General features: G+C 33.3%; 3 protein-coding genes and 1 pseudogene across 3 annotated transcripts; 1 reads left to right on the top strand and 3 right to left on the bottom strand.

The window, feature by feature from the left end:
* Positions 1-23,468: 23,468 nt before the first annotated feature.
* LOC128033876 (uncharacterized) lies at positions 23,469-24,701 on the bottom strand. Its single transcript, XM_052622363.1, has 3 exons — positions 23,980-24,701; positions 23,681-23,912; positions 23,469-23,591 (listed from the first exon to the last, which is right to left on the bottom strand). Exons 1-3 carry the CDS (start codon positions 24,699-24,701, stop codon positions 23,469-23,471), a joined length of 1,077 nt encoding a protein of 358 aa, XP_052478323.1.
* Positions 24,702-25,606: 905 nt separating this feature from the next.
* LOC128033877 (secreted RxLR effector protein 161-like) lies at positions 25,607-26,332 on the bottom strand. Its single transcript, XM_052622364.1, has one exon. It carries the CDS (start codon positions 26,330-26,332, stop codon positions 25,607-25,609), a length of 726 nt encoding a protein of 241 aa, XP_052478324.1.
* A 7,190-nt stretch (positions 26,333-33,522) lies between these two features.
* LOC105776195 (pre-mRNA-processing-splicing factor 8A) lies at positions 33,523-44,952 on the bottom strand. Its single transcript, XM_012598728.2, has 23 exons — positions 44,525-44,952; positions 43,339-43,555; positions 42,825-43,215; positions 41,131-42,408; positions 40,958-41,043; positions 40,388-40,885; positions 39,990-40,294; positions 39,456-39,910; positions 39,237-39,363; positions 38,548-38,789; positions 38,334-38,457; positions 38,057-38,246; positions 37,867-37,974; positions 37,431-37,684; positions 36,699-37,315; positions 36,498-36,604; positions 36,084-36,338; positions 35,529-36,002; positions 35,267-35,428; positions 34,945-35,142; positions 34,568-34,846; positions 34,196-34,438; positions 33,523-34,107 (listed from the first exon to the last, which is right to left on the bottom strand). Exons 1-23 carry the CDS (start codon positions 44,785-44,787, stop codon positions 33,916-33,918), a joined length of 7,065 nt encoding a protein of 2,354 aa, XP_012454182.1. The 5' UTR covers positions 44,788-44,952; the 3' UTR covers positions 33,523-33,915.
* A 9,801-nt stretch (positions 44,953-54,753) lies between these two features.
* LOC105775913 (elongation factor 1-alpha-like) lies at positions 54,754-55,791 on the top strand (annotated as a pseudogene).
* The last annotated feature ends 5,157 nt before the right edge of the window (positions 55,792-60,948 follow it).

Consider the following 60,948-nt stretch of genomic DNA (forward strand, 5'->3'; position numbering starts at 1 on the left):
GGTGGGCGTTTTGTATTAATTTAATACTTGAAGTTTCCAATCCGTTAACAGTTTGTCCCATTCCTTAACGAAATTAGAAAAGGTGATGTAACATGTTGAGAGTACACCGCGTCACTAAATTTTATTTTCCTGAAATAAATTTAAAAAACTCACAAATGGGTATATAAAAATAGGCAAAAATCAGAAAAATTCTAATTTTTTAAAATTAAAAATATAGAATTACATAAATATCCCAGAAGTTAAAAAATTTATTTATATTTTTAAAAATACATAAAACACAAAAGAGAAAATACAAAAATTTGGCAAACAAATTCAGAAAATCTCAAAAAATTTAACAAATCATAAAAGACATATATGGAAAGTTATATACAATTTCCAAAATTGAAAATATATTTTCTAGTTAAAATATACATATAAATTTAAAAATATTGAAATTGCAAAATTGTCAAAAAATTTCAGAAGAATATTAAAAAATATGAAGATTGGTGGTGAATGAAAATATAAAACTTAAAAAAGTGTGATTTTGAATTTTTTCTTTATTTTAATAATTTCTTACCATATAAAATAAAGAAAAAATAACCAAAATCACAATTTTTTAAATATTTTACATTCTCACTTACTGCAAATCTTCATATTTTAAAGTTTCCATATTTTTCTGATTTTTTATATTTTGTATTTTCACTTTTCTTAACTTTATATGTATTTTCTAAAAGAAAGTATATTTTTTAATTTCTGGAAATTTTATATAACTTTTCATATATTTTTTTCTGATTTGTTAAAAGTTTTCAGATTTTTCTGAATTTGTTTGAATTTTTTGTATTTTCATTTTGTGTGTTTTATGTATTTTTAAAATAAAATAAATAAATTTTAATTCTGGAAGTTATATATAAATCTATATTTTCATTCTGATTTTTTTAAAATGAGAATTTTTTTCTTTTTATTTAAATTCCCCATTTTTTATTTTTTAATTTCTTTCAAGAAAATAGGATTTGGGTGAGTGTGCCACGTCATTTTTTTAAAACATTATTGATAGCTGGACTAGACCTGTCCATGGGCCGGGCGGCCCGGCCCGGCCTGGCCCGACGGCCCGCCCGAAATATGGGAGGGTTTAGGTAAAAATATAGGCCCGGAATATGGGCTTGGGCAAAATTTTAGGCCCGTTTAAAAAATAGGCCGGGCCTCGGGCAAGATTTTTTGGCCCGGGCCCGGCCCGAAAAATATTAAATATATATATTTTTTATTTTTAAAATATAATAGTTTTTTATTTTAAGTTTATTTACTTTCATTTCCTTGACTAGTGTTACAAAATAATAATAATAAAACATCAAGTTTGTTTTACTAATCAAATGTTAGATTTTGTTACAACAATTAATACAATTAATACAATTAATAATTTGATAAATTTACTAATCAAATGTTAGATTTTATTACAACAATTAATACAATTAATACAATTAATAATTTGATAAATTTACTAATCAAATGTTAGATTTTATTACAACAATTAATACAATTAACAATTAATAATTTGATAATTTTACTAACAATTAATTTTAATAACAATTAGTTTTAATTTTATTAAAAAAATAATTTTAATTTTAATTTTAATTAAAAACGGGCCGGGCCGGGCTCGGGCCCCATATTTTTTCTTTGGGCCGGGCCTGGACAAAATCTCAGGCCCATATTTCGGGCCGGGCCCGGGCCTAGTAAACGGGCTGAAATTTTTTGTGGGCCCGGCCCGGCCCATGGACAGGTCTAGCTGGGACAAATTGATAACGGTTTGGAAACTTCAAGTGATAAAAAAATTTGTTTAAGTACCAAAGTGATAATTGAGTGTAACTTTGGGAGACATTAACCCTATTTTTAAATGTTTCTAAGGGCTAAATATGTGGCCAACTTGTCATTACCTCCCTTAATGGTAATTAATTAAAAATTTGATAACGTTGATAACTACAATATAATTTTACCTTTAATTAAATAATCTTTTTAAGTAGTTTACCTTGAAGAAGAAAAAAAAAGGAGGCCAATCCTTTTGGTAGTGGAAGACAGTGGGGATTTATATAAGTTTAAAAAGTATGGAGATGCTTTACTGGCTCTCCTCTTGCCCTCAATGGTTAGGTGCTTTCTCACTTAACCTTGTCAAGGTTCGAGAGCTGGTAAGCACTGGGAAATGAAATGAATCAGAACCAGGCCCTGTATGTAAAATCATGAGAGGTATTTTAAAATACCTTTTTACCCACTCTAATCAACATTACAGGTGTCTGCTCCATTTTCATTATGTAATAACTCAATCTGAGCTCTTTGAATAAGCAAACATCATGTTGTGTATTTCAAAAAAGAAATAATAATTATCTTCAAGGGATTGCAATCTAATAGAGAGAACACATAAAATTATTTAATTTTAACATACATACACCTACTTAGGCTTAGTCTGGATGGACCGTGTGTTTATTTTCGGTGAGATTTAAGACAGCGCTGGCGATGAGATTAATTACTTTGAACGTGAGATTAGAAATAATGGTGGGGTGTGTGTTTGGATTTAAATGCAACTGTAGCGGTGAGGTGAGAATATATTTATGTTATATTATTTAACATAAAACATAAATTAAAATTATATTTTTATAAAATGATCATTAAAATATCAAAATCATATACAATAAAATTTAAATATTTTTAATTTATATTCATAATAAAATATCAAAATATATATTTAAATCAAATAATAAAATATAAATTAAATTGTATTTATACTAAATTTATAAATAAAAAATATAATTTTATTGAAAATTAAATTATATTAAATAATGACATATTAAACTTATGTTATGTGTACTAAATAAAATAAATAATAAAGGAAGAATTGGAGGGGTAAAATAATAATTACCCTTGTTTTTGGACTTCCAAATCAGTGCAGTGGAGCTTTTAACTCCAGCGAATATTTTGGATTACAATGAGGTGAGAAATGCTCACCAAACACCTCAACTGGAGTTGCGTTTTAGTTCAAATTTTTTACTCTTTAAATCTCACCACACTGGAGCTTGCCTTAGTTTTTTTATTACCAAATTTATAATTCCAAATTAGATATTGTACGATGGACAAATTCCATTTTATGACCAAATGTAGTGTATAATAAAAAATATATTTTGAATCTTTATTTATGTTTAAAGTTTCCTATAGATACTAATCATACACCACCGATTTAGTGGATTTTAAGTTGATTGGCATGGAGCTTAAAGTTTAATTCTTATGTTTACAAACCTTTTCTGCCTTCCTCTATTACATTACAAAAGTTTCAGCCAAATAGTTGTGATAACATTTCTCAAATTGGTCGATATGTGAAGACATAGCTCTAGTTAAAAAAGTGTCATGCAAGCATCAAGAGACATAAATTTGTAACTATTTCATTGTGAATATAAGGTTTTTGTATGTCATTTTCAAAATAATTATTCAAAAAGTGCAACATTACACACCTGGTCTAGACATTATGGTCAATTTTAAGGTATTACATTAACTTGTTTAAAACTTAGAAATTAATTTCGAAATTGTGTGCTTCGTTAACATTGCTTTTGGCAAATCGCTTTCCAATTCTTTTAAGAAAATACTAGTTAAAACTATTTATTTTATTTCAAAAAAAACTTAAATTTTATAGTTATACTAAATTCAACAAAAGCAAATAAAAATAAAACAAGTCCCAAAATAGTAAACAGCCCGAAAAGTCCATAATAATCACATAATCTTTTAATAACCATTTTATTTACGAGATTCCAACTAAACTCCCACACGTTGTCCGGTCCTAGGTCTGTTGTTACCTGAAAAGATAAAAGTAAAGGGTGAGCTAACGAGCTTAATGTGTAACTCAGCCCAAACAAACAGAACAAAACAGATACAATCATAGTAACAGATTTGATACAGTTACAGATGCAGATTCAGATACAGATACAAAAATAGATCCTACCCCTATCCGCTACACACCATCTTCGTTCATCCTTACATACCAATTAAGGTAACTAAATAACCATCCAACCCCACACACCTATAAGTGAGCGTATGTCACTTTTTCAGAATAATACAGTCAAGCTACCAGAAATATGCGATAAAACACCAGAATCACATAAGTGTGGTTAAGCCACCATAATAGATATGTGGTTAAAGCCACCAGATAAGGTAAATCATTAAAATACCGCACTTCCTCTGTCACATCATTACCCCACCCCAATGCACATGCAAACACTAATTAGATAGCATATGCATATATATCATACATGCTATACATTTCAGAACATACTATCATGCTTTCAGAGTTTGTACTAACAGAAGCAACATATTAGATTTCATATTTTAATGACATGCAAAACACATTACAGAACCTACGAAATGGCTAACCTCAATTCGTACTACGAGTACGGCCCTAAAAAAATGGAAGAAACATAACAGAATAGCAAACGAAACATAGAAGAAACAGGGGAGAAAGAAAGAAAGAAAGAAAAAGAAAAGAAGAAATTTAGGGTTTTCAAGGTTCAATTTTAAATTGGTAAGTCAAATTAAGTCATCTTCTTGTAAGTTTTGAGTTTTTATGAAACTAGAACAAAATACTATTACGTATGTGCTGAAATTTTGGAAGATATTAGATTTTTACACATTAAATTTTATAGAACAAAAAGATGAATTAGGGATTTAAATGAATGAAATTCAAGTTAGAATAGATAAAGGGATTAAATTGTAAAGTAAGCTATAGGTTTTATGTTGTAGGGACTAAATTGAGGAAAATTCGAAATTAGTGAAATATGCTGAAAATTTAGTAGTTAAATTTGAGTTTGGATGAAATTTGAATAAAAATAAAGTGTGAATTGAATTAGAAAAGTAAGTAAACTTAGTTAAGATTAAATTGGGAATAAGGTAAGAATTGATTAGAAATTCAATTATTTATTTTAATTTAATGCTGTAATTAATAGCGAAAATTATTATTATTTTCGTAGCTAACAAAGAACCCGAGGCATTGGCATCAAAAGGAAAGGAGAAAGCTATCGAGGACTAAAACGGGAGATTTACGATTTGTATTACTATAATTTGAATTTATTTATTTTCAATTGTTAAATTTCAATTAAAGTACTTGGTAAGTGAAATTGAGGTGAGTATTGAAATATTGCATTGAATAAAAGTGAATGAAATTATGAATATGTGTGAATATATGAATTGCATATTGATTAAAAAAGTGAAGTGAAATGAATTGAATTGAAGTGAAATTATCTGAACTGTGTATTGATTAAAAAGTGGAAAGTGAAATTGAATTGAATTGTGATTGAATCGAAAGTAAATTTGAAATAGAAAAATGATTTGAATACCCTATTAACTAGTCGGGCTGAGTCGGATATAGTTGGCATGCCATAGGATTGGAAGAGTTCAAGGATACTTCGACCTCGAGTCGATGAGACACTGGGTGCCACTATATTTCTTTGGATAGATTCGATGAGGTACTGGGTACCAACTTACTTCGGCTTGGCCGATGAGACACTGGGTGTCAGCTTTGTTTGAAACCATCCGATAAGGCACTGGGTGCCTTTTGGTGTGTTTGGTTGGATCCATGCATCCGCCAAAGTCCGAGTCTTGTTAATAGGGGAAAATAAATGGAATAGCAAAAATCGAATGAAAATGACTGACTTTATTCATGAAATGGAAAGTGAATTGAAATTGAGAAATGAGAATGGAAAGAATGAATCAAAGATTCATGAAGAGATTTATGTTCAAATGGAATGCTATATGATATTAAATTGATGAATAGCCAAATTGAGTTGTTATTGTTGAGAAATGAAAGTTAAGAATAAATTAGTTTATTTATGAATTAATTGTTATATAATTTGACATGTTTATTTGTTATTTTACTTAAATAATTTAAATTATAGTAATACCACTGAGTATGAAATACTCAATGTACGGTTGTTTCTGTGTGCAGATCGATAGAAGTCAAAGGTTCCGGTTCAGCATCCAGATCAATCCCGACTTGAGCATAACTTCGGTGATGTATTTTTCCTTTTGGTAAATGTGGCATGTACTTAGGTCTTATTAAAGAGTCTTGTAAGTTTTGGTTGTAAAGAATTGGTTTCTAATACTTGAATGATAAACGAAACATTAAGTTATAAAATGGTATGTTTGGTACTAAAGTTGAGATGAGATGAACGAAGTTTATTAGTTAACTTTTATAAAGTATTATGAATATTGTTGATCAATTTGATAAGTAAATGTTTAGGCATGATTTAAACATGTTTGAATGTGAAAATGTGTTGGTTTCTGTATTGACTGTAAATTGGTTGCGGTTGAATTTACAAGGAAGGTCAGATAATTATAAAGGGGTTATATTGAATTAAAAAAAAAAGGAATGAATGAAGTCAATTGGTAAAAAACATATGAATTTATGATTATATTTTAATATGTTTGTAATTTATTTAAGAATTATTTGTAAATTGTTTGATATATTCGGTAATGCCTTGTAACCCTATTTCGGCGACGGTTTGGGGTTAGGGGGTGTTACAAAAATCCATAAAAATATGCATTGATGAGATTTGAACTCAAACCAATTGCATTAGTATAACACTATACCAAAACAGGCTTTTAGCGGCGCTTTTAGTGGCGTTTGTACAAAAAACGCCGCTAAAAATCGAGCATTAGCGGCGCTTCCCAAAAAACGCCGCTAAAGATCGAGTATTAGCGGCGCTTTTAGGAAAGCGCCGCAAAAAACCTAAGCCCAACGACGTTATTTTCAAACCTTGTGGGTCTTTAGCGGCGTTTTTCAAGAAGAGTCGCTAATGCGTGGACCTTTAGCGGCGCTTTTCAAGAAGCGCCGCTAATGCGCGGACCTTTAGCGGCGTTTTTTAATAAGCGCCGCTAATGCGCAGACCTTTAGCGGCGTTTTTCAGGAAGCGCCGCTAATGCACTGACCTTTAGCGGCATTTTTCATGAAGCGCCGCTAATGCTCAGACCTTTAGCGGCGTTTTTTGTAAAGCGCCGCAAAAACATATTATGTATTTTTTACTTTTTAATTTGTTTGTTTATATTAATTAAAATTGAATATATTTTTATTTGAATACTTGTTAAAAATGGATAAATTTGAAATAATGAGACATTGAAATAATTTGAATTAAAAAACATAGCAAAATATTTGTTAAAAATGAAAAAAATTAAAATACTATTAATTAAAAATATTCTAAATTTTTTTGGGTACATGATTGATTGCTTTTTAATTTATATATTAAATAATTTCATATATAATTGTAAAGGATACAATAGTAATAATTTTAAAATATTTATTTTGTATAATTATCATTATATATAGTTTAATATATACATGGTTTAGGGTATATGGTTAATTTAGTAGTTAAGGCCGGTTTAGGAGTCACAATTTTAAGGTTTATAGATTACGGAATATTTAGGGATTATATATGGATTAGAGATTCTAGTTTAAGGGTTGTGATTTAAGGGTAATGGGGTATAGGGGTTATGGGTTAGAGGTTAAGAGCTAGTTAGGGATTTAAACAGTTTATGGTTCGGTGTTAGGTTAGGGTTTAGGGTCTAGATTAATTAGTGTGTTTTAATTTATATATTAAATAAGGTTTAGGGGTTAGGGGTTAGGGGCTGAGGGTTATGAGTTTAGGGTTTTATTATTTCATTTTGTTTGATTTTCTAGGGTTTTATTCTTATTTTTTTGCCCTACAAAACAAGATGATTACGAAATTGGTTTCATTTTTGCTGTATGGAAGTTGATCTTAATTTCATAACAAAATTGGGTTTGAAATAAGTTGGGAATTTGATAGTTTTCGCTAATCTTTGAACCTTGAGCAGGTTTCTATTTTTGGGGGTTATATGAATTATCTTCATTGTGTTTTTTCCCTTATTTATAGTATATGAAATTTAATTGAATTTATTGTTATTTCTTTGTTGCTTTTAATACCCTTTCTCTGTTCTTCGATCTTTCTTTCATTATTTGTTTTTTGGAATCGATTGTGCGTTTTGTGATAAAACATAGAACTCGGCACATGATTCCAAATGCGATTTATCAATACCGGATAAAATGTTACAATTGCTAAGAAATGTTCATCTTTCTGTTGAATTTGTTGGTGAGTATCTTTGATATTCTTATCATTCATTTTGTCACATAAAGGCGGTTGATATTCTTATCTTATCTTTGATATTTTTATCTTCATGCAATGGATGATTTCTTTTTGAATATCTCATAGCTTTTTCTCCTCATTAGTTCTGCTTTTTTTTTATAACTACTATAATTGGCACTTTTTAGATTACTGAAGAGTAAGGATTTTTTCTACCTTAAAGGCCTTTTACTTTATGCTGTGCAGGTTCAAGTGGATTTTGATGATAAAACTAGATGGGAGTATCTGTTTAAGGTGTACTGGGTAATTTTAAAAGAGAAGCTAGCTTTAACTTTAGATGAGCTTACTAACTCTACAAATCCATGGAAGGAACTTAGAGAAGCTTCAGCTAATATTGAACCAAAGCATCAAAACGACGTTGCAGATTTAATAAATAGTTAGAAAAGTTTATACCCAAAATGGGTTTTTGATCTCAGGTAATTTAAAACTCTTATTTACTTAATGGTGTAATTTTGAATTTCATTGGAAACTTTAATTTGTTAGAATTTAAAACGTTTTTTAGCTTTGGTATTTGTGTTGTTAATGTTGTTAATATCTATCTAATTCCTTTACTTGATCCTTTTTTAGTGTGTTTTTATTTATCTGCATCCTTAGCATGTGTAACTAATCCTTTCTTGTGTAGAACAGATATCTTTGTCCTCTGTGACTTCAATTATAGACGGCTTAAAGAGATTGTACCTTTAGAAGTTGAAGCCTTTAGAAGTTACATATCATTTTAATGATTTTGTATCCCCATTGTTGGTGAGTGAGATATAGATCCAACTCAGTTTTAACTATCCTTGACTATGTGGTAAAAGTTCTATTTAACAGCTCTGTAAAGCTAATCAGCTGGTTCTGATTTTTGTTTATTGCAAACAAATAGTAATTTTATATGCCCTTCGCCTTTACCAAAACCAACAGCCTCCACTTGTTCTTCACCATGGAACCAATGATCTTCGCCTTTATCAAAATAGTGTAGTTTATAAGTTTAAATCGCCTTTATCAAAGTTTAATATAAGCAAGTTAGAGAGGAATCAAGAAAGGGAGCACTTCATCTAGGATACAAACAAGCTTTGGCTTTTTGTAAGTCTTATACATAATTTCTTATACATAATTTTTTTCTTGATTTATTTATGTGTTCTTGTTCTTGTAAAATTACATATCTGACATGAATTCTGTAAAAGAAATAAATGGTTGAAGTTGAGCAGTGTAGACAATATTTCATTCTTTATACATCTCTCTTTCTTACTCTATAGTGCCCTTATTTTTCAAATTTGGTGTTCCATGCACCACAGTTCCTTTTGAAGAATAAAATTGAAGCTTTTTCTTTCCATGTTCTCGATCATGGAAAATTCTTTATACATTCCATGCATAAATTGCGTATTTTCTTAGCATTAGTTGTTAATATTCACAGATGTGTAGATTATTTTCAATGGCAAGCTAAAGTTTTTATTTAAAATATTTGAGGATGGATTTTGCACCGCTAACTTGATGCTTGATTGTAGGAGTCGTGAATTTCTATGGCGGGAAGGGCATCGCGCCTTCATAACAAAGGAAGAGGCGGACATTGAGTTTGTGGTTGAAGGCTTGATTGCAAGACCTTGCTTCTCGTGCGACTAGTCGAGCCATGGTCAAGCTGCAAAAAGCATCGACCTCCAAATCTGACATATCAATTTGAGGTTTCTGTAGAGCCCTATCTAGTGACCGTTCGCTCTGTGCTCATCTTCGAAGGTCTCTGTTAGTTCATATTTTCTATTTCATTTTACATAATAAGGCACCTATATGGGGTCCTTTAAGATGAATGTCCATGTGAATGTTATTATTTCTCGTCCAAGTCTCTTCATTTGTCCTTGTATACTAGCTTCTTTAACCATGATTGTTAATTATTACGTGTTTTGTAGCTTCTTTTATATTTGGCGAGTTAATATAGATCATATGAGTTTGAACATAATATTTTAATTCTAAATTTAAATTCATTAATTTTTATATTTACCTTTAAAGTTAAAATTTTAATAGAAAGTTTAATTTAATTTAATTAATTTTTTATCCTTAAAAGTATATAGTTTAAAGTTTAAATATTAAAATAAAACATAATATAATATTTATCATAGAAATAAATATTATTTAATTAAATTTTTTTTAAAAGTTATGACCTATAGTGGCGTTTGTGGTAAAAGCGCCGCTAAAGGTCCTGGTCTTTAGCAGCGTTTGTCGTAAAAGCGCCGCTAAAGGTCATGGTCTTTAGCGGCGTTTATTTTTGAAAACGCCGCTAAAGTTAGCGACGCTGTCATTGGCGGCGTTTTTTGCGGCGCTTCTTAAAGCGCCGCAAATACTTTTAGGCCTAAAAAAGCGCCGCTAAAAGCTTGTTTTGGTGTAGTGTAACCTTTAATTTACTCGACTAAAACTTTATTTTGATAATTTTATAAATTTTAATTTTATTATGTACATATTCCATGTGCTATTATTAATTAGTTACAAACCATACGCTTCATTATTTATTTATGTTATTTTCAAATGCACCTCAATGCTCTAAATAAGTGGTTTCCACACACATACGCATGTGACAAGATTTCTAGTATTAATAATGTATTTGATTGAGTTGATGTCACAAGTTAACTCGACATTAATTCAAGATTGATGACAAGAAAATGATAAATAATTTAATCTAATTATTTTTTAATTTTAATATTGTACATATTTCATATGTTATTATTAATGAGTTTGAAACCATACATTTCATTATTTCATTGTATGTTATTTTAAACTAGTGGCAGAGCTAAGGGCTGACAAGAGCCTCGGCCCCCCTTAAATGGAAAATTTTTCATTTAGGCATTTTATAATTTATAAAATTTATGCTTTGCCCCATTAAAATGATAAAAATTTGATTTAATCTTTTAAAAAATATAAAGATATAGACTATTAAAATGGTGAAATTACATTTTACTATCGCAAATATTTAAAATTTAATTCCGCCCCCCTAGATTTTTTTTTGGCTTCACCCTTGTTGTAAACATACATTTGTGTTCTAAATTTGTGATTTCCATACGTGATAGAATTTCTAGTATAACTTTATATTTGAATTTGTAATAGTTATATTTTAATATATAAAATATTATTTATTTATTCAAATTAAAATTTACAAATTATTTATATTAATTGTAAAAAAGATTTTAAAAATTAAGGGTGTTGGATTTGCAAATGACTCACTGGCTCTTCTCTTGTCCTCAGTGGTTAGGTGCCTTGGCACTCAGCTTTGTCAAGGTTGGAGAGCTGTTAAGCAATGGTAAATGAAAGTACCAGAAGCAGGCGCTTCGTATAATAAAAGGTATTCTAAAATACCTTTTTAATATTTCTTTTGAAAGAGAATTTACGAGACGTGGAAAGCCATTTTGATACAAGTAAAGTCGTGTAGTGTTTTGTTGGGGTTAATTTGATGGCTCTGAATCGTTGCCAGAGGCTCTCATGCATGCCCAACTACATGTGTGTTTGGGCCAATTACTAGACCCCCTTTACAAGTTCATATATAATTTTATCACTGGAAATGATACTTCTCTTTGATTCATATTTGTCTTTTACTTTTATAAATTAGAGATAAATTTACTACTATAATTTAATTCTATATTGATTTTTTTGGCTCTATTTTTATTTAATTGAATTTTACTACTAAAGTTAAATTTTATTAAACTTTGCTATTCAATTTTAACTTAAAATAATTTGAAAACAAAATTTAATAAAATATTTTTATATTTTACTTTAATTTTAATAATAATAATAATTTAATAAATATAATATTAAAATTAAATAAAATTGTTATTTTATAAAAATAAACTTATTTTTTTCTTTTATGATATATGGTTTTTTTTCAAATTTTATTTCATTAAATAGAAATTCTAATTTGGAGTACTAATTTTAATACTTATAAAATAAATTATTATTAACTATTAAAATAAGATATTTGAAAGAAATTTTCTTATCAAATTATGTTTTCAAGTCATCAAAATTAATATTGAGTAGTAAAACTTAATTAAAAATTAAAGTTGGTGGAAATTTTAATAACATTCAAAGCTTAGTGGTAAAATTCAATCATATAAGAGTTGAATGGTAAATTTATTTTATAACACCCCACACCGGTTTAGATTTTATAGTCGGATATTCAGAATTATATAAACTCGTTTTAAAACTCCAAATTTTAAACTAGAAAAGTGTGTGGTTTGAAAATATTAACCATTGGACAGGTGTCTATGAAGATTAAATCTTAAATTTGAGTATAATATAGGGATCAAAAATGAAATTTGACCATTTTTATGTAATCTAGAAAAATGAAGGGATCAGAACTGAAATTTAACCATTTGTGTTTATAATGAAAAAAAAAGAAAGAGAAAGAATTAGCACTGGACAGGTGTCAAAATTGGCCCTATCATGTGTAGAGCTCTAACAGCAACCTAGCTACACTTAAAATGATGAACATTTTAATTATCAAGTCAATACACGAAGTTCCATTTGTATTTACATTTTGATCCAAACAAAATAACAATACCTGTCAAAAATATTTTTATAGCTGTGAAAAGCATTAAATAAATACTTTTTTTAATAAAAGTAATTTTGAACTCAAATATAAAAGGTTATAAATTTTTTGAGTATATAATTATTTTTAAACTTATTTCAAATATATAATATTATATATGTTAAAATTAAATGGTAAAAAAGTTTTAAAAAATTAAGGTTGTTGGATAGGGAAAACACTGTGTTGGATTTATACAAGTGAAAAAAGTTAGTAAATGAGACACTAGCTCTCCTCTTGTCCTCAATGGTTAGGTGCTTTGCCACTCAGCCTTGTCAGGGTTCGAGAGCTGGTAAGCTATGGGTAAATGAAAGTACCAGAAGGAGGTCACTTTATAATAAGAGGTATTTTAAAATACCTTTTTAATATTTTTTTAAAAGAGAAAAATGCCATTTTGATACAAGTAAAATTGTGCATGCCCAGCTACATGTGTGTTTGGGCCACCTCTACAATTTCACCCACCCTAATCAACAGAGTTTACAGCAACAATTTTATCTTATCATGAGTTAATATATAATTTTATTTTATCTAATCAACAGAGTAAATTGTTTTTTTTATATTTTTATTAAAATATCATAATATTAACGAATTGTATATATATATTTTTACAACATCGTGTCTAAAATAGACACTTTATTTTCTTAGAAATAATTATGAAACTTTCAATTCATTTCAGATCTACTAGTTTTATATTCAAGTCATTCATGTTTGTCACGTGAATTTTTTTATTCAAAGCCATAGTAAATTCATGTCAATTTTTTAATACTTTTAAATCCGAGTTATTAGCTTTTAATATTTGAATTTAGATTAAAGGGATGATAATTTCAAATTGGAGTGAAAATTGGGATGCTTAAACAAATGCAACTTTTCCAACACCTTAGGATTAGAGTGAAAAAATGTGGAAAAGCTGTACTGGCTCTCCTCTTGTCCTTAATGGTTAGGTGGTTTGTGGCTTAACCTTGACAAGGTTGGAGAGCTGGTAAGCTGCATTCAATGAAAATGGAAGAAACCATTGTTGTTACCTCATAAGAGGTATTCTAAAATACCTTTTTTCTTTTATTTTTAGAAATGAATTCATCCAAAACCCACACTTAATCTCAATTGCTCAACCACGTCTTATATTTATTTTTACACTATTTTTCTAAAACAAATTTAATTAGTGTTTGATTATAAACACATTTTCTGGCCTTCTAACTGACCTCTATTTTATTTTTCTTTCTTTTTTACTCTCTAAATTTATTTTTTTAAATCACCTTAAAATAGATGAAAAAATTAATTTATTTCACTTTGCTAACGTGGCATGCACATGGATGTCATGTCAATATTTAAATAAGTTTTAAATTTTAAAATTAAAACCATTAAAACTATTTTAAAAGGTATAAAATATAAAAAATATTCTTTTAATATTTTATAAATTAAAAAAATAATTAAATGCATGTCATCCACATGACAATCCATGTGTATACCACGTTAACAAAGTTAACAAATATTAATTTTTCCATCCATTTTAGGATAACTTGACAAAAAATGCAAGTTCAATGGCTAAAAGAGGCAAAAAAATTAAATGGAGAACAAAAACAACTTTTTTTGGTAAAGTTGGAGGGCAAAAATTATTATGCCAATAATTTTTATTTTAAAAAATAATTTTATTTTCTATTTTTGAAAATTAAAACATGTTTGATAAATAGAAATAAATATTTGTTTGTCAAAAATGAAAACGTGATTGGTATATATATTATAATAGAAACGTGTGAAATAATATAAAAAAGTATACATTTATATAGATCCAAACTAGGTTATCATATTTATATTGAAAAAAATACATTTGCATTATAAGGGTTTAAATAGAGCCAGTTCATTTAATTTTTTAGAATCAATTTATTTAAAGTTAAAATTATTGTTTTTGTCATTTTCATTTTACAAACATTTTTATTGAAAACAATGTTTTTTTGTTTTCTAATTTTTACATATTTTTATTTTTCAAAAATCATTTTTTAATTTTTAACTAAACACGTTCTCTTCAATGTTTTCTATTTTCTAAGGAAAAAAAAAAAGACCTCTATTCCTAAAACCAAATTCAACCTAAAATTTATTAACATACTTTAGTTAAATGGAATTAGTTATAAATTTTATTCAATTACAAATTAAAATTTTAAAATTAATTTGATAATAAATAAAAAGAATATAAAATTTGGGAAGATATTTGGTGAGCTTGGGTTTGATGATGACACTGACAAAATATTTAAAAATATAAATATATAAAAGAAATAGGAGAAATGACCATTTTTAACTCTTATTGTTGGCACACTATCAATGTACCAAATAGTAACACTTAAAGTTTACATTGAATTGTTTTCTCTTCATAATTTTTAAAATTAAAAAGAAGAAGAGTATTTTGATAGATGTGTGAATCATCTTTCAAATTTATTCTCATTATAATTAAGTAGTATAGATTTTAGTTATTCAATTTAGTGCTCGTAATGAGTTGTGTTTATGAGTTAGGTTAGATAGAGTTCAGGTCAAGTTTAAGCATGATATTAATATACTTTTTACTTACCCAACCTTCGTTCTAACCCGAAATATGAGCCTAAAATTTTGCTTAAGCTCTCCTATATTCGTAAATAGCAAGCTAATCCAAACTCATTTTAGGTCAGTCTATTTTTTTATTTTTTAAAATATTTATAATAATTTTATATATTTTTCATTTATTAAAATTATATATAAAAAATTAACATATTTTAATATTTACATTATAGTACTATATATTAATATAGTTTGACTTTTATATGTTATAAATTACATAATTTAATGTGTTACAAATTTGAAAATAGAGAAAGTCGTGCTCGAGCTTTGAATATTTAAACTCAAACCTGACCCATTTTTTATTGAAAAATTATAATATTAACGAATTTAAGTATTATTTAAAGATAAATATTTAAGTTTTATAAATCATATCTAAAATAAAATTAATTCGCTTAAAGTCAGATTATTTTGTGTTTAGATATCTCGAACAATAAATCCAATATTTATGGATTTGTATAAGTTCAAAAAGTATGGAAACGCCGTACTGGCTCTTCTCTTGTCCTCAATGGTTAGCTACTTTGTGGCATAGCCTTGACAAGGTTCGAGAGCTGGTAAGCTGAAAACCAAATGACAGGAACATGCTGATTCAGAACCATGTTAGTTCGTAATCAGAGGTATTCTAAAATACCTTTTTTTTCTTCGTCTTCTTTTGAAAGGAAAAGAAATGCAAACGAATTAATTTCTGAAAACTCAACGAAAATCCGTTATTAATACAGTAAAACTGTGTCCAACTCTTCTTACTTGTTTCCATGGGCTCATGCTCAACTATGTACATTTTTTTTTAAAACTATTATTTCAAAAATCAAATACAATAAAAAAGTGTTTGATTATAAAGACATTTATTTTGTATTTTTTTTATTTCTTAAATTATTTATCGGAACGAGCTCAGTAACTATCTTTCTCATTTTGTAAGCCCATTAAAGGGTAGATGTTGGCCACGAGTTTTAAAGCTGCTTCATATCTAGGGCGAGGATTGAACCCTCGACCACTAATTTAGATAGGAGAGACTCTTATCATCTCACTTAACTCCCTTGGTTCTTTTGTGTCATTTTAAATCACTTGCATGTTTCTCATTAGTAATATATATTTTTTCTTTTTCACATATTATTAATATATTTATTTAAATTTTTCAACAAGATCTCTTTTTTAACTTATATTAATAAAATGTTGAAGTTAACAAAAATTGTCTTCATTATATTTAATATTTTATTGATTTACATTTTAAATAAATTAGTTTAGTTCATCCACGCTTTGCACTCAGTTGATTATTTGTTTGTGTCAAATTATAAAATAAAAATTTAAAGATTATTTGTTTCATCAATTATGAAACATTTCCCAAGAGTTCAGTAGAGTAGCAAGCAACCAAAGTCCTGTAATTTCATCATCAATTTTAATTCTCATGCCAAGTAGTTCGGTCAACAAACCTTGAAACTCATTCAAGTGGTCGCCTATAAAAGTCTCTTCCCTGTAACTCAGCATCATCATTCTCTTAAGCATGGACAACTTGTTATTGTCGGACTTCAAAGCATACAAGTTTTCAAGCTTGTTCCACAATGTGCCCCCATGTGTCTTGTAACACCCCCTACCCTTAAACTGTCGCCGGAACAGGGTTACAAGGCATTGTCGGACATATCAGAAAATTTACAAATAATTCTTAAATAAATAAAAATATATATATTATAATATAATCATAAATTCATATAAATATTTGTATTACTAATTGACTTCATTAAAAAAAAACTCAACATAACCTCTTTATAAATATCTAACCTTCCTTACAAATTCAAATCGAAACCAATCCAAACAAAAATCACAACCAGCCCAATTCACATTTAAATATACCTAAATTATGTCTAAAACATTAACTTAATATCAAAAATACCAAAATGTTATATAACTTTTCTTACCATTTCATTTAACCATCCAAACATTATAAGTCATCCTTTACAACCAAAACTTACAAGACTCTTTAATAAGACCGAAGTACATGCCACATTTACCAAAGGAAAAATACATCACCGAATTTATACTGAAGTCGGGATTGATCCGGATCTTTGAACCGGACCTTTGACTTCTATCGACTGCATGCGGAAACAATCAGACATTGAGTATTTCATACTCGTGGTATTACCATAATTCAAATTATAACAATAATAAACATGTAATGCACAAATCATACATATAAATTTAAACTCAAATTTCATATTTCAACAATAACAATTCATCAATTAATATCATAAATCCACAATTTGAACTTGACACATTATGAACCTTAGGTTCATTCCTAAATCTCACTTCACATTTCAATTCACAATTCAACTTTTTCATCTCATTTCAGTAGCTCAATTGATCAACTCACTCATTTTATCATTTCATTATTTACCCCTATTAACAAAACTCAGACTTTGGCGGATACACGGATCCATCCAAACACTCCAGTATGGCACCCAGTGCCTCATCGAATAGTTCGAAGCAATAGTTGACACCCAGTGTCTCATCGACTCGAGGTCGAAGTATCCCTGAACTATTACAATCCTATGGCATGCCAACTATATCTGACTCAGTCCGACTAGTTAATAGGGTCTCTAAATTCACATTTCAATTCAATTCCATTTTTTTTTCACTTTCAATCACAATTCAATTCAAAACTCACCTTTCCATTTTTTTCTTTTTTTTTTCAAGTCAATATTCAATTTCACATTCAAATCAATATACAATTCAATTATACATATACATTCACCATCCAATCCAATTTTCATTCAACTCAAATATTAATACTTACATTATACTCATTTATTAAATATAAAATTTATATAAAACATTTAATAAAAAGTCATTTGAATTATAGCAATACAAACCGTAAATCTCCTGTTTTAGTCATCGATAACTTTCTACTTTCCTTTCGATGTCGATGCCTCAAGTTCTTTGTTAGCTTTTAAAGCTTTAAAACCTTAAACCCTAATTTTTCTTTTTCTTTCTTTCCCCTGCTCTGTTTTCGTTTCTATTCTCTGTTTCTCTTTTTCAATTCCTTTTTCTTTTCTTTTATTTGTTTTGTTTTAATTATAATAATATATATTTTTACTTAATTAATAAGCAATAAATATTTTGTTATTAAATACATATGTTTATTATTATTCCACATGTAATTACTATTACCATACACTTGTATTAAATCATCACCATACATTTGTCTTTATTTAATTTATTTATCACATAAAAATCTTCTAATATAATTATTTAATTAATAAATATCTTTCACTTAAATTTTAAGTAAATAATAATTATAATACAAGTGTATATATATATTATTACACTTGTACCATCTTATCACCATACACTTGTCTTAATTTTAATTTATTCCATAATAATCTAAGATTTTATACACATTGTCGCCTCATTTAATGGAATAGGCTTAATTACCTATTTAGTCCCTATTATTTTCTTTTAATCTATAATTAAACTTTTACCCTTTATTCAATTTAATCATTTTTCCTAATTATCCTTAATTAAGCTAAATTCACTTAATTAAAACCTAATTAAGCTCACTACTAGAATCATAAATATTTCTAGTAATTATCTACAGGTTAAATTTTCTAAGACGGAGTCCCGATACTACACTTTTCCGATGCCCGTGAATTTTGGGTCATTACATGTCTCTTGATCAATGTGGTTATAAATATTCTCTTGAACAAATTGCCGAATAAAACCACACACCTACTGATGCTCGAATTCTCACTCCTCATTAGTTTTCGACTCAAGTTTTTTAGTAGGAAAAAGCAATAAGGTGCAAAGCCTTCACAAACAGAAGATCTTTCATTTTTTTTTTTGCCAAAGTTGGTAATTTGTCATTCAATATAATCATCTTACTAGTGCTAATTTCCATGATTACTAAACACGAAAATTAAGCTCTGATACCATTTTGTTGGGACAAAGTCGAACTCGACAAAACAATGTAGAAGCACAGTCGGTGTTCTTTCACTCCCTATAAATCAATTTGGTAATTATGGCAAACCGAATAACACAATATATCAACAATCAACGCAAATCAACCACAATATCGCAAAGAAAAATAATAAATTGAAACACACAAGTTTTATGTGGATAACCCCTTTAAAGCAAAGGGTAAAAACCACGGAACTTGAAAGTATGCCAAAATTTTCACAATAATCAGAGTCTTGCTACAAGATCATAACCAAGCCATCATAAAGAGTATACAACTCAAACAAGACTATTAACAAATAATCTAAAGTAAACTTAAGAGAAAAGTTGAGAATATCAAAAAAAGAGGCGGACTTTAAAAGTCCAAAACCCGAAGCTACAGTATCCCAAACGAAAATTGGACCATACACATTAAATATCTTCGAGTCTACTTGCTACTGTAAAAAATTCATTTCCAACGGACACCGAATGGACCTCCAATCAAGGAAAATAAGAAAGCTAGTTTGTGTAAAAACAAGCTGCCAAAACTAACACTTTTTCTCTTTTCTTACTTTCAACTTGCGACACACACACTTTCACCATAATAAAATAAAGGTTGTTGCTGCCCATTTTGTATTGTAGAGCACAAGGGGCTTGAAGGCTCACACATAATGGGACCACCCACAGCCCTCCCACTATGTAGGGATGTTCTCTATATCGACGATCAAGCAACAACCTTCAAACTTCCCTCTTGGTAAAGCCTTTGTCAATATTCCACACCATTATCAACTATGTGAATTTTCTCAATCTCTAACAATTTATCCTCGAGAACTTCTCATAACCAATGATATCTCACATCGATATGTTTAGACAATCGTGAAAAGTCAATTCTTACCAAGATGAGTAGTGGTTTGGCTGTCACAAAACAAGACATATCTGTTAACTCGTAAAAGACACAAGATGAGAAAAAGTGTTATACCTATGTTATTCATTATATAGGTTGAAATATAACAGAAAATACACAAAATATGCATAACAAAAACTGAGTGAATAAAGCAACTAATCTCCTAAGGAATAGAACAACCACCACCTGCATAATCCAAGAATATCACAGACTTTATTTTAACGGCTAGATATTTTGTTGGAGCAAAGAGACAATAACAGGCTGTTTTGTATCTTTGTTTGAATAGCAAGCCTCGAGCCTTGGTGAAGAAACAAACTCAGAAGCAAAAACAGAAAATGAAATTAGTGTTTAATAATGAAAAGAGAGAAGAAGAATGAATGAAAAATGAGTGATGTTTTCATTAACACACAACAAGGCATTAAGCCATTACATATTTCATCAACAAGTAAAACAAACAAGTAATCACCTAATCAACTACCTAACTCCACTAATTTGCATTGAAACTTTCAAGATTAGCTTGTACAACTTGCATTGTCGACTTTTCACCAATCAATATCAAAACATTTACCTACCTAGTTCAACATGAACTAGATTACAAAACAATCAAAATGGAACCAAAACAGCAAGTGGATTGGCGACTTCAAACTTCAGATTGTTGCACACAATGGCACCACCGCTGTCGCTATTTCTTCGAGCATGACCACCTTTGCATGTCGTGCATGGCCACCTTTGCATGGGAACTAAACTTAACACTCCTCCTTAGTTTCCATGCTAGTAACACCTAATTCCTTTTGAATTTAACAAATTTAGACACATTGAGTGCCTTTGTGAAGATATCGACAATTTGCACTTCGAATCGCAATGAATCATTTCGATTTCATGAGCTTGTTCCATCTCCTTATAACATGCAACTTAATATTGAAGTGCTTGGTTCTACCATGAAAATGGGATTTTTGCAATTGCAGCAGCAGATTTGTTGTCACAATAAATCTCTGTTGCCTCTTTTGGTTATGGTTTAAATCACCAAGATTTTTCTAAGCCATATGGCTTGATTCACATGCAGCTAAAGAAGAACATATTCAACCTTTTGTTGATTGTGCCACGACTTTGTTTCTTAGAACTCCAAAAAACATGCCCGAGCCAAGACTAAATGCATATCCGGATGTGCTCCTCATGTCATCACTCGATCCAGCCCAGTCACTATCAACATAGCCTATCAGCTTCATGTTTTCAGCCCTTTTGAACAATACACCATGATCAATGGTGCCTTTGATGTATCTTAGCACTCTTTTAGTCGCTTGAAAGTGCGATCATTGCGACAATTCATGTATCTCGATAGCACACTAACAGCAAACATGATATCGGGTCTTGTTGCAGTCAAATACAACAGACTACCAATGAGACTCTTGTACATAGTCTCGCAAATTGGTTCACCACTCCCTTGCCTCGAAAGCTTCACTCCAACAGCCATTGGTGTGCTTGTTGGCTTGCAGTTCTTCATAGAGAACTTATCCAGGATCTTCATAGTAAAAGAACTCTGACTTAGAAAGATTCCCTTTTCTGTTTGCTTCACTTCCATTCCAAGGAAGTAGTTCATTCTGCCTAAATCAGACATTTCAAACATTTCCATCATTTTTCTTTTGAAATCTTCGAGCATTCTTCTATCTCCTCCAGTTACCAATAAATCATCAACATAGAGTGACAGGATAAGCTGAGTTTCAGCTTGGTTCTTCTTCACATACAGTGTTGGTTCACTGGGACTTCTCTCAAATTCCAAACTGAGCAGGTAAGAGTCAATTCGAGCATACCAGGCTCGAGGAGCCTGTTTCAGACCATATAAAGCCTTTTTTAGTCTGTACACCATGTGTTCTTTGCCAGTGATCACAAATCCTTGAGGTCGCTTCGATGTAGATCTCTTCTTCCAGAAACCATTGAGAAATGCGACTTAACATCAAGTCGATGAATGGTCCATCGATGTTGAGCAGCCAAGGCAACTATCATTCTAACTGTGTCAAGCCTGGCTACTGGTGCAAATGTTTCCAGGTAGTCCAGACCATACCTTTGGCTAAATCCTTTGACAACAAGCCTGGCTTTTAGCTTGTTCAGACTGCCATCTGCATTCTGTTTTACTCGATAGACCCATTTTACTCCAATGGTCTTCTTTCCAGCAGGTTTATCAACTAGCTCCCATGTCTGGTTCTTCTTAATCATGTTGATTTCATTGACCATAGCTAGTTTCCAGCCTTCATCTGTCTCAGCCTCTTCAAAACTGCTAGGTTCTGCTATTGCAACCTGTGCCCTTTCATAAATATCATCTAGGGGCCTTGTGCCTCTCACAGGCACATCATCAACATCCATTTCAGGTCCTAGCTGCTCAAGTTCACTTGATTAGGCACTAGGTCTTCAAGCGCTTCGCTCATTTTTCTCCCAATTCCAAAGAGCTTTTTCATCAAAGATGACATCTCGCTCACTGGACTTTGCTTGTCAAGGGATCCGAACCTCGTAGCCCTTCTTGACCGAAGCCAGTAGCCTACTAGAACACTGGTTGAGCCCTTTTAGAGAGCTTGTCTCTCTTTCTTTGCCTGTATTTGTGCATAACACAGCAACCAAACACCTTCAGATGTGCCAAAGAAGGCTTGAATCGAACCAAGCCTCGAAGGTGTCTCGGATGCAAGAGCTTTGGTAGGAAGCCTGCTCAGAGGTAAACAAAGAAGTGTTATCGCCTCACCCACATGGTTTTGGGCGCTTTTCAAACAGAGACATCCGCCATATCCATCGAGCTTCTATTCTTTCTTTCGGCTACCCCATTCTCATTGAGGTGTGTAGACATTTGTAAGTCGATGTTTGATACCAAGATCATTGCAAATGGCTTGAAACCGACTCAAGTGTACTCAGTGCCATTATCCATCTCTTATCGATTTCACTTGCAACTTGCTTTCTTTCTCAAGTAGCTTTTAAACTTCACAAACACTTGAGCTACCTCGGACTTGTGTTTTAAGAAGAAAATCCAGCAAAACCTTGTAAAATCATCAATGAAGAGGATGAAATACATTTTTGCTTGAGTGATTCAGTCCTCATCGGGCCACATACATCAGAGTGCACCAGCTGCAGTCTTTCAGTAGCTCTCCAAGCTGAATTTGTAGGAAATGGCAGTCTTGCCTGTTTCCCAATCTGGCAAACTTCACATACATCCTCATGCTCCACTGAGCTGGTGAAGTTCTCTGCCAAACCCTCTTTGGCCATTCGAGCCATTGATCTGAAGTTGGCATGTCCAAGCCTTTGATGCCAAAGCTTGAGTCATCAACAGAGGTCATGTATCTTTGAGTTTGAGTCATTTGCCCAATGAACCTCAAAGCATTTATCATCATTGTGGATCGTCATAAGGCTTGATCCACTTGGATCGAGAATGTGGCATTGTTTGTCCTTGAACACAATGAATAACCTTTCTCGGCGGTTGAGCTATCTTTGAGAAGGTTTCTATCAATCTCTGGCACCAACAGACATTTGGAATGATCTTGTTGCCTGTGGGAGTACATATCAGCACTTCTCCTCTTCCTTCAGTCCTTATAAACTGACCATTTCCAACCTTGACCTTGGTTTTATAACTTCTGTCCAAGGTTTTAAACAAGGAGGCATCTGGTGACATGTGGTTAGTGCAACCACCGCCCAAAGAACCAAACCTTTCGAGCATTTCTTCTGAACAGCTAAGCAGGAAACAGCAAAGACCTGTTCTTCTTGGTCACTACTGTCCTCAGCTACTCGAGCTTCAACCTTTGACTGCTGAAATTGATTCTGCCTTGGCTTACTCCTGTTTTTACAGACCCTTTCAACATGGCCCTTCTTCTTGCAGTGTTGGCATCTTGATCCGCCTAAACCAGCATCTGTCTTCTGGATGACCTGGCCTCTTGCAATGTCTGCAGGGCTGGTCATTACTCCTTGCAGTATCAGTCTTAGGCCTGTTTTTCCAAGGCCTTTTGCCTCTTGGAGCTTTGAGGCTCGAGGCTTCTCTGGCCTTGGCATTGAATGCACCTTCCTGGTGATCTTCAGCTCTGCTAGCTCTCCTTTGTTCCTGAGCATAGAAAGTGTTGATTAGCTCAGTCAAAGAGATGGTAGCAAGGTCTCTTGAGTCCTCTAAGGAGGATATCTTGGCCTCATATCTCTCAGGCAAAGTGGAGAGGACCTTTTCCACAATTCTTGCCTCATCAAAGTGCTCACCAAGGAGCCTTATACTGTTAACCACTGCTATGATTCTGTCTGCATACTGCTTCACTGTTTCTTCTTCCTTCATCTTTAGATTCTCGAAATCCCTTCTCAAATTTAATAGCTGCTGTTGCCTTGTTCTCTCAGTGCCTTGAAACTCCTCCTTAAGCTTATCCCAGGCCTGTTTTGGAGTCTCACAGGCCATAATTCTGGTGAAGATGACATCTGATACACAGTTCTGGATGCAGGACATGGCTTTATGCCTTTTGGTCCTCTCATCAGCATGCTGCCTTATCTGAGCTACTGTGGGATTAGCCCTCAGTGGTGCTGGCTCAGCATCTGTGTTAACAACTTCCCAGATCAAAGGCCCGCAGTAAGTCTTCATCTTGATCACCATATGTGGAAGCCATCTCCATTGAAGACTGGTGGGTCATTGGTGAAAAACTTGAGGAAGACATTCACTTTCTTAGTTTAATACAACAGTCCACTAAGAATGAAGCTCGATACCAATTGTTGGAGCAAAGAGACAATAACAGTCGTTTTGTATCTTTGTTTGAATAGCAAGCCTCGAGCCTTGGTGAAGAAACAAACTCGAAGCAAAAGCAGAAAATGAAATTAAGCGAATAATGTAAAAGAGAGAAGAAGAATGAATGAAAAATGAGTGATGTTTTCATTAACACACAACAAGGCATTAAGCCATTACATATTTCACCAACAAGTAAAACAAACAAGTAATCACCTAATCAACTACCTAACTCCACTAATTTGCATTGAAACTTTCAAGATTAGCTTGTACAACTTGCATTCTTGACTTTTCACCAATCAATATCAAAACATTTACCTACCTAGTTCAACATGAACTAGATTACAAAACAATCAAAATGGAACCAAAACAGCAAGTGGATTGGCGACTTCAAACTTCATTCTTGTCGCACACAATGGCACCATCTTGCTTTCGCTATTTCTTCGAGCATGACCACCTTTGCATGTCGTGCATGGCCACCTTTGCATGGGAACTAAACTTAACATATTTATTTTAGCACCCTCCCTTAAACTAATGTTAACAACATAAGTTTAACATAACTTGTTTCCAAAGCACCCTCCCTTGAACATAATCTTTCATGCTGTAAACTCCTAATGATCTTTTGAGCTTCTGAAATGCATCAAGTTTGAGGGGCTTTGTGAACAAATCAACAATTTGTTCCTTGCTTCTGTAGTAAATAAGATCAATAATTTTCCCCTTGGTGAGATTGCGTAAGAAATGAAACCGAATATCAATATGTTTGCTTCTACCATATAAAACTAAATTTTGGACAACTTGATTGTTGAATTGTTGTCACAATAAATTGGAGCAGAACCTTCTTGACTGAAATGAAGCTCTTTAATAACATTTCTCAACCAAATTTCTTGGGAAGCACACGATGTTGCGACTACAAATTCCGCTTCAGTAGTTGAAATAGTGACTATAGGCTGCTTTCTTGAAGACCATGAAATAGCTCTAGACCCCATATTAAACACATACCTAGATGTGCTTTTCCTATCATCTTGATCCCTCGCATAATCACTATCCATAAATCCAATCAAATCTGATTTTTCTCCTTTCTTGTAAAATATCCCATAATTTGTGGTTCTTTGCAAGTATCTCAGAATTCGTTTTGCTGACGTAAGGTGCATCTTTGTTGGATTTTCCATGAATCTACTGATGAGACTTACGATAAGCATGATGTCTAGGCTTGTTGTAGTTAAGTGCATTAAACTTCCAACGATTTTCTTGTAAAGAGTGTTGTTAATTTTTTTTCCATCTGGGTCTTTAACAAGCTTTAAACTCGTCTCAGATAGAGTACAAACTGGATTGCAATCTTGCATTCGAAACCTGGTTAAAATGTCTTGCACATATCTCTTTTGAGAGATAAAAATGCCTGCATCAAATTGAACAACTTCTATTCCCAAAAAATAATGCATCAAACCAAGGTCAGACATATCAAATTCCGACATCATCGAATTCTTAAACTGCTCAATCATCTCCATATCTTCACCAGTATAAATTAAGTCGTCCACATATAAGCAAACTATGAGCATTTTTCCATCAACTTCAAATCGCACAAACGGTGTATGTTTATAAGGACATTTTGGAAATCCTTTTCTCAAAAAATAAGCTTCAATACGACTATACCATGCTCGTGGGGCTTATTTTAGATCGTAAAGAGCCTTTTTTAATTTATACACCTTATGCTCATTGCCTACTTTAATGTAACCCAAAGGTTGATCAACAAATACCTGTTATTCCAATTCTCTATGTAAAAAAGCTGATTTGACGTCTAACTGAAAGATCGACCATGATTTTTGAACTGCCAACGCAACCACAAGCCTGATAGAATCCTACCTTGCAATCGGAGCGAAAACCTCTTTGTAATCAATTCCAAACTCTTGTTTGTATCCCTTTGCAACCAGTCGCTCCTTCCGTCTGTCAACTTCGCCTTTCTCATTCAATTTTGTTTTATACACCCACTTTACGCCAATGGTTTTCTATCCTTTAGGAAGTTCAGTTAGCTCCCACGTCTTGTTTCTTTCTATGGATGCAATTTCATTTTCCATAGATTTTCCCATTTTGAATGTTGGACAGCTTCATCAAAGGTTAAAAGATCGCAATCTGAAAATAAAGCTAAATTTACAAGTGGGTCATCATCAGATTGGTTAGTCCCAATTATCTCATAGTCAACCATCCATACAAGTCTTCTTTTAACCTATTGTGGATGTTGATTTGTGGTTGTAGCCGAATCACTCGCTGACTCATCTTGAGTCACATACTCCTGCTCTGTATTTTTGACTGGTTGCTCTTCACCATCTTCAAGATCTGCTGGTATAATTTGCTTAATACCTTTTTCATTCTATTCCCAAAAATTGTCTTCATCGAAAATCACGTCACGACTTAAGACAATCTTCTTAGTGTGAGGATTGTACAGCTTGTAAGCTTTCGAATTATCACTCACACTAAGAAAAATACATTTTTCACCTTTGTCATGAAGCTTCTTCCTCTGTACATCTGGAACTTGAGTATAAGCTATGCATTCGAAAATTTTGAAGTGATCAACTGCTGGTTGGCGACCATCCCATGCCTCCTCCGGTGTCATGTTCTGAACAGCTAGTGTTGGACTTCTATTCAAGATGTAAAGACTCCAATTAACAACTTTAAGCTAAAAACTCTGTGGCACCCAGCTCGTCGCCAAAAGGCTTCTTACCATGTTCATGATTGTGCGGTTCTTTCTCTCACATACCCCCATTTTGTTGTGGAGTACAGGCTGCAGTCAGCTGTTGTTTAATTCCATGTGTGTTACAAAAATCTGTAAATTCATGTGAGTTATACTCTCCACCACGATCCGTGCGTAACACCTGAACTGGACATCCTGCTTCTTTCTCAACAATCGCCTTAAAAGCTTTGAAAGTTGTTAAGGCTTCAAATTTTTCTTGTAAAAAATAAGCCCATGTTTTGTGACTCAAATCATTAAAAACAGTGATTATATACCGTTTACCTCCATTGGAAGTAGGATTGATTGGTCTGTAGAGGTTAGAGTGCACAATCTCCAACAGCTCTTTTGCTCTGTGTTTTTCCTTTCGGAAATGGATCTCTAAGTTGCTTGCTGACAATACATCTTTCACATATCTCCGTTGGAGTAAAGAATATCAGAAGGCCAACCACCATTTTCTTCTGATGTAGTGTCTTTAATCCATTGAAATTCAGATGACTATAGCGAAAGTGCCACAACCAAGCATTATCATTGAGCCTTGTTGAGAAACAAGTTTGGGAAACATTATCCAAATAGAGAGGGAATGTTCTGTTTGCTGTCATTTTAGTTTGAGCAATCAAGCCTAACTTGTCATCAAGAATGAGACAAATACCATTTTTTTGCTGTAATCTCATAGCCCTTCTCTTGTAATTTGCCAATGCTTAACAAGTTGGTCTTCAAATCTGGAACAAAAAGAACATTAAAGATTATTTGAAAATTATTCCTTTTTTTTTTCTTATTATCACCCAACCTTTTCCCATAACAGAAATTTTGGTGTTGTTGCCAAACTTCACGTTATCTTTATATGGTTCATCCAAATTTGAAAAAATTTCGTTGTCACCACACATATGGTTGTTGCAACCGGTGTCCAGGTACCATAATTGCTTGTTCGTGTCTTCTTTGGTGATGCAAACCATCAGCAAAGATATCTCCTCTTCTGTTTCTGCAAAATTTGATTTTTCTCCACAATCCTTTGGCAGGTTAGTTCTGCATTCGTTCTGATAGTGCCTATGCTTATGACAATGATAGCACTCCACCTCGACATGTGAAACTGCAATCAACCTGAGATTGTTGATGTTGTGAGCCTCTCCCTTCATTGTTCTCTCTAGACCTGTCTCGTCCTCGACCTCCTTTTTTATGAAAATTAGATGAGACCAGCAATGCTTGCTCCTCTTTGTCTTGTTGAATTATTTTCAGCTCATGAACCAGTAAAAAGGCTTGCAGTTCGTCAAGTGATAGATCTATATACTTTGATTCTTCAATTGAACAGACCACGTAGTTGAATTTTGGTGCCATTGAGCGAAGAATCTTCTAAAAAACAATCACATCCTCCATCTTCTCACCATGAATCCGCATCATGTTGACAATCGACATTGTTCTTGAGAAAAAATCAGAAATGGAGTCTCCTGATTTCACTTGCAATGTTTCAAATTCGAATCATAGAGCTTGTAGCTGCTACCTCTTGGTCCTGTTTGAACCTTCATATTTCTTGTTTATGGAATCTCATATTTGTTTGGAAGTGTCTTTGCAAAGAATAGTTTCCAAGATTGTGCGATCAATTTCTTGGAAAAGATAATTATTTGACTTTAGATCTTTCAAATTTATCCCTTCGAACTCTGTCTTCTGCGCATCTGTCATCGTACCAGCTGCTGGTCCTGTGATTCCTTCAGAGACGACCTGCCAATACTCCTTAGACCGAAGAAAATTTTCCATAGTGACCATCAAAGTGAGGAATTGCTGGTTGAATAAAAGTTTTAGATGCCATTGTTACAGAGTATTAGTTTTGCTGCTGCAAAATTAACTAATACACACTCCTTTTTTTTGTAACTCGCTCTTAACTTTTTCTCTCTAATAAGTTGCTGCTCTTTTAACCTAGCTCGGATACCAGTGTTAACTCGTAAAAATACAAGATGAGAAAAAGAGTTACACCTATGTTATTGATAACTAATGAAGTCATTATATAGGCTGAAATATAACATAAAAGACACAAAATAGGCATAACAAAAACTGAGTAAATAAAGCAACTAATCTCCTAAGGAATAGGACAACCACTATCTACATAATCCAAGAATATCGCAGACTTTGTTTTGACAGTTAGATATTTATTTCATGAGCAAAGTTGAGGTCTTGCACAAACTTCATCAAAAGCTACTTCTTGAACGCTTCAGCAGCTGCAATAAACTTCTTCATCACAATATTTACTTTGGATCAAATCATTTTCTGCTATGCAACACCTCGGACTATGATAAAGAACCTTGAGACCTTCTGACCTCTTTATTTAACACACCACTCTTAGCAATTTTAAAGGTCATAATATCCTTCGGAGTAGCATTAATGAGTAAAACTCAAAAAGTTTCCCAATAGTTTAATAAAGTAGCAAGCAGCCAAAGCCCCGTAATCTCATCATCAAATTTAATTCCCATACCAAGTAGTTGAGTTAATAAACATTGAAACTCATTCAAGTGATCAGCTATAGAAGTCTCTTCCTTGTAATTCAATATAATCATTCTCTTAAGCATGAACAACTTGTTATTGTCAAACTTCGAAGCATACAAGTTTTCAAGCTTGTTCCATAATGTGTCCGCACGTGTCTCTTGATCAATGTGATTATAAGCTTTCTCTTTAACAAATTTCCGAATAAAACCACATACATACTGATGCTCGATTTCTCACTCCTCATCGGTTTTTTACTCAAGTTTTTGAGTAGCAAAAACAAGAAGATTCAAAGCCTTCACAAATAGAAGATCTTTCATTTTGTTCTACCAAAGTTAATAATTTGTGTCATTCAACATAATCATCTCACTACTGCTAATTTCCATGATTACGAAATATGAGAACTAAACTTTGATACCAATTTGTTAGGATGAAGTCGAACCCAACAAAACAACATGAAAGCACAATCGATGTAATTTCACTCCCAATAAATCAATTTAGTAATTATGGCAAACCTAATTACACAATATATCAACAATCGGTGCAAATCAATCGTAATATCGTAAAGAAAAATAATAAACCGAGACATAATTTTTACGTGGAGAACCTCTTTAAAGCAAAGGGTAAAAACCACAGGACTTGAAAGTCCACCAAAATTTTCACTATAATCAAAGTCTCGCTACAAGATCACAACCAAGCCTCCATAAAGAAAGATTTTACAATTCAAACAAGGCTATTAACAAATAATTTGAAGCAAAATTTAAGAGAAAAGTTGAGAATATCACCAAAAAGATGTTAACTTTGAAAGCTGAAAACTCGAAGCTATAATGCCCTAAACGAAAATATGAATGTACAAATTAAAGTTCTTCGAGTCTACTAACTACCGTAAAAAATTAGCTCCAACGGACACCGAATTAACATCTGATCAAGGAAAATACAAAAGTTGATCCATGTAAAAATAAATTTCCAAAACTCACACTTTTTCTCTTTTCTTTCTTTCAACTTGTGCACACAATTTCACCATGATAATTTTAAAAAAAAAGGGTTGTTGCTGCCCTTTTTGTATTGTAGGGCACAAGGGGCTTGTGGGTTTCCACATAGTAGGACCACCCACGGCTCAACACAAATCTGTTTGTGATTACAATCCACATGAGGAAGGTCCTCTCATAATTCATGCACCATTCTCATTTTCAAATGGGAATCCTCAATTTGTATTCGTGGGGGCAATTGCATTCAATTCGATCAATATCGAAAACACCACTAGTGAACCGATTGAGTTGTGGACTAAAATTTACATGACGATGCCTAAGGATTCTTTCGCTCTTTCTTTGATGAAACCCTCGTCGGCGAATTCTAATGACGATACAAGCCAAGAGTTTGTGGAGCTTTTCGATTTAGAGGGAGAGGGAGAGGGACGGTGGGGGAAGGATTTTTTTTATATTTAATATAAAATTTAAATTTATTATTATGTTTTTAAAAATTTTATGTATTTTTATATATTTTAAAATTTTATATATTATTATATCTTGTCAGCAATCATTTTTTTATTTTTATATATTTTAAATTTATTATTATATTTTTGAATTTTTTATTTTTATATATTTCTTTAATTTTTCGGATTAAGATCAAATTGAGATCATTTTTAAATTTTGAGCGTTAATTTTTTAAAATTATTACTAAATCGATATAATATGTAAAAGTTGAGGACTAAATTTGTTATTATACATATTTTTCAACTACCACATCACCTTCCCGTTAGTGCAAGTAACAAAATGGACAAAAAAAACTACCTCAATTAGTTAGATAACTTTTTTTTAATTATAATTGGATGACAAAAAAAATCCATAATTGAGTAATAAAAATACTGGTAATTGAATGACATGACATGTGATACAATTTACCTATATATATACATTTGGTACATGAGATAATAAATACCAAATCATTATTTTAAGTCTACCCAATTTAATAAAAAATTGAGAGTAGAGCCAGAAAGTAAGAAATAATTGATATTAAAAAACAAGAATAGTATTTGTTGGTATTTTGAGATTGGGCTGTGTGACGGTGGAAGATCATATAAAAGTATTGATGGGTGAAAGCAAGCACTGGCTCTTCTGGACCTTGTTGGTTAGGCTGTGTTTTCGCACTACAACCTTATCAAGGTTCGAAGGTCGGTAAGGAAATGAAATTGAAAGGAAATTATTCAAATGAAATTAAGGTATTTTAAAATACCTTTTTCCTTAAATAAAAAAATCTTTGAAAATTCAATTTCGAATTTTTAAATCTATGTATTTAAACTCTTTTTTCTAATATACGTGGATTTTTGAATCTCAGTTGTCATATGTGGGTTTTAATCCAGTCAGTTTAGCTTGTTGGGCTTAGCCTAGAGTGTATTGGTTCCTATCCCACTTGTGTTGTAATAATTTAATACTACATTATGATTCCTTGGACAGTCCACATTGTATTTTGATTGTACTTGTAACACTTTCAAAAAAAATTCATTTGAAAATAAAATTTTGAATTTTGATTGGAACAATAAAAATTTGAAATTAATTTATTTTGTTAAGATTTGAATTTGAAAATTTAAAGTATAGAAGATTTAAAAGATTAAAGTTAAAATAAGAATTTTACTCCAATATTCAATTTGAATTTATAAAAGACTTAAAGTTGTTCCGAACTTATTCGGGTTATAATTAATTAGTTGGAGTCAAATTAATTATTAAAATGACTTAGAAAATATATATTGAAATGAGTTAATAAATAGCAAAGCATTATTTTCAGCCCACCTAATTTAAAAATTCCGTAACAATTTTCTTAACGTCGCAATTAAAAGAAAAGGTTGCTTTGCAAGAGTTGGTTTATAAATTCGAAAAATATAACTTATACTGTTTACTAAGTATATTGATATTAAAATTAATTGCAATTAAGGAACAACAATAGTGTTGTTGACAGTTTGCATGTAAAAGTTTTAAACGGGTGGAATGAAGCACTGGACCTTGTTGGTTCCAACGCTAGCTGGGAAACCAAACTAATTATAACTTGAAATAAGGTATTTTAAGATACACTTCAATATAAGATTGAAATTTTAGTTTAAAATGTTTGAACTCAATAATTTTATTGCAATTAAAGATCCGCACTTTAATTTAAGTTGTGGGAAAATCATATTCACCGGATCTCAAATTTAAGATGCTCATATCGATATAGTAACAGTAGAAATCAGTATCAGTTAGTCTAAATTTTGTTTTTACCAACCAATATTTTGATGTTTCAACTGTTTTATATTTTATTAACTTAACCATTTTATCTTATAATTATATTTAAAATATAATTGAAACTAGTTAATAGTTTTGAAATATATGTGTATATAAATATACTTCTATGCATATATGCATCAGTTTATTAACAAACCAAAATCTAAACTACAAATCCATATTCAAAAATATGCATAAACTTTTTGGTCCAGGTGTACTGGTAACAAAACAAAAACGACATACCTACCAATACCAAAGTGAATTTTTGAATATTCAAAAATCCAGTTATAAAAATATAATTAAACATATTCGAATAAAATAAACTAAACCAAATAAGTCTGTTACTATTGAAACCTAACCTGAGCAGAGCTTCTTGGGCACATATTGTGTTTACCCCAACATTTGAGGTGTTAGAACATTGAAGAACATATTCAAATCCTAGTTCTTACTCATATTTACAACTCCAAAAAGCATTCTTACAATTGGGATTTAGTACATGCAACTATTCAACAAACAAGCTTTAAGCCTCCTCCATCCATGTTGCGGGTTCAGCACTAAAACGAGTATGCAATGCAAATATTCTTTTTCCTTCATTTCATACATAGTAGGATTTGGAGTCTTTGGTAAAAACAGATTTAGGGATTTAAGTAAAAGTGTCCTCCCGATCTCCTTCCGCAGTATCACCTTCTTCCAAGTTGCTGAACTCCAGGAAATGTGTCGGCCTATGCTCCTCATTGTAGTACTCTTTCGGTGTCCCCAGCTTCACCCCGTATTTCATGCTCACTGTATGCTTCACTCCCATGAAATTGTAATTCCACGGACCATTGTCAGGTATCTATCAAACCAAAATTCAACACAATTCAGAACAATAACATTAAGGTTAGTAGTTCAACAACACTAGCCAATGGGATGGATGCTCTTACCATATAAAATCCAAGGAACCGATCACTTAGGAGCATCTGCACCTTCTCATAATGCGTTGGGAGGTAACCATGAGGGTTGCTTCCTGTATCTTTGTTAACCCGTCCCCACTCATAACCACTTGGGGTAAGCTTGTAGGCTGTTAATGAGCAAGAACCGGGAGTGAAACTGCATGTCAAGATTATGCACTTCTCTCCATCCCACTGTTTGTTGTTCTCTAATATCCGAGAATGGGATGTCACATCCTGTGTTTACATATGCACGATAAGAGAACAATTATTAGTTTTATAGCATTTGATTTCCAATGATAAACTACAACACTGAAATATTCTATTAAATTTGAACATCAATAAATAAATAAACTCAACACAAACCTGTGGCGATAATTGAGGAAGCTCATTTGGCTGTGTGTGGAGCCATCCCAAAGGCTCCAGATCATTCAAGAAATCATGTTCAGGAAGAGCTGATGGAAGATTGACTTGCTGATGAGTACCCCATTGCGGTGGCATGGCAATGCATCGGATTTCCTTAACCTGGGGATTATCAGGAGGGCTTATTCCATACAAGTATCCAGCAATTTGAGTCCTGAGATCTGCTATACAGATGAACTTCTTTAAAATGTTCTTTGGCATGATATATGTGAACCCAGTTTCCTGCATATCAGCAGATATATAAGCCTCTAGATCAACTGATACTCTCAAAAAAGTCCTATTTTTCTGGATAAATAATCTCACATAAGCGAGATTTGTACCTTTATGTCCTCTGAGTTCACATATATATGATTGACTCGAAGGTAAAGATTAGTAGCTGATATTGCTCTAACACGCCAATCTGTCTTGGACCCAAATGCTGCTTGTTCATAGGGACTTGTGGTGGTGACAATGAGCTCATCACCATGCACGTTTGTAGTCCTAGTTGTCACAGCTGTTAGCTGGCTTGCCTCCTTCGCCTGAAAGTGACAGTTCAAAACGTAATAGCTCCTAGTTAGTAAAAGAGTTCTCATTTTATTAAAAATAAAATAATAAACCAAATTAAATCAGCAATGTATATAGTAGGACAAACAGAAACATAACCTGTTTCTCAATCTCTGCTATCTGCTGCCTCTGTTGAGAGGGTGGAGTAATCTCAGCTCCAAGGATGATGTCACGAATCTCAGACTGTGTCAGGGCTGATGTATTCACATTGTTCTTTTTGGCATAGTCGGAAAGTATCAGATCTCTTAAAGCAACTTCGACCTGCACCAAGACATCATTCTTAAATGTACTGCATTGCAATGAAGGATGCACGATTCTACAACATATTGGAAAATGTTTTATGAATAAAAATAACAAGTACCTTCATCCATTGATCATCAGTTAGAGAAGGCCAAATATGGTGTGGCTCAGTAACGATTGTCTTATCAGGTTTCAGTAACATCTTAGCCTTCTCATTGTTCACGTGAAGCGCACGAAGGATCAGAATGAGTCGGGAGAATGCAGTGTATGATGAGATACTCTTCAACCAGTCATCATAGATGTTGAACAAAACCATTTGTGGCTCTGTAGCTTTCAGAATTAGATCACCAAATTTCTCAATTTTCAAGCAAGCCTGGAATGGGAGTTGCAGCTCACTTCCCTTGATAACTATGTTAGGGAAATCCAGTAAGTGAACCTCCAAAGGATCAAGCATTCCCTTTCGAGTAACAATGATCTGCTTTGGTTGTTCTTCAACAGGCAAAGACCGCACAAGAGCAGCAACTTCTTCAGCAGTTTTCCATTTGGCAAGCTGACCAAGACGCTTTTGACCTGCCCAGACACTGGTGTGAATGACCTGCAAGAGGGAAATGTCATCCAGTTGAGATCTTCACAATGGACGAATTAGCTTAGAAAAGAAACTATTGAAGAAACAAACCTTTAGGAACAACTGTCCAGTCCGTGGATTGAAAATAAAGATGGCACCATTAATGGGTTTTGTCGTGAGATTCCCTTCAAATGTCTTATGTATTGTCACACGATACACATTGGTGTCATCAACAAACCAAATGATCTGGTTGCTGAAGATCTCCCCATAGTTCTGGGATGACAGATACGGCTCAGTAGGCTCAGAAGAATATAACTGCAAACCTTTCCTTATCCTCTCCCTTAAGACATATAAAGCTGGATTTGACTGTATAACGATTTAAAAGAAAAAAGAAAGAAAAATTAGTTCAACCCTTTAGATTTATACCCATGCTAGCATTTAACAATAATTGTAGTGTCCAACATCTAAACTATAAATTATATCAAGTATGAATCAACTTGTATTAAATCAGTAAAACTACATTACCTTCATGATCTTATTCATTGCCTGAGCGAGCAGTGGCTTTGAACCAGGGAACCAATTACCAAATGCAGAATGCAAGTTGTAAGCCAGATCAAGGCCAATCATTACCCCTACATAAACATGATAGATATGATTATATTAGGCCAGAGAAAACAAAGACATATAAAAGAGTAGGAAGACAAGGGTAAAGGAGGTAAAATTTACCAGTGGGAGATGGATAAATAGACATGTTATCTGTTGTATAGTCCATAAATTTGGCTCGAGTGTAACGCTCAATATCATGCGAGTCATAATCACCCCACCGGAGCTGTACATCTATCCAATATTTATTGCTTGCTTTTTGATCAAACATGTCCTTGGACTCTGCCACAAGACTAGGCTTTGACATAGGCCACCTATGAGCTGCAAAGAGAAGAATATCTGCACAAGAGCTGTTCATCTTGTAACTCTTCCTTGGATGGATTGTCTCCTTCTGAACAGTTTCAATTTCTAAAGCATCCAACTCCTGATCTAAGACTTGGCAAAGATCCATAACCACACTCTCATGAATTTTTTGCCACAGATGGGCACGGAAAATCTGAATCAAAGATATTTTCAAGGTTGGAATCTTCCCATGCATGAAAATTCCAGTTAGATCTAGTTGCACTTGAAAACCCACGTAAACATTAGCCCGATTGATTGTAGGTGACCACCAAAGAGTAAACCTACGGTTAGGAATCTGGTTAAGACCAGATCTCTGAGCATTAGTGAGCTTCTTATACTTCATTGACTCCTCGAATCCAGAAGCCTTTTCCCAAAACAGACCCTCCCAAGTTGGAAAGCTGTAATTTTAGGAATAAGACAAACATAAAATAAGATACACCAATCCATGTCATTGCCAAGCACAGAAATTAAGTAAGTGATCTATGAACTATATAACTAAAAACAAGTACTTACTATGTTCCTTTAAACAAGGTATGTTCTAGAATTCCCTCAACACCTCCAAGAGCTTGGATAACATCAGTTCGATAGTTGTTCAAGTTCCACAATTTGCCATCATGCCTTTGGTGAGTCCACCAGAATGGGTTCTGCTTCAAAACTTGGTACTGCTTAAAGTCTGTACGTACTCTCCATCCTTTGTCATATGCTAATGTGTGCCTGTCCTTCTGAAACAAGGTATTTATACGTGGTATTCCCCTATCCCATGAATCCTATTGATAAATCCAAGAGAATGTCATCAGAACACAATTTCGTATGACGCAAAAATCACGTGGAATAAATAAACTATTAGAGCAATAGCATGAAAAAAATGTAAATAACAGGAGCAAAATGCCAAACGTAAATAGCATTACAATAAATGCATTGACTAAAGAAAATGAAAAGAGAAACTCACTTCCAAATCCTCAAGGGTTAGGCGCCTATTTTGTGCCTGTGCTTCCTGCCTCTTCAGAGCATACTCAGCCCAAACACGCTGTGAGTCTATGAACTCACTCTCCCATGGCTGTTAAAAGGCAGCAAGATGATCAAACAAACAACCAAGACCTGAGTAAGGAAAACACCTAAAAGAGTGCAATTGATTTTACCTGTATGTACCGATAAAGATTAGGAATCAGTTGGTCCTCTTCATGACTCATTCCACTCCTAAAGTGAGTTACGCCAACATCAGTCTGCTGACTGTACCGGAGATCACTCTGCGGAATCAATATGTGACCCATGGATAACATGCCAAGTCCTCCAATCTCTTTAGGAGTGTAAAAAATTACAGGAGGGAATCTGAGGCATCACAGTTTGTTAAGAAAATTATCATGATCACAAAAATGAGAAAGAAAGAAACGAGAAGTAGGTTAAAAAAAATCATACCGACTAGGCATTTTTGAATTCAGTCCAATCTTGATACGGGTTTGAATTTTATTTTCACATTTAACGAGTAGATCTAGAAGCTCTTGTGTATGCACAGTTGCTTCACGGAAGTAAGTCATAAGACCTATTCAACAGAAAACGAAAAAGAGGAATAAATTCAATAATATCATAGATCAAACAGTAAAAACCAGAATGAATATGGTCAAACAAATACCTATTAAGGCAGTATTCCATTTGTTGACTATCTTTGTAAATGTTGTTGACCCAGAAGACATGAGAATCTGCCTAACACGATTCTCAAACACCTTCATGTGCTCATCATCAACCCGTAAGAAAGCAACTGCAGTTCGCTCCTTTGTCTGTTCATTCTGCAGATTCCAAACCCCATCTCTTGTATTGCTAAACGCTTCTTGAGTCATTCTTATTTTTGGAAGTATCCGAACTTCAAAACCACACCTAGAGATCAGAAATGAATATACTGTATCAGTCAAACTGTTTACGGAAGGAATATTCATGACCGAAATGGAAAGCCAAAGTCTACACAAGGTAAATTAGTGAGACAGAAAAAAGATACAACTACTCAGAAGCCTTTCATATAAACTGTGGAAAATAAAGTTCAACAAATACATAGCTATTATACCTATATAACAAAGTTATATGAAAAAGTCATGATCAAATTTAACAAAATACATTCTACCACTAGGGCAAGAACGGACCATGATCAAAACCAGCATGTCAACAGACATCTATCATCCATCTTAAAGCTCCAGATGAACAATACACATCATGAATTCCTCATAATGATTGGTCAAATTAACACCCCTCAAGCATACTAAATATAATGAAAATTTCAGAAATTCTTTAAATTTCAGAAGAAGAAAGAGAGCTACTAAGAAAACATACATGCTAAAAAGAAGGTTTGGATTATCCTTGCTGTAGACAGAAACAAAGCTGTTCTCCCATTCCAAAGTAGTGATGCTTCTAGGCAGACGATTCTTCATGTCCCAAAAGACACTTCTCCCAAGATTAACTAAAATCAAGAAGAACAAAAATTAGAACTGAAATCCCATCTCCAAAAGCAGTTTTGTCCTAAAAGGTTCGAATCATTAAGGTTTCACATACCATCATGTTTCATAAGCCTCATTCTCGCATCTCTTGGCCAGCATTTCTTGTTGTTATATCCAACCATGTTTTCATTGTTCGGATCAGGGTGCTCAGTAAGATATCGCTGGATAAGGTCCCGTGCTTCTTCATGAGTAAATCTGAACAATATGTGCACCCTATCAATGTACCTAGAGTACAGACGAATTGGATGCCGGGTTTCAACTTTTGTATCCCAGTAAGTGATGAACTCATTCGGCATCTGGGGTGGACCAGCAATCTCACTAGCACGAGTCAATCCAAGAAGCAAGAGATCCAGAACAAGTCCATAATACTGGACAACGAAAGAAGCAAACTGAAGACCACGTATAAGACCATACGAATTTGTGTGGCTCATATCTTTGTAAGACAGCACCACATTATTCTTTGCAGTAACATAATCTGCAATGTTGTGATCAAGAACCAATCGTAGAAGCCTGCGAAATACAAAAAAATATTATAGACATCCAACATAGCCTATACTGAGATGAGCAAAATATTTCCATGAAAACATACCTGTTTAACATTGTCAGGTCAATCTTGTCAAAGAACTTCTCAAATTTTGTTTGAAGCATTACCACACACTGCCCCTCACTCGTGTCCCATATCCCTTGCAAATTATTTATACCTTGACACCATTTGTAAACCAAAAGTGGAGGTGGCTCTGAATCTGCAGGCTTAATCCAATTAGGAAACAGATGGCGCTTGTCTCCTTCATACCATAGGTATTGGTCAAGATAAGCATCTGTAATCTTCTCAAGGGGCTCAATTTCATAGACTGGAATCAAATAGCTGTACAAGTCCATGAACTCTATACCAACCTGAAAAAGAATATATAAATTTAAGTTCAAATTTAGATATAAAATATGAAGTTCAAAGCAAAAAAAGAAAGCCACTTTCAGTCACCAACTCACTTCTTTGAAGGCACGCTGGGTAAGCAAATGGCGCTTGATCCTTGATAAGGCCTCGTGAGGATTATCATAAGCTTGTTCAATTAGACCCAATTCTTCTCTTTGGAGTTGATTTAATCTTACAGCTACACTGTAAGATTCCTTCAACCTCTCCAGGGCAAGGATAAGTAACTTCGTATCGTGCTTGTAAGACAAGGGAGGAAATGGAATGGGTGAGAATTTTCTGGACTCCAACCAATGCACAGTTGTAGTATAGATCGCAACCGCCTCTTCTGGAGTGACATATGGCCCATCTTTCAAATAATTGTGCTGTCGTTCTTGCTCAGCTTTCAGCCAGAGTCGTGTCAATCTGCCTAAGTTTTTCCTGCAAACTGTTTTATCAACAGTTGCACCCCTTCTGATACGCTCACGATTGTAATGAGCAACATTTGTCCACCAATCAGCTTTTGATTTGACATATCTAAGAATCATATTCTCAATGGGAACTGGCAAACCCGGAACCTAAAGAATAGAACAGTGAGACAACTAGCACATGTCAAAAACTACAGAAAACATATTAAGTCAGGATTTTACCTTCCATGGGATGTTTGCCTTCCAACAGCGCCATGCCTCACTTAGATGCTGCAATATTGTTCTAGCTTTATTTTGCTTAATGCCCTCTGTAGTTTAATTAGAAACATGATAGAATAAGAAACTGACGACGACAAAATAAATATTGTAACAAACAGGAACAGTTGAAAATTCACCTGGCATGGCATCAAGAACATCATGCATGACAGCAGCTCGAAGTTCCAGATCAAAGTGGCTCTCAACACGTTGCTTGGTAACAGTCTTGGCTACTCCTTTTGAATGACGCCCTTCAAATTGTCGTGCAAGCAGATTTCCTAACCACCTTTCTAGAAGAGGGACAATGCCACGGAGGAAAAACAGCCATACCCTCCACATTGGTGCCCAAAATCCACATCCAGGTCCCTTCCCTACAGGCCCAGTATTGAAGCGGTAGTAAATCAAATGCTTCAAGTCTTTGCACATCCTAATCTGTCTCATGAGCCGGTACTTGTATCGATACATCCCAGTCAACTGGCCGACATGGGAAAATGTATACTGCAGACCATCGGCCAATTGGAAAGCATCAACATTACCAAGTCGAAACTGGACATTAGCATCAACTACAAGCTTTGTTAAACGCAAGATCTCACGACAAAGATGAAAAGCATTGCCAAAACGTGACTTCTTGCGCTCTTTTGTAGTGAGAGTCTTCACAGGCTTCAAGTTGAAGTTATAATCCAGGTGAAGGTAGTTCAAATTTTTCCTATGTATCAACAGGTTCAACATGTTGTACCCTTGCTTGCAAACTTGAAGACCTGCTTCAACCCAATCAAGCTCTGTCGTCTGGAAAAACTTGGTCGCCTGGAGAGACCGGAACAAGTGCTTCTTCTTTTGAGCCTTAGGTGGTCTATGATGCAACTCATTCAGCACAAAGCATTTCAATAATTTCTGATAACTAACCCGCACTTTAACGGGGTAAGATGGAGGACAATGCTCCTTGTACCACTCTGAGACAAGTGGTATATCTTCAGCACGTCGCATCCGACCAGATCTCATATTAAAAGGACGTGGAGCAAATAAAAGAGAAACCCCAGCAGCAGTGGTGTCAGTGTAAAGCTGTGTGTCATTCAGCAAAGGTTCCACCCCTTCAGGCAAGACAAAATCATCTTCATCATCATCATCATAAATTTTCTTCTCACGCCGTTCCTTGTTTGTGGTAGTTATGGGGTGTATCAAAGGATCATAGTAGAATGCTGGCAAATCAGGGTCTTCTGTTTTAATGTACATGACCATCGGAGTGTGATACACACACAACTTTACTTTCCTGGGCCTATTGTTATAAAGATGAGGAAAAGCAATTCTGTATTCTGTCCTAAGAGGTGACCGGATAATTAGTTTGTTTATGTCATTAAATTCATTCCAGTCCTCATCCCCTTTCTCCATATCACGGTATAGAGGCTCAAACTTAGGACCACCTACAAATATGCACAATTTGTGGAGAATGAGTTCAAGCAGCATAAAGACAAATAGCAAACAGAAATAATCATTTTATCAATCTCAAAGAAGACTGATTTCACAGCCACAACATGGCATAAAGATAGAAATGGGAAATTATTATCTCATTCTATTTATCCATTACAGTATCTTCTACCACCACCAAATCCCACGCGATTAAAAACAAATAATAAAAAGTGATCAAAATGCCAGTAAATGCAAGCAATACAAGAGTTAAGAAGCTTTGAAATACTGCTTCCAATGATTACATTTGCAACATAATTATCGATCAACTTTATTAATCCCACAAGGCAGCATCAACCAACCTTAATTTCAAAACATTCATGACCGTAGGAAAAAAGAAGTTCAGAGTAATACAAAAAGGAAGGAGACTAACCAGGTATGCACATGTTCAATGCTTTAGCTGTGAAGAATGACTCCATGTCAAACAAGTAGAAATAATTACGGTCAATCAAATCAGAAAGCAGCTGTCCAGCAAGCCGGTGCAAAGTAGCCATTATTGGAAGAGATAGATGCCATTTCCTGTAACTTGGACCATTGATAAGCTTTGTTTTGACAAGAGGCTTGTGGTCATAAAACCATGCATGTACGGCAGAATCTTCCTCTTCATCCAGCTCCAACTGAATTGGCTCTAGAGGATCGACATCTAACAAATTATCAGCATAGTCTAACGGAGGTTCCTCATCATCAAATGGTGGAAACCGCATTCTCTTGAAATGTCGACGATCTCTTTTCTCTCTCCGCATCATGATCCACATCGTACCCCACTGTAGAGATGAAGATAACTCAATCAATAACAACAGCAGTATACTACTTCCATGTATAATTGAACTGAGATACAACTCAATTCGGAGTCAGTTTGTTGTATGAGGGGAAGGAAATAAGCATACCTGTGCTAAATAAATTGGTTCAACAACCCATGGTATTTCATTCACAAATGTTATGGCTCCTGTAATATGGTATAAGACCTTCACATCACGAACCTGCTCCCAAGGCATTGGCATATTCTCAAGGAGCTTATAAACTGCATGTGGAATGAATTTAAGGGCCCCTAGATAAACACGTTTATCATGCCGATATTTTTTCGAAGACATGTCTCCATGATCTCTGCCAGAGAGAAAAAAAAGTTAACCATTATTGCATCATGCATATCATGTCAATGGAAGTTCAGAGTACTAGATCCAACAGCAGACAAGTCAGGACCCATCCTAAAAGACTAAGGCAACAAGAAAGAGAAAATAATAATACTATCAGAACATTAAACTATAAATCATCATAAAAAGGGCAAGGGTATATTAACTCAACCAAGAGAGTACCATGCCTTCAATAAAATTCAAAAGAAAAAAATGTTTAAATATTAAAGATTAACTGGTGAAGATAAAACTGATCAAAAATAAAGAAACTTCTTAGCTCAAAAGCCTGCACATCTTGGAAGAATCAGGTATCAAAGGAGAAAATAAATATAGAACACAAGCCATTTTTACAGATACATTTTACAATTTAACTTTCCCTTTACATTCCATTATATAGTGAAGAAGTAACCATGAAGTAAGAACTTCGAACTTCTAAGGGGCAACTTATGAACTGATCCAACCACAAGAACAAGAGAACAACCCCTACGGAATACCAGATCATATTGTACAATAGCAACCTACTCAAGCCATTCCTATGCAAACTCAATAAGCAGTCATCTTTTTGATAATTTCCACAAGTAATCATGTCTTCCTCTCCTTCTCTTAAAATGCCCTATGCAAGCTTCATAATATAAGGTTTTCTCTAGTCTTAACAAAACATAAGACATGAAACCAAAAATCTCTCAAATCATAGCAGAAACACGAACCTAAGCGAAGCTTTCCATGTCCAACAAGAAATATAAATAATAGATAAGACCGAAGAACACTCTATATCCTTCAAAATAGGGGGAAATAAGATGAAATTAAAAAAAAAAAAACAATGAGAGGAAACTATCTTAACCGACCTAACCAGCTTAGCAATTCTTCAAATAGATAAAACCTCAGCTTAACAATCTTTAATCTAGAAAAAATTATGTAAAAAACGAAATAATAAAGCTCTCACCTGATAATCTTCCTGACGTGCTCAGGAGGCATGTCCTCCTTCTGCGTCTCGACAAAACCAAACTTCCTTTTATCTCCATATCGCTTAGAGTTAAGCTGCATCCATTTCCGAGCCTTCTCCTCCAGCTTGGCCTCGGCATCCTGTGGCGTACTCTGCGGAGCCAGCACGGTGTACGAAGGTTGAGCAGCTGGAGGCGGCGGGATGGTGGATCCACCAGTTCCCGGTGGCGCAATCTGAGCGCCGTTGTTGTTGTTGCTCCACATGGCAACTTTGGCCGAGAAGCTTCTACCTCAGCCTAAAGAAAGAAATGAAATGAAATTGGAAATTAGGGTTTTAGAGGGGATTTGAGTTTTTTTTCTCACTTCCTGTTTTCTTATTTCCTGCCTCTCTGCCCTCTAAGCAAAGACAGAGTGTGAGAATTTTCGAGTAAAGATGAAAGAAAATAGGAATCGGTTGGTTTTATAATTTTAGGGATATAAACGAATGGCGGTGTGAGTGTCACGTGATGTATTGTGGGCCATATCTGGCTATGGTAGGCCCATGTTTGTTGCTCCAAATTTCTCTGCTGTCCGAAATGGCCCAATCCGGTGCATATTTGTTTGACATGGAGTCAAAAACCCAATCCATACCAAAATAGACTTACAAGTAAATTAATCCATGAATGGATTTTAAGATAAATTCGATATCATTGTTCATGTCTCTATGCTTAGATTCAATCCAGATTTGATACTAAGACAAATTATTTCTTTCATCAGTTTTATATAGACGAATAGTTATAACATGAGTCATTTGTTTAATCTAACTCTATAGATTATGAACAATTTAGATTGCCTACTAATATAAATTGTTTTCTCATTAGTTTTATAGTGGTTCGGCCCAATTGCTTAACTCCACCAAGGATTTCCTAATTTTCTATAAGAATTAATACCTTTCAAGGAGAAGGTATAACATTTACAACACTATATTTTCCTTAAGGCTTAGATAGAATCTTTCAACCTAACTTTTATGGCTAAATTAGAACCCTTTTTAGTTTTTATAACTCAACTAAAACCCTCCCAATTTACAATTGGTGATATGAAAGAAAGTAAACAAAGAAACCTCTATAAGGCATGTATTTAAAAAAAAATTAAGCTCTCAAAGAAATGAAATGAGAGTGACAAATAATCTAACAATAAGCTCCCAAAGAATATTTACAAAAGAAATAAAAATAATAAAGATTTGAATATTTCTCTCTTGATCTCGATGCTTGGATATCTCTCTTGAGTTTTGAAGTGTTCTTGACGTGTATTTTTATCAAGGAACAAGCTTGTAGATGTTTATGGTCATTGGGGATGAATTCTGGTAATTGGAAACATTAATTGCGAGCTTAAAAAATGTCCCTACAATGTATGTCTTGAGACTTGGCAAGATCTCTCGAGACATGGCTGATAAATAGTCATTATATAACTGTTGACAGGCCATGTCTCGAGACAATCTGCCAATTGTCTTGAGACTTGGCAACTCTTGAATCAGTTTTTTGCTTTGAAGTTTTCATGTCTCAAGACATATAATCATATACTATATGTCTCGAGACTTGCATGTCAAAATCCCTTAAAGCATTTTAAACACCTTAAAACACTTTGATATTAATCTAAAAATATTTATATAAATTAAAACATTTTTTGAGTATTTTGCAAGTCTTTGAAAATGTCTCATAAAATTTTAATCATATTTTCACTAAATGATTTAGGATATAATATATATATAATTTGTCTTATATGTTATTATATCAAAAGCTTAGGACATCAAAACTAACAAATCGACCATGTAATACAACTTGATTTAGTTAAACCTTAAATAATCGATGAACTAATATTTGCTTCACATGTAAAAACCACAAAGAACAATCAACAAAAAAATATTAAATAATCATGTGGAACCAATTAAAAGATTACAAGTAAACTATGATGAAATCACTGCAATAATGGCATAAATCCTAACACATAAGGCATAAATCAATTATACTAGTATTTCAAGACCATTAAGTAAAGATCCAGACTTAGGGCTAGTTTGGATGGGCAGTGTGTTTACCTCCGATGAGGTTAAAAACAGCGGTGGCGGTGAGATTGGATACTGTAGCGGTGAGATTAGAAACAATGGTGGAGTGTGTGTTTGGATTCAAATGCAGCTGTAACGGTGAGGTGAGAATAAAAAATGACTATTAAGGACATCAGATTAGAATTGATATATAATAGAAGTTATTTAAATTATTTTACTTTTTTAAAATTATTAAAATATGTGAATTTATAAATTCATTTAATAAAATATTAAAATGTATCTTCCAATATTTTAATGAATTATATAATTAATTTAAATTATTTATTAGATAAAATGATATTTTTTTTTAATTTTTTTATAGTAACTCTTTTTCTTTTGCTCTCACCCAAGGGTCCAAGGAGATGATTTACTTTCTCCACAAAACATGGTCAATTTACTCCCAAGGGCTTTGGCCAATTCCTCAACTAATCCCTATCAATTTCCAATCAATTAAATTCTTCCTCCTTACATTTAACATACCACTTTACTTTCCTCTACGATTTAATCCATAAGCCATTTAACTATCGCAATTCAATTAATTAATAAATAAAAGTATCATTTAACTTCATCCCTAATATGACACAAATTACGATAAATGGAAATTTTGGATTATATTATTTGCTTTTTTAGTATTATTATTCCTACTATATTTTTCTCTCAGGAGTTTTTTATTAGAGTAATGAAATATTAGAGTAAGAATTATATGAAATAGAGATATTATCTCTTTATTATAGTTTAATATTATATTAATATTTTTATGATTTTTATTTTTATTTAATTTTTCCAAAATAAAATATGATTAAACTCATCCATTCCAACTCATTCTTCTTCATGTTCTTTTCTTCTCTGAATACCCGTTCAAGCCTTCTTATTTTTTCCAGTTTGTGAAACTAATGCCTAATAATTTAAAGCCAAAATTGGGGAAAAAATATAGACCAAGTAATAACATCACTGCTAGATTAAATTCATTCTCTTCTTCAGTGTAATTTCTGAAACTAGAATCTGTATCTTCTTTTAACTTCCTTGAGAATCCCCATATCTTCTTTTCAGCTTTTTCATCTCACTTTCTTTAAACACAACCCTTTAAAGTCACCTAACACCTTTTCAATTTGCTCTTATTTTTATTTTAGATTCAAAATAACAACCGACCACCATGGATGTAAGTTGTGTTTCTCTTCTTGTTTGAATCTCTTCTTTAAAGCTAAATCTAAGGTGGGATTTTTCTTGTTTTGCCTGTTTAACTAGGATTATAATTGCAAGAGAAGTGGGCAGATTCCAGCATTTGGAGACTGGGATCATGCAAATGAATTGCCCATAACTCAGTACTTTGAATCTGCTCGTGAAGCTGGTTTGATTCGTTTCAGCTCTTCATCAGCAAAACCCAAACCTTATCTTACTGTTGATTTGAAAACCAAACATCCTCGTAATCATGTTCCTGTTAGAAAGGTTAGCTAGCTCTTCTTCTTCTTCTAAGAATCTTGCTGAATTTGAGATAAGAGAATGAATGGGGTTTGGTATAATATTTAGGTATTATTGTCTTCTAAAATGTCTCATTGTCCCTCTGGAGCTTTTACCACCAGTCAGCTTAAAGCTGTCCAATGCAGTAGAAACTCCTCACGGTGCTGGAAGCCAACACATCCAAAGGCTGTCCACAGTCCAGTCCAGTGCAATGAGATTATAATAAGGAGGAAAAAATTCAACGCACTGTTGTGCGTTGGCATCCAAAGGAGCCCTTAAAGTCTTACCAATTACAGGCTCAGCCACCCATAACTTACAACTGCACTGACAATGCTAGGACATGCTTAAAGATATGATGAAATTTCTATTATAACCTATGCAAATAAAATAGCAAAACAATAAATGGTCCCAAGGAACAATTGAGATCCAAAAGTGCAGATACTGCTACAAAGGTGGAACTGACCCCGTCCCCTGAACATATATAGAGCCTATTAACGCAAAGCAGTACGAGTAGGTATCGTCCCTATATTTTGGAACATGGATCTTCTTCTTCCATTTTCCTTATAGACTACCAACCCACCAAATGATCAAGCTAATAGATCATAGCTTCATTCAATTTTCTATTCATTACCTTGAATGAAGCTGCCTAGTTTAGTTTAGTTTAGTCTATCCATTAAAGAGGTATTTACCTTTTTACCCCCCTTCTTTGTCGAATTCCCCATCCTTAATTGATAGTTCCACCAACCTCAAACTTTCATAATTTCTTAAACAACTAAGTTGGTGTCGCATTAGTTCTCACTTTCTAGCAAGCCCAAGGTATTCCTCCTTTCTTACCTTCTCTTTGGATACTTTCTTTACCAACAGAAGGGTCTTCACTATTTTCCTATAACTTGTTTCTTGTACCTCAACCTCTTTAACATTTTTTACTCTCCTTTAACTAATCGGTTTTGAAGAAGGAAGAAAATGAACTTTTTGTCTCTTAGGCCAACCTTACCAAGGAAGCTCCAAATTCCAGGCTTCACTTCACCGGTGCTCTTCTCAAATCAAATAATAAGAGCCTTGGAGTTTACAAAGCCTTCCTTGTTGGAAAAAATTTGGTTCAAAAACAATTTCTTAAGAAAAAAATTTGATACGAAAACAATTTTCTTACACTGCAGAAAAATAAAATTTTGAAAATTGAGTTGGTTTGTGATATTTATGGTAATAAACTTTTCCAGAAATTACACCTGTGTTTTGGGCTAAACGATCCTTGTTGTTCTCGACTTTCAACCGAACGACCTTCTCCTCTATTCTCGTACCACAAACTACTTCGAGCATGGATTCGAACAAAATCGAATCAAACATAGAACCAAAATTTATTTTCTTTACTTTTAGTGGGAAAGTAAATCTCTCTCATAATAGAAATTGGTAAAATTGTTATTCCTAGAAAATATAATTTACTCTAGAAAATAAATTTTCACTACTTTTTGGGAAAAATAACAATATTTCAAAGTTGTATGTAACTTCTTCAGTCTTGTTAGCCCTACTGGTGCCATCTATTTATAGGGAGAGGAAGTGAAAACCTAGTTGAATTAATAGAAATATTTAATGGCTATTAAATAGAAAAACAACTTTCTAGTTGAACTAGGGGAGAGAGAGATGGCAACCTAGTTAAATATATTAGGGTTTGTCGTCTCTTGTATTCAATATGAGGGGCTTTTGGGCCTATCCCATATCGGATCCAATTATAAATGCTTCTTGGACTTTTAACCTATTACTTTATAATTCAATCCAACAAAATACATGTTTTTCTATTTTTCAAAATAAACATCACAAATTAATTAATTTCTCAATTAAATAATTTTCTCAACCCAATTTTAATTTCGTTAAAATCATGATAACTTTACTAAAATCATGATAACTTTACCGTAAAAGAATCTATGAGAAAATATATTTAATTTTCTACATTCAACAGAATCACAATGATCAATTAATTTAATTTAATTTTTGAACTTTAATTAATTAATAATTCAAAAATTATAAATTAATTCTCGTGTCATTTCCTTACTTAGTGAGAAAACCACATCCATTTCTATATGTTTCTCATTTCTCAAACTTTATCATTTTTATCCATTTCTATTCATTTGATTCATGATTTTCCGTAATTTGATATGTCAAATTAGGCTCTCCATTACACTTAAGGAGTTTATTTTCGAGCAATTTAGGTGTCTTTTATATGTTTTTGTCTATTTTTAGTTTTGTCGTTAATAAATTATATTTATTAGTTTTATGCCATTTTTTGTAAGTAAATTGGTCAAACACGCCATGTGGAACTAACGATATGATTGAGTGGTGTAAAAAGTCGAGAATGGCCCAAAACTGAAGAAATTAGTGCTGAAGTGAAGGAAATTGAGGCCATTTCCAATGGTATCATGATACCAATGATGGGTATCACGATATCGAGACCTCCTAAGACTCTCAAGTTTAATACTAGCTCAGGTATCAAGATACCCAAACCAGGGATCGCGATACCGCTACCTGACGAGGAGAAAAATGATTGTAAGGGTAGTTTTTGTCTAACACCAACACAATCAAAATACAATGTTTATTGGCATTTTTGTCCAAAATTTTGGGTTGTAATCAGTTGTTAAAAGCCACTTTTGGCTGAGAACTAAAGGTTGCTTTACTTTTGTTCTTTCACCTTTTTAGCTTAGGTTTAAAGTAGTTATAATTGTCTTCTTCATTTTTTAGGGTTTTAGATATAGCTTTAGGGTGTTAGTTATTAGTTAGTTAGTTTTACTATAGTTAGGTGTTAGTTACCTTTAAGTACTTGAACTTCAAATTGTATTTTCATTTTCATCCCAAGTTTTTAATATAACTTAGCCCCTTTTTTAGTTTATTTGTTAAAAACCTTATTTTTAGTGTTATTGTATATCACTATTGTTGCCATTGTTATCTTCTTCAAGTTTCTTTAAGAAAGGTCTAAGCTTTTCTCAACCTCTTTCTTGTACTTGCTTTAATGAATATTTTGCTTGAATGTTGGATGAATTCATGCATGATAATGATAATGGGTAGCTAAATCTATGGCGGTTGGTTGATGAAAATGTTGTTTAGTTAATTTTTGGTGCAGGGACTAAATCATAAAAAATGGACTAAATCGAATAGACTTCAAAACTTAGGATTGATGACTCTAAGGGAAAATTTAGGTAAGTGAGACCGAGAGAAGATCTTATCGGACACCAATTCAATAGTCTTGGATTAGTTGATGAGGTCGAGAGATAAACGAGAATAATTTGTCTAAGTTGGTAAAGTGGAGATCGAGAGGTAAATTTGCACCAATCTAGGAGTTTAAGTGGTTTAGATCCCGAATCCAAAAGTTAATTAGCAACATAGAAGTCAACCAACCGATGCTTGTTATTAATTTGATAATTTTATAAGTTTACCTATTTTACAATTTGGTCATTTTTCGTGTTAAGTAGTTAATTAGCGTAATTACCCTCGAAATTATGCTTCGTCGTAGTATAGAAATTAGCGAGTAGCTAGCTAGACTCCTTTCTTGCATGTTTGTTAAATATAAATCATTAAATCGTTGACTCTTTTGGGTTCGATCCTAGGAATACTCGGGTGTTCCATTGTAACACTACAAATATTACAATTGATTTGTCACACATGCAGATACCGCATCATATTTGATTATTTAGTGTTGATTCTCCACCCTGGTGGTGGGACACAGTCAATTCAACATGCAATTCATTTCCGATTTCAACGAGCTAGCGGAGGGACTGATTGGACATATGTGATTAGGGCTCAAATGGTTTATAATTAAGTTTCGACTCTTCGCATATTAATTATCATTTAGTCATGAAGCCATTCCACTATAGTATCGTGATTGAGCTTTCCTTAATGACATACTATTACAAAAGCTGCTAGATTAATACACGTCCCATGACCTTGTCATAAATGTGTGTTACCCTCATAGGATATCATTAATCTTTTTGGGATCTCATGGTAACCATTACATTTTCCTTCATGAAAAGACAATTACTATCAAATAGTAATTCAGTCATTCATCACAAAGATGAACAACTCATTACCACGTTTACTTTTCATCTATCATGTAATGTCAATGAGAGGATATCATTTACTCATGTTTTAGGTTGTGAATTTCACTATTGTGAATAATGCTACATATTATAGAAGTTGTATACCTAACGCACCAGCTTTCGGTTCCTTACTTATTCAAACCCAGGTTTTTTACTTACATTAAAGTATTCGAGTCACACATGCGTAGTCCATCATTCACTTAGATTTTTACTTACATCTATGTCTCTATCTTTTAGGAGTCATCTACTCCCATACCCAAGACAGAGTATCTCCCCAATTGAACTTGATAGACGACATATTAATCTTTATGTTAAGTGACAGAAAAATAATTTATTATGTTCATTTCTTGTCAATCATATGTCATGTCATATGAGAACAATCTAATCAAATTTTCAAGTTGAAAATTTTTGACAAAAATGCTTATAATTTCAATATTTTGGACCTGAGATGTTTAAATAAAAGAAAGAGAACTTAATTTTAACTTTTTTAGTATAATGATTAAATCTCAAATTTTATAAAAATATTTGGTCTAACAACAATTTTAACCTTTTAAAATTATCATTATTTTTTCTAAAATAAAACAGTTAAAAATAGTTTTTATTTATTTATTTTCATTCACTTACTTTGGGTTAAACATTAAGTATGTAGAGCGGATAGATATAAAATTAATTTAAAAAAAATTTAAAATACCTAATTATCTCTATTTTATTTTTGAATTTTACAATTTTATTGTTGTACTTTCACAATTGAGTTTTATTACTCAACTCAAGATACTAAATACAGTGACACAAATTAGAATAGTATAAATTGTAACCAAGATTTCACCAATTTAATCACCAATGAGGCATTAGCAATTCCGATTAAAGTTGAGGTTTTGAGATCATAATATCTTAAGTTTAACTCTCATGGATTATCTTTAATTATTTTTATTTTAGATTATTAATTTGATTATACTTTGTAATACTTTATTTTTGTTATAATTGATTTGGATATACATTATTTGTAATTGTACTTGTATACTTAAAAAAAGTTAATATCACTCACCTCCTAACATAAAATTTAATCACACAAATTATAATAGAATAGATATATTATAAAAATAAATTAGGATATTTAATTTCTTTTTTTTAAATAACTACCCTTAAAATCGACTTACTTAAAACTTTTAATTTTAATATATATATGCTATATATTATACAAATTTATATTGACTTTAATGTTATTGACATTATGTCCATCAATGAAATTACTTAACCCTAAATTAAAACAATAATAATAAAAGTGAAGATACTTGATTATTTACTAGTTAATTTATAAATAACTAGAAAACATAAGTATTTGTTTAAAAATTACTTTTGTTTTTAAATTTTATCATATAAAAAAATATAAGTATTCCTTGAAATTTTTTTTTCGCTATTACTCACTTTAAAATTTGAATAAGATATCATAAAATTTTAAAATTAGCAATATGTACGTATTATAGCCATTGCCCATTGGTGTCTAATTGAACTTGCTTGAACCGATCATCTTCTCTTTGGTTGCGTTCTGGTTTGGACTTATTTTTTACACTGGTGGAGTTTGAGTTGCTGCTCAATGAATTTCTCCTTTCTTGCAATTTTACTAGTCCCCAATTCATGTTCCTGTAATTTCTCCCATTCTTTTTTTGTCCTTTCATGCATTGATGCTGATTTTGAAGTACTAAGTAGACCATTTTCCTGACTTTGTTCTTCTATATCTGGCAGGGTGCAGGATGCCTGATATTCGAAGATGGTCCGGATTTTGATATGGCATTTAAGTTCTTCCATGGGAAGGATGGCATTAATGTTCCGCTCTCAGGGAAGTCTGATGTTCATTGTAATAGTGTGAAACAGGAGCCTACACCCGAGTTTAGCGGCAGAAGCTGCAACAATCAGTCTATCAGAATTTAGATCAGGAGGGTCGTTCAGCTTTGGTCCCTTCTGAGATAAATGGAAGAACCAAAAAAAAAACAGAAAAGAAAAAGAAGGGAAATCTGACTCATCTAACAAGCAAGAACCCTCTTCTCAGGTATTCACACATTCTTACACCAATTGCCATGTTTTTAGTTTAGATATCATTTCCACAATCATGGCTACATTTGCAAATAAGAACTGAACCAGCCTAAGTAGAACATTTTGGAGCAAACAATCCTTGAGAATTATTTAGCAAGATTTGTACTTATGATATTTGTCCGTAGTTCTGATTACATTGATGGTTTGGAGAGAAGTAAATCAGTAATTTCATAAGCATTGCTTTTTTGTAATGAAAGCTTCATAATATGAAATATAAACTTGGCATGTAGACAAATTAACATTAAGGTTTTCCTTTTTAATTTTTAATTGTTTATTGTCATTGATGAGAAGTACTGACTACAATTTGAGCAATTTGATCTGAATGCTGATGTCTAATAGTTGATCTTTCATTCATCTGATTTGCATCAAGTTTGCATTATAATCAGAAAGCTTACATGCTCTATACATTGGCTTGCCATTTAGCAATCTAATGAATTATTTTATTAACTATTTGATTCTTTCACTCAACTGGTATGTTGAACAGGCATGGGATTCATAAAGCCTACTTGGAGAAGGTGGGATACAACCCTTAGAAGGTTCCATTTGTTCCCATTTCTAGTTTTGAGGGTGATAACATGATTGAGACGTCTACCAACTTGGATTGGTACAAGGGCCCTACTCTTCTCGAGGCTCTTGACCAGATCAGTGAGCCGAAGAGGCCTTCAGACAAGCCTCTTCGTCTCCAACTTCAGGATGTGTACAAAATTGGTGGTATTTGAACTTTCCAGGTTGGTCGTGTTGAAACTGGCATCTTGAAGCCTGTTATTGTTGTGACCTTTGGTCCTCCTGGTCTGACCACCGAAGTTAAAGTCCATTGAGATGCACCATGAAGCTCTTCAGAGGCTCTTCCGGGTGATGAAGTTGCTTCAATGTTAAGAATGTTGCTGTTAAGGATCTCAGGCGTGGTTACATTGCATCAAATTCCGAGGATGATCCTGCTAAGGAGGCTGCCAACTTCACTTATCAGGTCATCCTCATGAACTACCATGGCCAAATTGGAAACATATATGCCTCAGTCCTCGACTACCACGCCTCACACGTCCCTGTCAAGTTTGCCAAGCCGTTCACCGAGATTGACAGGCAACGTGGTAAAGAGCTTGAGAAGGAACTGGTGATGCAGGTATTATTGAGATTATTCCCACCGAGCCAATGGTTGTGGAGACCTTCTTTGAGTACCAACCCACCCTTGGGTCGTTTTCCCGGCAGGGACATGCGTCAGACTGTTGCTGTTGGTGTTATCAAGAGTGTTTAGAAGAAGGACCCGACCAGTGCCAAGGTCACCAAGTCTGCCGGTAAATAGGGTTGAAAGTGAACCATTCTGGCAAAAACTATTAAAGTTTCCGCTAAATATGGTTGAACTTTTGCTTGGTTTTGCATGCTATTGTGTGGTGCCATTGTTGTCTGGTAATTGTTCTCAGTATTGGATGATTGACAGACGGGGGTATTGCTATTACAGGGTGTCACTGGCGTTATCTGATTTTGGATATTTTTCTATTTTATCTTGTCATTGTTAACGGTGGCTTGGAACTATTTGAGTTTGTGTGTTCAATGTTTTGCTTAAATTGTGAAGGGATTAGGTATCTTTTTTTCTTTGTGGGTTATTTTTTCAAAAAGGTTTTTAATCTACACCGCGAGTTTAGAGAGGAGTGCCACCACTTCAATAGACGATCCATAGTTTTCGATGGCTTGAACCTTGCACACCACCCAAAAAGTAGCACATTTTTTCCATGCACCAGTGTGTAGGGGCATGTGGTCTTCTTGTCACTGAACTTTGACTCTAACGTCGACTCGAGGTTCCAACAAAAGCCCAATGGTCGGGTTATTGATCGGAGGTGGTTCGAGGGTGTTTTGGGTTTCTTGTCACTGTTTCAGTACTGTTCACAGGATACTGTTCAAAATTATTTGGTTACACTGTTTGGGTATTGTTTTAGGTTATTTGTAATTTTTCTTTTTTGTGTGTTTTGTTGCCTTTCGTCATATTAGGGCTTCCGTTGCTTTGTTTGTGAATTCAGGTAAATCTAATATATGTTTTATTTCCTCTTCATCCAAATGGGGCATCAATTCAGGGGCTATAGATCATATGGCAAGTAATCCCAACATTTTCTCTACCTATAAAGTTGTTGCATTTGGAAGTATTAACCTCACTTCATCCTTCATCTTATCATTGGTATTAAATTTACCTAACATTGCCTTTAAGTTAATATCCGCCAATAAACTTACCCATAACCTAAATTGCACCATCTCGTTTTTTCTTGATCATTGCCTTTCACTATGACCTTATTATGAGGCACATTATTGGTACATGATATGTATATGATAGTCTTTATATTGTCGACTCGTGGATTCCTCAATCCATGGCTTTGTTGGAAAAAATCCGGTTTGAAAATGATTTTCTTGCGCAGTGGAAAATTAAAATTTTAAAAATGGACTCGGTTTGTGATATTTATAGCAATAAACCTTAGACCGAAATCATACCCGTGTTTTCGGATAAATGGATCCTTGATATTTTTCGGCTTTCAACCAAGCGATCTTTTCTACTATTATCCTACCACAAACTGCTTCAAGTGTGGACTCGAACCAGTTGAATCAAAACACAGAACTAGAAAAAGTTTTTTCCCTTTTAGAGTAGAAACAAAAATTCTTTCTTTTTTAATAGAAACCGATAGAATTTTTATTCTAGAAAAATATATTTAATCGTTGAGAATAATTTCTCTCTATTTTTCGGCAGAGTAACAATCTCTCAAAGTTGTGTTAATAGCTTTACCGATGCCATCTATTTATAAGAAGAGAAAGTAGAACCTTATTATGTTGTAGTTGTTTATTTCAAATGAAAAACAACTTCCTACTTAGAGTGGACGTATGGTGGACGACACACCTTAATATTCCTACTAGGGTCCCCTTCATGTTACATTAGGGGATTTTTGGCCTCTCTCATATCGGGTCTAATTACGAGTACTTCCCGGACTTTTCGATCCAATACTTTGTAATTTGATCAAACCCAATTCTATTTTTCTGTTTTCCAAAATAAACTTCAATATATTTATATTAAATAATATTCTCATCCCAATTTTACCCCCTATAAAATTTTGGGAAAATATGTTTAATATTTCACCACTCAGCATGTTCACTATTACCAAATGGTTTATTTTCATTTTCGGGCTTTAAAATAACTCAAAAACATAAACGCATTCTTTTAGTCATTTCTGAGTAATCCATATACATTTGCAAATAAATCGTTTCTCATTTTCATTTTCATTTCCATTTCCATTTTGAGAAAACCACATTCATTTCCAAATGATTACATTTCTCCATTTCGGAGAAAATCATAGTTATTTCTCAATGTTTTTCCTTTTCTCTATTTCTATTCATTGTATTCATTTTGATTCAAACACACAATTCATTTATGGTTTTAACGAGCTAGAGGAGGGATCAATTGGACATATGTAATTAGGGCTCAAATTATTTATAATTAAATTCTGACTTTTAGCCTATTAATTATAAACTCACCTAGTATAGTATCGTGACTAAGCTTTCCCTAACGATATACCATTACGAAAGCAACTACTCATTACTCGTCCAATGACCTTGTCATAAGTGTGTTACCCTCATAGGATATCCTTAATCTCTCCCAATATGATCCTATTTTATCTCATGGTAATCATTACATCTTCCTTCATGAAAAGTTAATCACTATCAAATAGTGATCAAGCCATTCATCACAAAGACGAACAATTCGTGGCCACGTTTACCTTTCATCAACCATGTAATGCCAATGAGAGGATATTATTTACCCATGTCTCGGACTATGAATTCCACTATTATGAATAACGTTACATACTGCAGAAGTTGTACACCCAACTCACCAGCTTTCAGTTCCTTATCTATTCGAACTTAAGCTTTTACTTACATCAAAGTGTACGAGTCACGCATATATAGTCCGTCATCCACTTAGGATTTAGGTGTGTCAAACTATAAATCTCACAAGTGAATAAATCCATAAACAAATTTAGGATCTATTCTTTTTGGGTCCTGTCCGATAAACTATTAGTCCAATCAGTCACATTTATGTCTCTGTCTTTTGGGAGTCATTCGCTCTGATGCCCAAGACAAAGAATCTCCCCAATTGGACTTGATAGAGAGCATATTATTCTTTCAATCAGTTTGCTCATTTCTGATTAGACTAATGACATGTTTAGGTTTGTCTACTAATATAATTTTTTTCTATATTACGATCCTACCACGTAATACTGCTTAATATTAGTTAAACATTAGACAACTAGCAAGTAACATTTGCTTCCATTTTTCTTTGTATGCAAAAACCACGTGAGGACAATATAAAAAGTTTTAATGTAATTCATGAATAATTTTATTAACCAATCTGTTTGAAAAATTACAAGTGTAGTTAGACGAAAATACTACACTTAGGGCACAGATCCAACATGCTTGTCCTACTATTCTCTCTCCAATTAAAACATATTGTTAGTTGGGACATCCTTTTCTTTCTTTTTCAAATAAGTTATGTCCATAATTTCAAGACCTACCTTCCTTGAAATTTGAAGCATGTCACTTTGTGAAAGCACCAACGGATCCCTTTGAGACCGAGATCTAAAAAACGAGCTAGTTTTGCTTTTGAGTTAGTACACTTGGATGTTTGAGGACCTTGTTAGGTAGTATCTGAACCTGAATTTCAATATTTTGTTACGTTTGTAGATGATTATTCTCTAATGACATGGATATATTTTATGAAAAATTGGTCAGAGGTATTTTCTCATTTTTGTACCTTTTGTGCCGAGATAAGAACTCATTTTGGTGTGCTTGTCCAGATTTTTTGCAGCAATAATGCTCAATAATATTTTTCCAACTCTTGTAAGGCTTTTATGACTTAAAATGTGATTATTCACAAATTTTCTTGAGTTGGCACGCCATCTTAAAATGGTGTCATTGAATGGAAGAACAAACATCTTCTTGAAACAACCACAACTCTTTTATTTCAAACGAAAGTTTCTAAGAATTTTGGGCTGGTGTTGTTTCGACGGCTTGTTTTCTAATCAATCGCATGCCTTCTTTCGTACTTTATGGTAATAACCCATACAATGTTCTATTTCCATCCAAACCAAAATTTCCACTGGAACCAAGAATTTTCAAGAGTACCTATTTTGTTTGAGATGTTCAATCTCATGTCACTAAGTTTGAGCCAAAATCCTTAAAGTGTGTGTTTCTAGGGTACTCTTGCCTTTAAAAGAGATACAAGTGTTATAGTCCAAATCTCAACAAGTATTTTGTGTCTATCAATGTTGCATTCTTAGAAAAAGTGTCATTCTTTTAAGAAGAAATGTCTTAGAATCTTTTGAAATAGGGGAGAAAGATGATTGGTTAATTTACACTGTCACTAGTCAACCAAGGAATTCTAATTCTTTGGCAATTGCTCCGACAAGGCCACCGGTTACTCAAGTTTATTCTATATGTAAAGAGACTAATTATACATGTCATATATTGGTGCCTTCATCATCAGACCTAATCTCTTTACCAATGTCTTCGTCTTTTGATCCAATCCCAAGTGACCTTAACCTTCCCATTGTTCTAAGTAAAGGTAAACATCACTGTACCTATCTTATTTCTAATTTTGTTTCATATAACCATTTTTCTCCTTCCTATTGTTCTTTCATTACGTCCCTAAATACCATTTCTATTTCTAAAACAGTTTAGAAAGCTTTAAATCATCCTGGTTGGCATGATACGATGTTAAAGGAAATATATGCATTAGATGAGAATGATACTTAAAACCTAGTGGATTTACCTGTTGGAAAAAAGGCTATTGGTTGCAAATGGGTATTCAACATTAAGGTTAATCTAGATGGCTTAGTGGCTAGACTTAAAGTGAGATTAGCTAGAAAAAGCTATAATCAAACTTATGGGTGGATTATTCAAAAATTTTCTCTCCTATGGCCAAACTCACATTTATTCGTTTATTCATTTCGCTAGTCATTTCTTATAATTGGTCTTTACACCAATTAGATATTGAGAATGTCTTTTTTCATTGGGATCTTCAAGAATAAGTCTATATGGAACAACCACCTGGGTTTGTTACTTAAGGGGAGTTTAGGAAGGTATGCCATTTGAATAAATCCCTTTATGGATTGAAGCAAAGCCCTAATACCTGGTTCAAAAAGTTTAGTGAGGCAGTTAAACAATTTAGACTGAATAAAAGTGGTTGTGATCATTCGATGTTTTACAAACAATCTGAGGTTGGTGTTACTTTTCTTGTAGCTAGTATATGTTAATGATATTGTTATTACAGAAAATGATGATGTAGGTATCTTTTCTCTCAATTCTTTCTTGCATACCAGATTTCATACAAAAGACTTGGATCAGTTAACATACTTTTTGGGGGTAAAAGTAACAAGAAGAAAAAAGGGAATTTTTCTGTCTCAAAGAAAGTATGCACTTGATCTACTTGCAGAAACTAAAAATTTGGTAGCTAAACCTTGTAGTTCTCCAATGGTTCCTAATGTGCATCTGACAAACGAGGATGGTGATCCTTTAGATGATCTTGAAAGATATAGGAGGATAGTTGGGAAATTAAACTAGCTCATTATAACTCACCAGGATATTGCATTTGGGCAATGCTAGAGCATATATTATGTTACTTAGAAAGAGCTCCTAGGCGTGGCATATTATACAACAATCATGCGCATACCTATATTGCGTGTTTTGCAG

This window comes from Gossypium raimondii, chromosome 10, assembly GCF_025698545.1.
Source record: "Gossypium raimondii isolate GPD5lz chromosome 10, ASM2569854v1, whole genome shotgun sequence".
NCBI classification, from domain to species: Eukaryota; Viridiplantae; Streptophyta; class Magnoliopsida; order Malvales; family Malvaceae; genus Gossypium; species Gossypium raimondii.

Excerpts from the sequence above, each read along its gene's own strand:
- LOC105776195 (XM_012598728.2), bottom strand. The coding sequence starts at position 44,787 with ATGTGGAGCAACAACAACAACGGCGCTCAGATTGCGCCACCGGGAACT. Across the intron at positions 35,429-35,528 it reads CTGATGATCAATGGATGAAG|GTCGAAGTTGCTTTAAGAGA; the intron begins GTACTTGTTATT and ends GTCTTGGTGCAG. Across the intron at positions 34,439-34,567 it reads TTCCTCAATTATCGCCACAG|GATGTGACATCCCATTCTCG; the intron begins GTTTGTGTTGAG and ends ATGTAAACACAG.
- LOC128033877 (XM_052622364.1), bottom strand. The coding sequence starts at position 26,332 with ATGGAGATGATTGAGCAGTTTAAGAATTCGATGATGTCGGAATTTGAT.
- LOC128033876 (XM_052622363.1), bottom strand. The coding sequence starts at position 24,701 with ATGGTGATCAAGATGAAGACTTACTGCGGGCCTTTGATCTGGGAAGTT. Across the intron at positions 23,913-23,979 it reads CATCCAGAAGACAGATGCTG|GAGTAAGCCAAGGCAGAATC; the intron begins GTTTAGGCGGAT and ends CTGTAAAAACAG. Across the intron at positions 23,592-23,680 it reads CAAGGTCAAGGTTGGAAATG|AGATTGATAGAAACCTTCTC; the intron begins GTCAGTTTATAA and ends TGTTGGTGCCAG.